Source organism: Sprattus sprattus (genome assembly GCF_963457725.1).
Source record: "Sprattus sprattus genome assembly, chromosome: 1".
NCBI lineage: Eukaryota > Metazoa > Chordata > Actinopteri > Clupeiformes > Clupeidae > Sprattus > Sprattus sprattus.
In genome coordinates, this window is record NC_137920.1 from 59530351 (window position 1) to 59602439 (window position 72089).

At 41.6% G+C, this 72089-nt stretch overlaps 3 protein-coding genes across 4 annotated transcripts in view; 1 reads left to right on the plus strand and 2 right to left on the minus strand.

Annotated features, from left to right (window-relative positions):
- Positions 1-9426: 9426 nt before the first annotated feature.
- Positions 9427-49720, plus strand: rad50 (RAD50 homolog, double strand break repair protein; the record flags this gene model as incomplete). The annotated part of the gene is made up of 26 exons (XM_080854953.1): positions 9427-9475; positions 10725-10879; positions 11292-11375; positions 12162-12313; positions 14160-14345; positions 14768-14972; positions 15253-15381; positions 15983-16148; positions 16479-16672; positions 17012-17218; positions 17412-17594; positions 18321-18478; positions 18682-18857; positions 24482-24725; positions 27032-27221; positions 28025-28151; positions 28657-28850; positions 29330-29440; positions 33525-33617; positions 33707-33820; positions 33988-34115; positions 39707-39931; positions 47301-47386; positions 48451-48593; positions 48985-49118; positions 49534-49720. Exons 2-26 carry the CDS (start codon positions 10751-10753, stop codon positions 49718-49720), a joined length of 3945 nt encoding a protein of 1314 aa, XP_080711079.1. The 5' UTR covers positions 9427-9475; positions 10725-10750.
- Positions 49721-59194: 9474 nt separating this feature from the next.
- Positions 59195-60520, minus strand: pou4f3 (POU class 4 homeobox 3; the record flags this gene model as incomplete). The annotated part of the gene is made up of 2 exons (XM_080834753.1): positions 59195-60085; positions 60401-60520. The coding sequence occupies 2 exons, from the start codon at positions 60518-60520 to the stop codon at positions 59195-59197; spliced, it is 1011 nt and encodes a 336-aa protein (XP_080690879.1).
- A 3362-nt stretch (positions 60521-63882) lies between these two features.
- rbm27 (RNA binding motif protein 27) overlaps positions 63883-72089 on the minus strand; it is a 31063-nt gene continuing 22856 nt past the window's right edge. For both annotated transcript variants that reach the window (XM_080850808.1, XM_080850807.1), the window contains 6 exons: positions 68531-68809; positions 68079-68183; positions 66455-66688; positions 66155-66238; positions 65886-66005; positions 63883-65800 (listed from right to left, as the gene is read on the minus strand). In XM_080850808.1, coding sequence (XP_080706934.1) covers positions 65693-65800; positions 65886-66005; positions 66155-66238; positions 66455-66688; positions 68079-68183; positions 68531-68809 — 930 coding nt within the window. In that variant the 3' untranslated portion in view covers positions 63883-65692. The remainder of the gene's footprint in view (positions 65801-65885; positions 66006-66154; positions 66239-66454; positions 66689-68078; positions 68184-68530; positions 68810-72089) is intronic.

A 72089-nucleotide genomic window follows, 5' to 3' on the forward strand; every position in this document is an offset into this window, starting at 1 on the left:
ATGAATCCTTTGGCATTCATTCCCTAAACTACTACAGTAACCTCTGCCACATTAAATTGAGAAAATAATTGAGAGACAATGCATTAAAAATGCTTGTATTTCCTGGATTTGTAGAAATGCTCTTTCCTTTTCCTATTAGATACTGTATGCAGCCTGGAGAATATTGGTTGTGGAACATTTCACATTATAAGAAGGCATGCATGTTAAAAAAACAAATTGAAATATAAATCAAGAAGGCATAGCGTGACATAAAAGCTTGGTGTTGTACATCTTTCATGTGAATGCACTGAAATGACCTCTTTGCCTGCTCAATGTCAGTTGACCCCGAAGCATGACCGTGAACCATAACTAACCTGCACACCTGAGCTATGGAATGCTACAGGTGTCAAGCTGCATTTGTTCTATGATCATGTTTTCCATGGATCACAGAAAGGATGTTTATGAGCAGAGAATTATCAATTCATGTTTTTGGGTTGACTGTGGCTAATTTTAAACCAAGAGAATCACACAAAGTATTTATCATGATACCATTAGTGATGCAGACAGGGCCATCTAAGTGTCTCCGAAGGAGACATTAAAGAGGCATGGGTAGACTGGCTAAGTGATAACCTTCAAGAGCAATCAGAATTTGATTAGGTGAAAGCAACTATCATAATAAATGCATCACATGTGGTGACGTCTATTCACTTCAGCTTCTCCCAGACACAAAGTTAATGGTCTTAAGTCTTTTGTGAGCTCCAGCTCTGCATTTCAACTATGTCCTTTTCACTGCCTGACTTTTAGAAGTGTACCGCCCTCCAGATGTGAGACGCTGTAGCTATCATAAAATGGACACTTGGCCCTTCTTTGATAGCTTAATACTCTCTCTGTGTGTCTCTCTCTGTGTGTGTGTGTATGTGTGTGTGTCCCTTTCTCTATCTTTCTCGCTTCTCTAGGTTTTTTGGAACAGAGAGACAAAAAAATATTATGTAAAGTGCATGGTAACCCTTCTTGCTTCAGCGCTGAATGGCTGCAGGCGAGAGTCTTTATCCATGTCTCCAGGCTGTGTTTGATTTTTCCTACAAATTCCCCATTAATGCTCCTCTCCTCGTACTCATGGTCCTGATTGTTAGGAGCAGGGTAGGAATGAAAAGTAAAAACCCAACCCAGTGGCACTACTGGAATGGAAATGCATTTCACTTAATTTAGTTACTGTGAAAATATTTCTATACATCTCAGAAGACATGTATCTTTGAAATTAGGTCACCCATGATTAAGACTGTGAAAGACAAAAAGGCCTCATATTTGGTATATGAGTGATTATTTGCCACGATTTACACATTTGTTATCTCTAATTTTGAAGACTACAGAACCAGAGAGGGCCCAATTTTACCCAGCCAGCCTCAAGTACATGTGCCCCCCGTTATGTGCCGCAGTTCAGCTTAAGGTTTTTTAAGGTTTTGAATCGCTGCTGTCACCATTGTGTTAAAGTAACTTTTATAACATGAATCTCTAAGCTTTTATGTTCTTCTTAAGAGAATGGTGGCATGTCAGTACTACATGCGAACCACACAATTACTCCAGTTGGTATCTTTACAGATATCTGCATCTTTACAGATAAGTGTATCTTTACCAATATCATATCTGTATTGTTCCTGTGTAGCGTACCACATGAAGTCAGGTTACAGATGTTCTCCTGTTTAAGGACCATGGCTCATGACTTAAATCTAGAGGGTGGATGCACTGTCAATTTCAGATCTCACTGAAACATCATGAGAGAACTCCTGGTGCAGTGAACTTGTCTACAAAGACGTCACAGATACTGTATGTGCTGTGTGGTGTATCCCTGTAAAGCATGATTCTGTCAGAGTGGACCATGACCTCCCGTTGAAATCATTCATGTCTGCACTCATAATATAATTTTGAACTGTATTACACATTACACATGTTTAAACTGTAGCTTTTAAATGTACATTCTGAAAACATGCAGTGCTACTTCATATAAACTAATTCAACAAAACTTGAAGCTTTCTTGTGTCATCCTCATCTTTGAGGTAAAACAGGCTGAGGTGGACATAGAAAATACCCCATAAACACCTGCACATCCAACGAAACAAATAATGATTGTGAAGCATGAGAGATTAGAATTGACCCCTACAGCCAAATAACTATATCACCTAACAGACAGTCGATTTCCTAGGGGTGGACGCTTAAGATTGCTAACAAATCATGTTGTCAAAGAGGTGCTGACGTATGGGCCTCCAACCTGCCCCTAGAAAGGTGACCTCAGAGATGAAAAATAGCACTTGCTCAGTATCTGCCATGAATGATCAACACCGCTAATTGTCAGCCTTTTGAAAGTCACAACGTTCTTCGAAACTGGACCGCGCCAGTTGGCAGAATGTGTTCTCAAAACCGGAACAAAAAGAGCCTGTGTTCTGGGTAATGTGAGATACATCCCTTGTCAGGTACCCCTCGGATCAATATACAGTAATTGCTTATTTTGCGCATGACTAATTTCTGGCCCGATAAGGGGATAAGAGTGATGAGGGTACGCAGTCACCATGGGACTGGGCATGTCTGAAAATTAAATCTTACAGGCGTGGTATTTATTTATTTATAGTTCCTTGTATCGCTGTATCCTCTTCTCACCCCACCTCTCTCCTAGATCATCTACTCTTGTCTCTCTTCACAATCAGATTTTCATGTGAATGGGATGTTGAGTATGACCTTAGGACAGTTTGTCAATTCCATTTTAATATACCATGGCTCACACTACTTTGTTTACTGATAGAAGTGGAAAAAAAAGCTTAGAAAAAAATAGAGCATCCAAAAGGATTACCAAAGCAGAAATGGATGCGAGCCATGATCTCTTTGGCAGAAAGTCGATGTCCTTTTGCAGAGGGTTTTATTCAGGTCACTCTCAGGAGAGTGTCATCGCCGCGGTCCCCCCCCCCCCCCCCCCCTCCCCATTCCCGCTTTGAGTTTCTCATTTTTCATCACGCCAGTGAAAGAAGCCTTTGATCGGAGGTGGCAGCGTCCTAGTACTGTGACTCAGCTCGAAGGGGAGGCATGATCCATTCACAGTTCATGACAAACAAGGTCAAAGAAACAACTACATAAAGTAAACAAAGAAGGAAAAGGAATCAGGACCAGAAAATAATAGGGGGGGGGGGGGGGGGGGATACATCCCTTGTCAGGGGGGAGATTAACCAGGGATTAAAATCAATAGTTTTTCTTCATTGGCACATTCTTTTCACATTATTGACATTGGGTTAACACATAGTTAAAAACAGATTATAAAAAGGATGAGGTAAATACCGTTAAATATTCACAAACACAAAGGGTTTCATAGATCTTGAAAAGTTGTCCACAATCATACTATGCATTGGACATCTTATGCATCCAATGGTCACATGTTATCGATATATGGGCTAGTGCTCACATCCAATTCTCCATTTAGGCAAGTGTTTTATATATTTTAGCATGAGGGTATAAGCCAAGGTCATGGAGCACACTGACTGTTCTTCCTGATTCCTCTGTTTTCTCATCCACCTGCTAATACTGCTTTCCTCATTAGTTATTCTCTATATATCATAACTGAATGATCTTAAAACCCAAATAGAAACATGGATGAGCTTTGTATGTCATGGTTACATGGCTGCAGTGGTATCATTACATCAGTTTCAACAATGATGCGCAATTGGGCCAGAACGGCTGGGCTAGCAAGACCACCTCAAGTAACCACTAACATTCATCGGTAGATGCTACACAGCACACATAAAATGATGGTTGCGGATTATTCGGATCCCAAAAAAGTACAATATCCGCGTCATATGACGTCAAAGAGGAAGTGTAATGTACTATCAGGCATTGGTAGGGGTACCGAGACCTACATTTTAGCCGTATACTCTAACCCTAAAAAATCCTAAGAAAAAGTTGATTCTGACACTTAGAAAACGTTTTTGGGATCCGATAAATCCGCAACCTAAAATTATACCCTTAGCTAAATCAAAGCAGACAAGACAACAAAGCAATTTGAGGGTTTCAATATTAGTTCTCCAGGGAGATAAATGACTTAGTGAACTTCATAAGAAGAGAGAAAACGTCATCTAATGATGGCTGAATCCTATTTAAACGTAAGTGGAAATAATGAGGGCAGTTCCTGATTCTCATCAAAAGCACTTTTTGTCAAATTCAGTTAATTGTTCCTAACAGTCCTCTAGCTGTCAATTCAGTGTGGATGCTCAAAAGAAATCCAGTGTTTGTACACAGTCCTGGATCTGTAAATAAGAAAACAACATAGGGGTTTAGACAGAGCCATAAACAATTCCATCAACACATTGCTTCAAGAGCATGAAGGGGGAAATGTAATTGAATTGGCCAGAATCGGAGACTCTTTAAATGTGAGTGGGAGCAATGAGTGATTTATCCACCTCAAAGTTTCTAAACTAGTGTAATGCCTTGTTATGGTGTCCATCAGCACTGCACACAAAACCAACTCATTCTAAAAAAAAAGGTATTTACTCTTTTTTGCTATTCTAAATGTGTTTACAGTATATGTGCTCAACCAGCTGTTGATAAGAAAGTCTAAATAATCTTTAGATCTCCACTGGAGTAACTGAATGAGCAAATGAACTAATGAATGAATGAATGAACAGATGAAAGAAATACATTTGGCATTGTTTGTATGGTGCCGTCTCCTTCAACATCTTTGGTTTTGGTCGCAGTTATGTGTTTTGAGTGGCGTATGTTAACTGAAGCTGCAAGCGGTGATCTTTGAGGCAGATCACTCTTGGGGGAGAACAACAACCACTTCTGATGCCACTTCAATTGATTTGTCTGCCACGCGACTTCATATTCATTTCAGATGATAAAGCAACTGTAGCTCTACTGTGGTTGTAAGATGTGCACAAGCATTGGCAAGTGGTGAAATATCCACTTACAGAGCAAGAGTCTGGGCAGTATGTTGTGGTGACAGTGATGCACTGGTTGGTGTAGATGACCCAGAGGACCGTCATTTGCCTACATAAATAAAATGAATGCGACATAAACAACTGAGGGTGTGTGTGAGTGATTATTCGAGGGATAAAACGTGTAAAGGAAGAGAGAAAATTATAAATACAAGGAATAGCAGTAGAGTACCTGTAGCACCTTCTCAGTCTTCTATACACTAAAGCCCTGTTTATAAGTCATGAAATATTCCTTACCTTGTTGACATGCTTCAAAACAGCTGAAAAGGACACATATGTTGAGTAGTCTTTTTGTATAAACAGACTTTTGTTTATTTTTTTAAATTTCATAATGATTACCATAATGACATAAGCAGTCCTCTGTGGCATGCTTTCTTATCATTGTTAAAACGCATAGCAAGTGTATACAAGATGTATTTCCTTGTCTTTACCGTTATATCTGTAAGACTGAGTTAGGTCAATGCTGCCCCCTGTTGGTTTCTTTCTTATACACAGCATCCAGAAAGTACTCACAGCGCTTCACTTTTTCCACATTTAGTTATGTTACAGCCTTTTTACAAAATGGATTCAATTCTTTTTTTCTTTTGCAAATCTATTAAAAATAAAAAAACACAAAAACTCACATGTACATAAGTATTTACAGCCTTTGCCATGACACTCAAAATTGAGCTCAGGTGGATCCTGCTTCCACTGATCATCCTTGAGATGTTTCTATAACTTGATTGGAGTCCACCTGTGGCTAATTCAGTTGATTGGACATGATTTGGAAAGGCACACACCTGTCTATATAAAGGTCCCTCAGTTGAAAGTGCATGTCAGAGCAGAAACCAAGCCATGAAGTCCAAGGACTTGTCTGTAGACCTCCGAGACAGGATTGTATCGAGGCACTGATCTGGGGAAGGGTACAGAAAAATGTCTGTGGCATTAAAAGTCCTAGAGAGCACAGTGGCCTCCATCATCCATATATGGAAGAAGTTTGGAACCACCAAGACTCTTCCTAGAGTTGGCCGCCTGACCAAAGTGATCAGGGGAGAAGGGCCTTTGTCAGAGAGGTGACAAAGAACCCGATGGTTACTCTGACAGAGCTCCAGCGTTGCTCTGTGAAGGGAGGAGAACCTTCCAGAATGACAGCAGGCCTGTATGGTAGAATGGCCAGACCGAAGCCACTCCTCAGTAAAAGGCACATGACAGCCCACCTGGAGTTTGCCGAATAGCACCTGAAGGACTCTCAGACCATGAGAAACAAGATGATCTGGTCTGATGAAACAAAGATTGAACTATTTGGCCTGAATGCCAAGAGTCATGTCTGGAGGAAACCAGGCACCGCTCATCACCTGGCCAATACCATCTCTACAGTAAAGCATGGTGGTGGCAGCATCAAGCTGTGGGGATGTTTTTTTTTCGGCAGCAAGAACTGGGAGAGTAGTCAGGATTGAGGGGAAGATTAATGCAGCCATGTGACATCCTTGATAACCTGCTACAGAGCGCTCTGGACCTCAGAAAGGGGCGACGGTTCATCAGGTACAACGACCCTAAGCAAAAGTGATCAGGGGAGAAGGGCCTTTGTCAGAGAGGTGACAAAGAACCTGATGGTCACTCTGACAGAGCTCCAGCGTTGCTCTGTGAAGGGAGGAGAACCTTCCAGAATGACAACAGGCCTGTATGGTAGAATGGCCAGACCGAAGCCACTCCTCAGTAAAAGGCACATGACAGCCCACCTGGAGTTTGCCGAATAGCACCTGAAGGACTCTCTCATCAGGTACACCGACCCTAAGCACACAGTCAAGATAAAAAAGGAATGGATTTGGGACAACCCAACCAGAGCCCAGACTTGAACCCGATTGAACTCTGGAGAGATCTGAAAATGGCTGTGCACAGACGCTCCCCATCCAACCTGATGGAGCTTGAAAGGTCCTGCAAAGAAGATGGGGAGAAACTGCCTGTTTTCGCTTTGTCATTATGGGGTATTGAGTGTAGATTGATGAAGGCAAAACATTATTTTAAATGATTCTAACATAAAGCTATAACATAACAAAAAGTGAAGCCTTGTGAATACTTTCTGGATGCACTGTAACCATGTAATATTTCAGTATCTCCACTGTATTGCGTCGGCCCATTAATCTTACACAAACATCACAGTGAGTGATAGGCTGTGAAACTTGAAGGTTTTTAAACACTCTGATCAACTTTAAAAAAATAAATGGAAATAAAGACTTCTGTTACATTTTGTTTCGAAGAATGTCTAGGGGTCCAATAATATGTAGCACAGAAGATCTTGATTTTTCTCAAAGAAAAAGTGACAGTGTGACAACAGATAACATTGCATATATTAAACTTTCTGTTCATTGACATGTTACTGCATTCCTCTAAATAAATACTTAAAAATACTAAATATCAACTCTAAAACAAAAACAATATACAACACAAAATATGGTTAACACCATTTATGATTCAGTTAGCTCTTTGTCTGGTTCACCTACACATTTCAGTTTAAAAGACGAAATCTGCCGACTGATCAATACATGATTCATTTTAGTTAAGTTGGTAAGGATAATGGAAGCTCATGATAGATTTGTAAGCCAATCTTGGAAGAATCTTATATAACGGTTCATAAATACTGAGTTTGGCATGCTGTAAGCCTTGACAAACATGATTTTTTCTTTGGCACAGTCCTCTTCAGCCTAAAAAAAGGAAGAAAAGATTAAGTATATATTTTGAACATTTTCAGTAACTTTTACCATATTGTTTAAGAAGTCACAAAAAAAGGATCTGGCGGACTGCCAAGTCATATTTTATAGTGATATTTAAATAACAGGGATTTTGATACTCACAGTAATAGTACTTTTTGCGTGGTCTCCTTCAATCAACCCTTCAATATTGATTTGCAGTTTTCTCACAGTGTCCTCAAGTCTATGTGTGGTATGAAAAGATGTTATTTGAACATGTTCTAATGCTCTCAACAGTTCCTGGGCGACGACCTTTTTGCAGCGGAACTATCGGAGAGAACACAAAGTCATTGGTTTAATTTAAGAAAAGGGTGAGCTATTTTCAGCATTGTCTAAATATCCATGTTTCATTTTCCACAATCTATGTTCAATATCAATCTGCTTAATTTTACATAAAAAAAAAAAAGAATTACATTATTAAAGTGTTGCCTAAAGGTAAGAGACACCAGCTTGGGACAGAAAAGTCACCGGTTTGACCCTCTGGACCAGCAGGAAAAATGAGGACGTTGGTGAATAAACAGCGCTCAACATCCACAGCTAAAGTGCCCTTGAGGTGCCAGCTGAAGAGGCTGCCCACTGTTCAGGGTGTGTGTACTCACTTTTCCTAGTGTGTATGGCTAATTGTTCACTGCTCCTAGTGTGTATGGGCTAATTGCTCACTGCTCCTAGTGTGTGTTAACTGCCAATGCATACAGAGTTGTAATTTTTCCTCAGGGGATGAATAAAGTATCTAGCTAAATCTAATGTCAAGTGTCATTATTTTGTCTAAACACTTAGATTATGTCTTGAAACTGCCATGTAAGTCACCAATTACCACATTCCAGTGGATTCTTGTGCCAGGGTAGCAGGGACTCTCTAACACCTACAGACATGGGACAAAAATGATGTGTCACCCAGTCCTGATAAAACCTTGTTGGAACTGTATGCAGAAGGTCTAAGATTGAAACACATTATATGAAATACATAACATTGGTATCATATCTTTACATTGTATAACATTGGTATTCTGAATACTTGCACTCAATCCTTAGTCATAATAACTATACAAAATTGCTTACTCACAAAGGTGAGGAAATGCTGCTGGTTGAGAAGGTCCGTTAGATGGGAAAGTATTTCTTTAATTGTGTCATCAGCTTTTGAAAAATGCACAAGCACCAGAAGAACCACAAAGTGTCTCAGCATGTTGAGCCTCTGGTGTCTTTGCAAGACCTAAACTTTGGGATGGATGGTTAACAGTATGATAAGAGGAGCAGGAGGTTGCATTTAAGAAAGTGACACCAAAATGACTCACACTAGTCCTGTCTTCAGTGATGCTAGAAAGGCTTAGGCTCAGTCTATTGAATATCATGATACTAAATTGTAGGGATGGATCTTCAGCCAGTGTTTTAAAAATGATAACTCGATAGTTAATTAATTGTGGATCAATTGTATAAGGTTTTCGATCAGTTTGGGATTTTCTATTAAAGGTTGTCTTTTTACCTGATTCACAGGCTTAATTGCAACCTACCCTCTCAAGCTTCACGGGAGCTCAGCAGTGTTTTATTGTAGGCTGTAGAATAGAATCACACGGCATGAATGATGGATACGGGTGTTGTGTCAAAGTTACCTTAAGATGACCAAGCTTCAATCTGCAAAAGCACTCTCTCCCAACTTTGCCACCAAGGTTAATTCATACCGCCCCCCATTTATACGCTTGCGCAATGTTTCCCGGCACTATACCAAAGTCCTATAGCCTGTACTCAGTACGCGCCAAGTAGTACATCAGTTCCGGAAATTCTTGCCTGCAGTCCATAGCGGGTAGGCTATCAACAACAACGAAAAACACACACACACACATTTCCGACTCGGCATGTTGCTTTTACGTATGTGTAGGCCTATACGAAATATTTAATGCAAGTTACTACAGGATAAGGATTCTGCAGCCATACTGAAGCTAAATGCTACTCAGCTAGCTAGTTGTCACTAAAGTCAATGCAGACAATTTTGGAAGCTGGCGGTGTTTTGGCTAACAAATCAATGAATCGATGTTCAGTCCAGTAAATGGCTAAGCTGCTCCCATAACTTCCATTATTTCGGAAATCCCATGTTAGCGAAGACGTTAAGACTTGTGTTTTGCTAACTGAGCAAAGTAAGTTGTCGGTTTTCAATTGCTAACATATCAAGCTTAGATAGCTTGCTAACCTTACGTGAGATTCAATTCAGTGAACGTAGCGTCTTATTTAAATTGAGTCAGTCTAGTAGAACTCTAAAGACAGAAGAAAGACTTACTTGACACACCACGTGTTTTCACCTTAGTCACTCAACATGATAGAGTGGTGGTTTAAGTTGTCTCTCTTGGGTGACGCTTCCTGGAACTTTGACAAATATTAAATTTGTTCACTGAACAAACCGAAACCCTGACTAATGTATGCTCAACCACGCAAGGAACCACAAGTGTAAGCGACGCGAGGACAGCGTTATTTGTTCCTCACTTTTAGTCTATGCAGATATCGCATACTGTCCCAGTAAATTCGTTGGCAATGTTGTATCAATACCATGACCCATACTTAAAAAACTACCATAAGAGTATGGTTTTATATGTTCAGTAAGGTTTTACTGTGATCAACCATATCTTTAGTAAGAATCGGCCTGGCCCAATAATCGACACGAGAAGCATTCAGAGCAAATCACCTCTTAAACCAGCCACACCAATCAGCAGCTTAGAAGTCCAAAGTCAGGCATTGGACTAAATTTCAGCACACAGGTGATGGGCTAGGTGCAAAGGCACCAGTACATTGCCAAATTACTGACTCTTATGTAAGTTGTGTTTAACAAAACACTAGCTAAAACTTGCAATTTGTGTGTAGTGATCAGATAGGCTACCAATACGCATTTCCAAGTAATTATTCCATGCATTAAATGTTATGGAAATCATATGACATAATGAATGTATGATTTAACCTTATAAGTAACAGAGCATTAAATATGGGGTGTATTAGCCTTCTGTTAGTATTGCAGGTGGAGGTGTGAAAAGTTGTGATTTTGTGACCATATGCACAAATCCCAGCCGTTTAGGGCCGAAGGAAGTCCAAGATGTCCAAGATTGAGAAGATGAGTATCCTGGGAATCAGGAGCTTTGGAGTGCAGGACAAAGACAAGCAGGTGATCACGTTTTTCACGCCCATGACCGTGCTGGTAGGACCCAACGGAGCAGGCAAAACGGTGCGTTTCCCCCAGGGTGTTTGGAGTGTGTCTTGCATCTTACAGATTGTTGTGAAAATATATTTTCAAATTTGTGCATGCAAATTGTGCATGCTAATTGTGCATACACGCTGATCTTTTTTCAGCATGGGTATGCTGAGGTTCACTATGGAAACATTTGTAAGACCCTGATACAGTGGGGTCTTGTATTGTTGACATGTCTGAGTATTCTTGATGTAGTATTACTTAGCTTATATCCTTTGTATTTCCACTGTATACTTGGCTAACTTGCCTACTAAACCCTCCACATAAAGTTCAGGGCTGCTTAAACACCCTATTGTGGTATTGACCAATCAATAACCCATATCCCCTCAATTCCTTATATGTAGTCATCAGGTCTAAAACCATATTTCACAAACACATTGTTCCTTAGACCATCATCGAGTGTCTGAAGTACATCACCTCGGGAAACTTTCCACCAGGAGCCACAGGTGCAAATTTTGTTCACGATCCCAAGGTAAGGTGACCGTTGAATAAACCTTAGAGAAGCCGTTCCCTGGGCTATATAATATGTAGAAAGTATTTCTTTTTTACTTTTTAAAGGTACAGTGTCTAGTTTTTAGTGGCATCTATTATTAGAAATTAAATATAGAATTCATAATCTAGTTTTCATTAGTGTATAAATTACCTGTAACCACGAATCGTTGTGTTTTCGTTATCTTAGAATGAGCCCATCGTATCTACATAGGGAGCGGGCTCTATTCCACAGGAACCGCCATGTTTCTACAGAAGCCCAGAAGGGACAAACCAAAACACTTGCTCGAGATAGGGCTTTTTGCATTTTTATGGCATTTGAAGGCCATCGTAGGTACTCGCACACGCTTGTAAGGGGAAGGGTATCCAACTGGTTGCAATTCAGCAACTTCACCACCAGATGCCACTAAAAACTACACACTGAACCTTTAAATCAATAATGCTAATAATAGATAAAAATGGAAGAGATACTTAATAGCAACTGCCAATGAAAAAATGTCCATGTAAGTACCGCAAACCATACAGTCAATGTGGGGTAAAATCAGAAATGGGCAGACATTTCAAATGTGATTTCTATAGCCTAGAGGATTCATGTGGGATTTACACTATTCCTGTGTTATTGACCCTGTGCTGTAGGATGCCCAGGAGACTGATGTGCTTGCTCAGGTTTAATCCTGTGCTATTGACCCTGTGCTGTAGGATGCCCAGGAGACTGATGTGCGTGCTCAGGTTTAGTCCTGTGTTATTGACCCTTGACCCTGTGCTGTAGGATGCCCAGGAGACTGATGTACGTGCTCAGATCCGTCTGCAGTTCCGGGACATGAATGGTGACTTTGTGGCGGTGCAGCGGTCCATGATGTGCTCGCAGAAACGAAAGAAGGTTGAGTTCAAGACCCTGGAGGGCGTCATCACCAGGATGAAGTGAGTGAACTGCAGTCACGGCTCTTGTTTTGTTTTCTGGTTAATGGTGTGGTCCCTCATTATATAGGACGCTTAGTGTCGGGGGTCCTGTTCTTGTATTTTCTGACATTGACCGGTAGACTATACATTGTCCCACTTATAATATGGTTACCTGCCAGAACAATAAAATACGTTCCTCAAAAATAATTTTAATGATTTTGTTGCTGTTTTGATAGTTCTTCTTCATACAAATATAACTTTATAGCAACCTATTACTTGCTGACTTCAAGTTACACTGAATTTCCGTTACATTACGTGAATAAACTACTTGCAGAATGATGTGAATTAGAAGCACAAAACCTGTTGCCAATGGAAGCGGTCATACATTTTTTGCAGTGGCCATTATAAAGAAAATCAGACCTCCCAACGTTGGGGTGGCCCATTCAAATCAATGGAATTTTTTGCCACATTCTAAGGATCCGTATAATAAAGTCCATTATACTTTCTATCAGCAAAATTCCCCTCACATATCTCAAGCTTATGTCCAGTATGTGCAAGCTAAAATAAGTCCTTGTCTCTGTCAATGGAAACAAAGAAAGTGGTTGGGACTCAACCACAACACACGTTCATGTTCCAATGTTGCTTCTTGAGCACTAAATGGAAGGGCGTATTTGATACACATATTACTGTAATATGGACTGGACATTGTCAGTTTGGTGAAAGAGTGTGTATGTACTTAAAGCAGGGGATCAGGATTACTTCTGCTCAGGTTCAGGCAACCATCAGTAAAAATCTTGCTTTGAGAGAAAGGAAAGTCAAATCACATCTTTATGGCTGCTATGAGTACCGAAAAACAAAACAAACTCATTAATTACCAACCAATCAGGACAAAATGAGCTTTGTAGTATACACTTCAATTTGCAGTGCATGTCAGAATTTTACAGTGAATAGAATTACAGTTTAATTTGAATATCAGTACAAAATGGCTGATAAAATGGACCATAGAGTGAGTAAGTTGAATTTCCGAACATAGCTTATATTGTCCAGTGTTGTTTCCAGTGGTCATTATTCCGAACCACGAATGTAGCCTAGCCCTGTGCTTCCCTTAGGTTTACACATGCGTGTTGGTGGTGAAAAATGCCCTCCACTGAGCGACAAGCTATGTCATACAATTTAAGCTATGTTTGGAAAGTCTCTGTAGTATTCATCTCTATATTTATGCCTAAATGATGCCTACAACTTTAAAATTAAATTGTGTTTGAGAATGTTTAACAAATGATGTACACTACAATTTCTCAAGTACACCACAACTAATTGCAAGGTGAACAAAGACTGGACATTTTTTAGTTCACATGTTTGTCACAAGTTCGATACACCTAAAATGATGGCTGAAACTTAAAACATTTGAGCTGTGTGTTAAAACATTTAGAATAGAATCTACTGCATATTCTGTTTCCTTTAACACTTCCTATCTCTCGGTTCTTATCTCCACCAAAACCTCAGCTCGTCCTCCAGGCATACGCCCTTTCACTCTAGGTTTGTTTATGTAACGTAAGGGTAATGCTATGCCAGCAACCTGAGAACTGGATAAGTAGGCCTTGTTTACTTCGCTGGGGACAGTTCTGCTAGGCCAAAAAAACATTCAAATTCTGCATTCATTCAGATGCTGTTGACCAATAAACTATATGAAAGATTAATTTCGCCTTGTGCCATTGTATTTATAATAGTCTTGTTTGTAGGCTATAACTACAAGCAACAAATCTGCTTCACAACAGATTTACACAATAAGATATGTACTTCAAATCGTTCAGCGCTATCTTTCTTTGTTATTCCATTCACCTTTGTGATTTCTGTTCATCCTCCTCAGACATGGAGAAAAAGTCAGCATCAGCTCAAAGTGCGCAGAAATTGACCGTGAGATGATCGCCGGGCTCGGCGTCTCCAAGGCCATCCTCAACAATGTCATTTTCTGCCACCAAGAGGACGCCAACTGGCCACTCAGCGAAGGAAAAGCCCTGAAGCAGAAGTTTGATGACATATTCGCAGCCACAAAGTACACAATCTGTGTAATCAGCTGACTCAACCCAAAAGTTTCACTCTCAATGTCTGGATTGTATACATGCATCAGCCCATATGCCCATGTACACTTTTGTGTTTAAACTAGCTTGAGGTCTCTTCCCCTGGTGGCATCATTACCCTGGTGTATATCTAAGACCTGCTGATTTTCAAACATCAATTACTTTAATTGCGAAGTACAAACACAAAGTGCTGGTAGAACAGGGGTAGAGAGAAAGAACAGAAGTTGTAGAATAGTTTTTGAATAGTTGTAGAATTGCTAAGAAAATACTTATTTTGATGAATGTTAAAAGAAATGTAAACAGGCATATCTGATAGTTGTGCATGTAAGTCCAGTTTATTTTTATTTTTGTATTACCTGAACCCCAAATGGTAAATGTGCCCTTGCTCCTCCTGCAGGTACATAAAGGTGCTGGATGCAGTGAAGCAGCTGCGTCAGAAGCAGGCATCTGTGGTCCGCGAGTGCGAGACCGAGCTCAAGTACCTGAAGTTGAACAAGGACAAGGCTCAAGAGATCCGTGACCTGCTGGCCAGCAAGGAGGAGCAACTGGCCACGTCGGTAGACAGCGTGGAGCGCATCGCCAACCAGATCACTCCTCTGGAGGTGAAAAGTCTGAACTCGAGAACATGAGAGATGACTCCTGCCTTTTTCTACAGTCTCTTGATTTTATGCCACCTTTTTTTTCTGGGCCCTCTCCTGTAATGCTAGGTACCTGAGTATTTAGAGTCTTCCCCCACTGTTTTGTTTGACTTGAGGTATACTGTCCTTTTTTAAATTCTTGGTTACACTAGCGTCTGTCTGGTCCTAGGCTGCCTGCGGTGCAATATTAAAATGATTGATTGGTCTGATTAAACTTACCATCATGTGTTAAATTTCCCCTCAGAACCAACTGCTGGAGATTGATGATAAGCTGGGCAATGTGATGGCTCTCGATAACAACATCAAGGCCCTGGAGAGCAGGAAGAAACAGATGGAGGAGGACAACCGAGAGCTGGAGGAGAAGATGGAGCAGGTAACGTTACTGCAAATCCAATTGAGCCAGCATCTGTCGAGGCTACACCTGTTACCTCTCAGTTCTGCCTGCTGTTTTATACCAGTTTGGTCATGCATGAGTTGTGTTCATCAATGATTCAAGTTGTTTGAAGAAATATTGTGCACCCATAATTTACAATGTACTCATTTAGTTATATGAGTGGTAGACTGTGTGTGTTTATGTATTTGTGTGTGTGTGTGTGTGTGTGTGTGTGTGTGTGTGTGTGTAAGTGTGTGTGTGTATGCTTCCCTCTGTAACTCTTCACGGTGTGTGTGTGTATGTGTGCATGTATGCATGTGTGTGTACGTGTATGTGTGTGTATATGTGCCTGCATGTGTGTGTACGTGTGTGTGTGTGTGTGTATATGTGCCTGCATGTGTGTGTGTACGTGTGCATGTATGCATGTGTGTGTACGTGTATGTGTATATGTGCCTGCATGTGTGTGTGTACGTTTATGTGTGTGTGTGTGTGTGTGTGTGTATGTGCCTGTGTGTGTGTACGTGTGTGTGTGTGTGTGTGTGTATATGTGCCTGCATGTGTGTGTCTGTACGTGTGTGTGTGTGTGTGTGTGTGTGTGCAGGTTTTCCAAGGGTCAGACAGTGAGCTGCAGGACATGTATGAGAATCACCAGCGGCTGGTGAAGGATAAGGAACGTCGGCTGGTGGAGCAGGAGAAGGAGCTGCACCGCGCCGGACGCGAGTGCCAGAGGCTCACCAACGCCAAATCAGAGTTGCTGGTGGAGCAGGGTACTTCAACACTTCCATGTGTTTCACATGTAGGCTAGACGCAATAGACTCAGTTTCTGTCTCAGTTAGAGCATCTTTGGCCCAACACTATGTGTTGTTATTTAGAAGTGGGATTAGCAGCAACTCGGTGCTATTATACTATATACTTCACTTTAAAGTATTGTTAACTCCAGCAATTTATGAACTTTTAACTTAAAAGCACAATAAAAATAAGATGTATTTGTATTTTTTATCTTACAGTTGTTTTGTTGTTGTAAACTATTAAGGGAAGTTGTCATGATGACATTGTTTTATTTTTTTCACCGTTTCTCTGTGTTTCTCTCCTCCAAGGTCGTCTCCAGCTGGAGGCTGACCGACAGGCCCAGAGCTTGAAGAACCGCGACGCCCAGGTGCGCTCTATGGCCTCGACGCTTGAGCTGGAGGGCTACGAGCGAGCGCCCTTCAGCAGGCAGCAGATCCAGAGCTTCTACCAGCAGGTGGAGGAAAGGCAGGAGCAAGAGACCGAAGCCCTCAGACAGGCCATGGTAAAGTTGAGAGATCCCTGCAATACTCAAACTTTTATTTTTAATTAGCATGATATGAAGTATATAAATACAACATGTTATGACTTTATTGCTGGTATTTTGTCTAAAATTTTATAATTTTTCTTATAGTACTATGTTAGATTAATAATATTAATAATTTATTAATTCATATTTAAGGGGAAAGTTGTGTCACAAGCGCTAGCGTCCCATACCACATACTAATCCAAGCATCCACAGGAATCTGGGCTTGTCTGACCTGCGGGCATTCATTTTTACTGTATTTATCGTAAAATGAACCACTGGAGTGTGTGACCCCATGTGTGCTAATCTCTACTCCAGAGGGATCTGCAGGAGCGGGAGGCCCAGAAGCAGCAGAGTCTGGACGAGATCCGGGACAAGCGCACAGGCCTGGAGCGCACCATCGAGCTGAAGCGAGACCTCCAGAGCAAGAAGCAGCAGGAGCTTCGCGTCGTCAATCAGGATCTGCAGCGGCTGGAGGGCTCGTCTGGACGCCTGCACGACCTGGAGGCCCAGCTGGCCAAAGCGGTGAGGCCTAGTGGAGTCAGATGACTGCATTTTCGCTGAGTGTCTTTTTACAGTGATATATGGATATGTACTGATGCACGGATCTGATGATATTTTTGTGTGTGTGTGTGTGTGTGTGTGTGTGTGTGTTTCTATGGACACACATTCATCCCTGTGTGTGTGTGTGTGTGTGTGTCACACATGTGTGTATCAGGAGCATGAGCTGGACAGTGCGGTGCGTAACTCCTCTGTGGACAGCATGCGTGCGGAGCTGGAGGAGCTGCAGAGGGAGAAGGTGGAGCTGGACCGTAAGCAGAGGCAGCTGGACCTGGAGATGAGTAGCCTCAACACACACACCACCGCTCGCACTCAGATGGACATGCTCAAGAAAGACAAGGTGGGCCCAGCACTCTTTGGGTTTTGCGTTTTAGTTTTTTACAATTTATCATATTTTATATCCTAACTCCTCATGACTGGGTTGGTGTATATGTTCCCAGTTGTCACTACAGTGCAGGTAACTTCTATACAGTGGTACTGACAGTAAAAAGGTGATGTTATAAAACTATCACAGCTAGGCTAATCAGTTGTTGTTGATAACATAATTTAATGTCATGCTCATCAAACTCACAGATAGGCGAGTGGCATTGCTGTTGCTGTGATCTGGAGAATAATATGTTTTGCTCAAGCACAGTCTTATGTCTGGGTTTCTCTATAGGCACCGCAAATGGGCTTTGCACAGCAGTAACCGCACAGTGAGAATAGGCAGGGGTACCTCTGTTTGCTTATTTCATTGACACAAGGCAGGGCACAATCAAGCATAAAAGGGGCTGGGTAATTGGTGGATGTGGCAATTAAGTATTTTTTTTATCAGCCAATCACAATGATTCAAGGAGATGGAGGTTCATGTGCAGGAGGTCTGCCTGACATTAAATCATTTAGAAGTTTCCTAAGAAACGGTGTTGCTTTGGAGGTACACATCCCTTCATGGAACTCCCATGACTGTGTGAGACAAAATTATTTTGTTAAGGTGTTAAATTAGCTTCAGGTAACGCGTGGCCATGCCTGGCTTGTTGCCAGCCGTGTGGCCGTCGGTGAAATTAGGGCCCTGTGTGTCTTACGACAGGTGGATAAGGAGGAGCAGGTGAGGAAGATCAAAGCCAGGCACAGCGAGGACCTGGTGGCCCTAATGGGACACTTCCCTAGCAAGAGAGAGCTGGAGGACTGGATCTTCTCTAACTCCAGGGAGACCAACTCCACCCGAGAGAAACTGGCCAAACTCAAGTAATTGTGTGTGTGTGTGTGTGTGTGTGTGTAAGCTAGCTGGCGTCACTTAAAGCATACCTGATTGTGAAAGTGTGTTAGCTGGCGTAACTTTAAGCATACCTGATTGTGAAAGTCCGCTAGCTGCTGTCTCTTAGAGCATACCTGGTTGTGTAAGTGGGCTAGCTGCCGTTACTTAAAGCATACCTGCCTGTGCTGTGCAGCAAGGAGCTGGCGTCCGGAGAGCAGAACAAGAGTCACTGTGCGGCTGAGCTCCGGCAGAAGGAGCAGCAGCTGGCCAGCTACGAGGATAAGCTCTTCAGCGTCTGCGGCAGCCAGGACCTGCAGGCCGATCTCAACAAGCTCCAGGAGGACATTGAGAAGAGCTCCAAGCAGAGAGGTACACCAGCTCGACCATTGCCTGGCTGAAAGCAGTGGCACCACTTCCATTGACTTCCCTTAACACGCAAGATAGGGACCTCCAGCCCTAAACTGTATATAGATGACTAGTGACGGATTTGCAGATGGCAGAACAAACTCAAAGAAACTGTGTGTGATGTGTGGCTGAGCCTGGCTGTGCTTGTCTATAGTGTGAGTGTGAAAGATGTGTGTAAACATTTTGTGAATAGACACAGTGTAACATTTAGCAGTCTAAACTCTGACTTAATCAAAAGCATTGTGAAATCTGGATTTAGAGAATCTTATGTCTTGAAACATGACTGGTCAAATCCAAGAACTGAGTTTCCACAATTTAATGTAACAATGTACAAATCACCTTAAATTTAAAATAATGCTGTTTTTCCTGTTTGCACAACACCCGTTTTTGATCACAACATTATAACCCCTTGGAGACCTAATACCGGGAGTATTGTAGTCTATTGTAGTATGCCAAACCATCAGCTCCGGCAGCGATTGGCATTAAACTACCCCCTTGAGTCTCACTGGACCTCAAGCTCTTCTGTCTTTATACAGGACCTTGCTATCATATTATTCCCAAAGCAAATTAATTAAAGTACTCACCAAATGTTGTGTCAAAAACCCAGGGTGTTGTAGGACTCTTACAGCAGAGCTGAAATCTCAGCAATATCCAAGAAATTATCTCACAATTTAATGTAAACAATGTACAAATTTACTTAGAATAATTTCTTAAACTTTAAATGCTGCAGATTTTTCAAACACCAGTTCTGACCACAAGACTTAAATTCTCTTGGGAAATCATATCTGAGCAGCAAACCTAGATTTGTGGAACAAATGTGCAACCAGCTCAGACTGTGTTGCCCCAAATGCCTGTGAAGACTTTTTTTAGAGCCTGAATGAAACTTTTAGTAAGTCCGTGGGGTGTCTTTCAGAACATGGGAGAACTACTCCAATTTCTGGCAGAACACTCGAATATGGAGCTTCAAGGAAGCTCAAATTTGTTAATCTCCACACAGGGGTTGCCTGTTGGAAATGACTCAAATCTAAGGCCTAAATTTTCCCAAGATTAAGTAAGTGTACTTACCAAAGTGTTGTGTCAACCCGGGGTGAAGAGACATCTTACAGCAAACTCGAATCAGCAAATACAAGAATGTATCTCTCGGTCCAGAACCTCCATCTGATGGTATTTAATTTACTACCATATATTGGAAGACTCAGTCATGGATTTGTCAGTCATGATCCATGTTTATTCGTGAACAATGGTGGTTACCATTGGAGACAGAGGCTTGAAGTCACACACTCACTCACAGCGCTTCACCTTAGCTTATCTGATTATCCCATGTGAGAAAGGCTGTTATATACATAATGTTAATGGGTGTTACCATCTTTTCAAAATAGGCCAGTGGGAGAAGGCCCCTTTGTCTCTACCTGGAGGGGGAGGGTGAGAGCAGTCTCACACCTTCCCCCCAGGTCAAGCCCAAGCAAATTCACCCAAGAAATGCTGGCATTCTAGAAAAGTACAAATAAAATCTTATTTATACTAGGTATAAATAAGATGAAATTATTGACTATGGCATATCATTATTAACTATGAATAATAAATAGCCGGTCCCTTCACTATGTGTGTGTGAGTATGTAAAAGAGACAGTGTGTGGAAAAGTAAGAACGTTATCTGTTAGGGATGCTCCGATCGGCGCTGATCGGTATCGGCAGATATTCCCATTATCGGTTTTGATTGGCGTTCTCAAAACGGCCGATCAAACATGACCGATCAGATGACCTTTTGGCCCTGCCCCAGTTATCTACCCTTCACCCTACTACTTAATTGAAGTGCCCCATCACTGGGGAGTGCACAACGGATTGAGAAGTGTTAAGGGATTGAAATCTTTACCTGCGAAATGGGACAACGTTAACGTTACTTGGCTACTCTCAGCAGCATAGACAGACGTTCATTTGAAAATAATGTGAAATAGCGATTTTATTTCTTGCATCATATTCTACTCAACTGTAAGGAATATTATTTTGCATAATGATCAGCCAGATATCCCGATGTGTTTCACATTTTTTGTAATAGTTATTTGCGAAGATATACTTACATTTGTAAACTTATTTTTCTGTACTGGCAGCCATCTTTCGTCAAAATGTTTGGAGTCAGTCGGTTACCAAGGTGTTCGCAAGGCATCCTGGGAAATGTAATCTTTCCCTTCAGCCGTAGTCTGCCTCTGATAGCATTACGTTTGAAAGGGTTGTTTGAAGGGTTGAACAACACTTCCCCTTCGGTCTAAAGAATTGTGACACCTTCACGTGAACGCCAAACAGGGAAGGGCAAAGTGCTAGGGTGAAGTAAGTATAGTATTGGGACTGAGGAATAAGATATAAAGCATAATACATTTACATTTACATTTACATTTAGTCATTTAGCAGACGCTTTTGTCCAAAGCGACGTACAAGGGAGAACAATCAAGCTAAGAGCATTAAAAAACCTGGTGTAACAATAAATATTGCTTATAAAACATCATAGAAAGAATAAAAAAAAGAAGTGCGGGCTTGTTGCTGCTTAAGTGCAGGTTGAGCCAAGGTGCCAGTTTAGGAAGAGAGGTGCTCTTTGAAGATTTGGGTCTTCAAGAGTTTCTTAAAGGTAGGGAGGGACGCTCCTGCTCTGGTAGTGCTAGGCAGGTCGTTCCACCAACGTGGAACTACAACTGAAAATAGTCTGGATTGCCTTGCTTGCACTGGGGGCAGTGCCAGACGACGCTCACTGGATGAGCGCAGCGTCCTGGGTGTGACATTTACCCTTACAAGAGCATTTAGGTAGGTGGGAGCAGACCCAGTAAGCACTTTGTAGGCAAGCATAAGTGACTTGAATTTGATGCGAGCAGCTACTGGCAGCCAGTGGAGCTCAGTGAGTAGCGGGGTGCCCTCTTTGGTTGGTTGAACACCAGGCGCGCCGCTGCGTTCTAGATCATCTGTAGTGGTTTTACCACGCATGCCGGCAGGCCCGTTGGGAGGGCGTTGCAGTAGTCGAGGCGGGAACCCACCAAGGTTTGCACCAGGAGCTGGGTGGCATACTGGGTTAGGTACGGCCTGATTTTGCGGATGTTGTAAAGCGCAAAGCGGCATGACCTCGCGACAGAGGCAATGTGGGCTGTGAAGGTTAGTTGGTCGTCAATAATGACCCCGAGGTTTCTTGCTGTTTTGGATGGAGCCAGAGATAAAGAGTCAGTCTTGATGTTGTGGTGGATGAACTGTTTGGCTGGGAAGACCATCAGTTCTGTTTTGGCCAGGTTCAGCTGAAGGTGGTGGTTTTTCATCCATGTGGATATATCAGCAAGACAGTCTGAGATCCGTGCCGAAACAGTGTTGTCCTCAGGAGGGAAGGACAGAACCAGTTGAGTATCATCGGCATAACAGTGGTAGGAAAAACCATGCGAGCGGATGATGGGGCCCAGCGAGGTGGTGTAGATGGCAAAGAGAAGTGGTCCCATTACAGACCCCTGGGGCACCCCAGTGGTGAGGTGGTGGGGTACAGATAGATGACCTTGCCATGACACCTTGAATGAGCGCCCAGAGAGGTACGATTCAAACCAGGAGTGCGCCTTGCCTGAGATGCCCATACTTGATAGTATGGACAGAAGAATGCGGTGGTTGACTGTATCAAACGCAGCTGATAGGTCAAGAAGGACAAGAACTGAGGATTGAGCTGCTGCTCTAGCTGTTTTTAAAGCCTCTGTCACAGATAGCAGGGCTGTTTCGGTGGAGTGACCGCTTTTGAATCCAGACTGGTTTGGATCGAGGAGATTGTTTGTTGACAGGAACTCTGTGACCTGTTTGGAGGCTGCCCTCTCAAGTGTTTTAGATAGGAGAGTGAGAAGTGAGACCGGTCGGTAGTTTTCCACCTGAGTGGGATCGAGAGATGGGATAGGGTCCAGCGGGCATGTAGTTGGACGGCTACCTGCTAGGATTTTGGAGACCTCACTCTCAGTGAGGGGGGTGAAGGAGGGAAAAGATGAGTTATTGATGGTAGCGCCCTTAGGGGGGGAAGACAGTTGGTCGAATTGTTTCCCAATGGCTGCCACTTTCTCTGTGAAGAAGGAAGCAAAGTTATCGGCTGTGAGGTTAGTAGCTGGGGGAGGAGGAGGGTAGAGCAGAGTTTTGAAGGTGGAAAATAGTTTCCGAGCATCAGTTGCACTGTTGATTTTGTCATTGAAAAATAATAGTAATAAGATATAAGGAAGATATAAGGAATCTTTATTTTGTCTTATCTCCTCCTAAATGCTAGCCTGACGATGTCATACTCATAATTCTAGTCAGAATATGAGTCTGAGTCTGCTCCATTGAGCTGTGATTATGGGGCGTGTTTCAACGAACTAGGAAAGAAAATGCCTCTTCGCTCAATTGGATACCTAGAACTAATCAGAGCAACGTAGTATGACCATCTAATACATTCAACTTTTACCAGATCCCGTAGGAAGGACGGCAAAAACATCTTTTCAATCGACAAATGCCTTAATCGCGTTTCTCTGTTCCTCTTTCAAAATGAATGCGCCGTTAATATCTGTGAGATATGCTTGATCACGTTCTACTGTACGTTTAGCAGCGAGGCTAGCTAGCTACTATGTGTTTCAATGGATTTTTGGTGTAAGCGTTAGCAATAACCTAAAAATAATGGTCTAGAGAGCTTTAGTTAAGACCAACAATATTCTGCAACATTCGTGTTGCACATACACAACTAACCGAGTCAATTTAGACATTAAAAAAGTTGTGTAGATAGCTTAATTCAGATAAAATATTTCCCACTAACAGGCTCACGAGACGGCGCCATCTTTGTTGGATTTTGAATCTACCACTTGATCATCTGTCCATCATCGTATAAAGCCCGCCCTGGCACTTTGATTGGCTGTACTGTTTTCGACCTGGAAAAATTCTTCCCCAACGGTCGAAGAGCCAGACTGAACTTCCCGTTCAGGCTGGTATCCAGGCTACCTAAATGCAGGCAAATCGACTTGAAACTGTCTGACTTGAAACATATTGGATATTTGGCTATAGCCTGTTTCTGTTGCAGTTAAGTTTGTATTATTATTTTTCCACAGGAAAGCTACTGTATAAACTCAAAGTTCTCTTGAGAGCCTTGAGCGAGTGGAATGTTGCACATGTGATTCTGTTGTTGTGATTTTCATTTAAAGTTTCATATTTTATTATTATTTTAATATTTATTATTATTTACACATTTTATGGTAAGCGAGAGAGCTTCTACACTGGAATGTTGCACGTTCCCTGCAATACAACTGATGGTTGTCAATTCATGATACACTCATAATGTAAATACTAAGAATACAATACCAATGTTATTGAGAATAATTAATTAAAAAAATAATGCTACACAGAATGCTAAATAGAATGCTTCAATCAACACCGTGATCGAGATCGGTATTATCAGATCGGCAGATACTGATTTCAGTGATCGGCACCAAAAAACCTGATCGGAGCATCTGTATTATCTGTATATTCTGTTTGTTTGTTTGTTTGAGTCTATCTGCACATTCTTGTGAATGTGTAAGTGTGATTTCAAATCTGTGTGTGTGTGTGTGTGTGTGTTTGGGCGGGCAGCCATGCTGGCGGGTGCCACGGCCGTTTACTCTCAATTCATTAGCCAGCTGACCCAGCCCGAGGAGGCTGAGCCCTGCTGCCCCGTGTGCCAGCGCATCTTCCCCTCCGACAATGACCTGCAGGAGGTGGTCAACGACATGCAGTCCAAGCTGCGCCTGGTGCCTGACAAGCTCAGGAACACCGAGCAGGACCTGAAGAAGAGGGAGCAGAGGCGCGACGAGATGATTGCCCTGAAGCCCGTCAGGTAGGAGTGAGCAGTCAATAATTTTTTACATTACCTATATCTTTTCTCTTGTCTTTATCTTAACTTTGGTTGTTCCTTCTACCTTTATTTGTGTAAAGCACATTGAATTGCCTCTAGTATGAAATGTTGCCTTGGCTTACAGTTTACCTTCATAACCAATGGGTATTTTCCACAAAGGGTTAATCAATTGTATTTGTGTTAGATTGAGTTAGGCTGTCATTTTATACAAATAGTTTGGAATATGGTGGACAGTAGACTGTGTTAACCAAAAGTCACCTCCTGAGCAGTTACAGTGTCGCCACCAGATGGCATAGCTATTTCATCACTTGCTGTGTGTGTACAGTTGCAATCAAAATTATTCAACCGCCTATTAGGTTTATTGGCAAAATATACAATTTCTCAGCTGTTTGCAATACACAAACTACACAAGAATTGTTGAAGTAGTTTAATGAAACTAATATTAAAAGGGTTTTATCCAAATTCAACACAAAATGCTACTTTTAATGACTTACATGAATTTACTGCAGTGTCAAAATTATTCAACCCCTTCATGACAAGCATCTTCATTACTTAGTAGAGCACCCTTTTGCTGTTATAACCTGCTGCAAACGTGATGCATAGCTAGACACCAGCTTCTGACAGCGTTCCTGAGAAATCTTAGCCCATTCCTTATGGGCAATGGCCTCCAGTTCAGTAATATTCTTTGGTGTGCGTTTTGCAACTGCCTTCTTCACATCCCACCAGACATTTTTGATGGGGTTCAAGTCAGGCGACTGTGATGGCCACTCTAGAATCTTCCATTTCTTCTTTTGAAACCAAGCCTTGGTTGACTTTAAGGTATGCTTGGTATCATTGTCAGGTTGGAACGTCCAATGACGCCCAAGCTTCAGCTTCATCACAGATGGCATGATGTTTTTTCCTAAGATTTCCTGATACTTGACTGAATCCATTGTGCCCTCCACACGCTGCAGGTTTCCAGTGCCAGAGGCAGCAAAGCAGCCCCAAAGCATCACTGAGCCACCGCCATGCTTCACTGTAGGCAGGGTGTTCTTTTGTTCATTCTTCTTCCATAGGCCCAAAAAGTTCCAGTTTTGTCTCATCGCTCCACCGAACAGAATTTCAAAACTTTGGTGGCTTATTTATATGGTTTTCAGCATATTGGAGCTGACTTTTCTAGTGCTTTTGGGTCAGTAGTGGTGTGCGTCATGGAGTTCGGGCATGGAACCCTTCAGTTTTTAGTATGCGCCTTACTGTGCATACTGAAACCTCAGTGCCTGCTGCCACCAAATCTTGCTGCTGGTGTTTTGCAGTCAGGTTTTTGAACACTTGCCTCCTCAGAAATCTGGTGGCAGCCGCTGATAGCTTCCTCTTTCTGCCACGTCCAGGCAGTGTAGCCACTGTTCCTTCAACTTTGAACTTGCAAACAGGACAATGATCCCAAGCATACCTTAAAGTCAACCAAGGCTTGGTTTCAGAAAAAGAAATGGAAGATTCTAGATAGGTCATTAAAGCCACGAAGGCACTTAAATATAGACCTGGTGTCTTTCGTCGAAGCTAGCTTCCTTGAAACAAATGCTCTTCATTGAGAGGAAATGTGTTTCCGGGAAGCTCTCTCCTTGGGCGTGCACTACCTTGGCTTCAAAAGGAAACATTAAAAGGCAGATAATTGACCTGAGGGACTGGGGAACTCCTTGCACTATAATTTACTCTTAATTGTTTGATTTAACAGGGCTATTTATAACAGTTTACGATGTCTAGTTCACTAACCCTCACTATTAAAAAAATCAATAAATGGTATAGAAACAATTGCGTCACACTTTAATTGGAAGGTCCCCTATAGATCTACAGATGCTCAGATTATAAACAAACTTTCTATTGAAACTCTATTAACTTGAGTCTATTGAAACTCTATTAACTTTAATTTATGGTTTCATTTAGGGATTGGGTTTGATTCAGGTAGAAAGACTAAACTGGAATTTCAACAAACCATTTGTAAAGCCGCAATAGGCAGACTATCCAATTATGCAGTGATGATACTCTTGATCTATATTTCATTTTTAATCCTTTTCAGCGGTTACTCAAGTTTGTTCATTATATGTACTCCCTTTCATCATTGTTATACTCCTCTCTAAACTTCCTGTTTGTGCAAAGTGTGAGGTTGTCATCTTTTATTTTTTTATAATTAGCATATCATTGTTTATAATCAATTCACAAAAATGTATGGAGAATCATGATGGCTTTACAAACATGTTTGTCTTGACCTACGGTCTAGTCTGCAACGTCTCTGCATTCTCACGTCTACTCAGGCAGTCCATCGTAGACCTGCAGGAGAAGGAGTTTCCCACTCTACGGAACAAACTCCAGAGCATCAACCGGGATGTTGAGCGCCTTAAGGGGGACATCGAAGAGCAGGAGACGCAGCTTTCCCTGCTCATGTCCAAAGACGACACAGCTAAGGCATGCCAGTCCGACATCTCTCTAATGGACCGCTACCTGGTGAGTAACGGAGCAGTACGTTAAGCAGTGTGTGGCTTTTTAGATAACAAATTAACATTTGCATGCAAGTATAACAGTTTGGTTAACTAAAGCTACTCAGAAAAATGTGTTAAAACTGCTTTGTTTAAAAAAAAAAAAAAAAATGATCCAATGTACATGAAAATACATTGTGCACATGCACAAAGGTCAAGTGTGTGGTGGTGGCTGCCTAATGATGCATTGCCTGGGCCATGCCTTCACAGCGGTTAGGGTAGAAGAAAAAGGAGGTGGTTCTGGTCAAATAGAGTAGAGAGGAGGTGGTAAAATAGTAGAGTTAAAAAAATAACCTTCCTTTCCTATTATGGCCCAAACATGTTTGTAGTTTCAGCAGTTAACTACACAAAAAAGGTGAACATTTAAACACTTGAATCACTATACAAAATTGAATGTAGTTTAACTACCTGCAAGCCACTGCGAAATGTAGTTACAGTTCTAGTTTAATTACATCTACTCCCCATGCACTGTCAATTTACACAACACAATTAGCAATGATTATTGTCTCAAGGTACTTAAAAGAGCCTAAGTCATGAAACCTCTTGAGGAGCAACATAAAAGCTCCCTTTTCTGTCAGTCCAAGGATGTTTATCAAGGTAGTGCAGTGTGACAAAAGGAATCAGGTAATTTCTGGAGCAGATTCCATATGTGAAAAAGTACTTTGTGTTTCTTTTTTTTAAAATATGTGATGAATGTGTGATATTGATGTTCTTATATGTGGTCCCTTCTGGAGTGTGCATTTGACTGTAAATCGTTTCACTGGTTTGCAGATGGACCTGAAGGATGTGGAAAGAAAGATAGCTCAGCACGCTGCCAAGCTCCAGGGAGTGGACCTTAGCCGCACCATGCAGCAGGTCTCCCAGGAGAAACAGGAGACCCAGCATCGGCTGGACACCAGTAAGGCCAGCAGTCCACTCCTGTCGCTGGCTTTGCACCTGACCATCTAGATTCAATCTGCTTCTGGTTTTTGTCTTTGGTTTCTTTGGTCTTTGGTTTGTCTTCTCTGATTTCTGTGAATCTTTTATTAGTTTAAGTTCAGCTAAAATGATCTTGAAAATCTGGCGAAGTCAGTGCTTTTTGAAATGTTTTACAGGTATGGAGTGATGTTAGTGTAGATATTTTTTAGTTTTGGAAAGAGTCATGGAAGTTTTGCGAAACAGACATACAGAAAGACTGTCCATCCAGATGAGGCCGTCCTCAGAACTGAAGGCATCTGTCAAGTTGTTATTGAATCGCATTTGAAGTTTTAAAATTGGAAAATGTTTTTAGAGATTTGACAAGGTGTAAGACCCCAAGGGTTACTTCTTAGGATGGGAATCATAATAGCTACCCTTTGGCCCCTGAGAGTGTCAAAGAGTTCCGTGAACCAAAGTTTCTCTCTTGTTCCTTTGTCTCACCAAAGCATCGAGTAAGATGGAGCTGAAACGCAGGCTGATCCAGGACCAGCAGGAGCAGCTTCACAATCTGAAGAGTAACGTGAACGAGATCAGGGCAGAGAAGCTGCAGATCAGCAGCAACATGCAGAAACAGAAGCAGCTGGAGGAGCAGTGTGTGGACTTCACCACTGAGATCCAGGCCCTCACCAGAGAAATCAAAGTATGAAACTGTAGCAAAAAAAGGTGTAATAGTCTAAGTAATATAATTATAGGATAAATCAATAATAGTAGTAGTTAAAGGAGTAAGTGGTATATGTTTATGAGTATTATTACATTTAAATTATTATTTAATCTCTGTAATTGTTTACAGGTCCTGAACAAAGAAACTGTTGAACCAATATTTTTGTATGACATAACGTATTAGAAAAAGATGATTTCACCCATAGTTTGACCAACAATTGATATTTATGTGTGTTGGTCCATCACTAGTTTCGATCCTCCCATATTGCACAGTACACATACACACAAACGTGTCAGAACACAGGCAGATGGGAGTGGAAAGTATTATTGAACAGACGTATACCCGCAGATGCTCCACAACTCCTAATACATAGACTAATGTGCTTGTACTGTGATACATTTTGTTTGTGTGTGTGTGTCTCTGTTTGTGTGTGTGTGTGTGTGTGTGTTTGGTCACAGGAAGCCAGGGAGCAGGTGTCCCCACTGGCTACCACTCTGGAGAAGCTGCAGCAGGAGAAGCAAGAGCTGATGGCTCGTCGTTCACAGAGGCAGAACGAGGGCCAGGAGAAGGTGTGCCTCACAGTCTCATCACCTCACACACACATACCCACACACACACACACACACACACACACACACACACACACACACACACACACACACACACACACATTGGCAGAACGAGGGTCAGGAAAAGGTGTGCCTCACAGTTGTATCACCTCACACACACATGCATACAAAAAATACTACAAGCTTTCTTTGAAGCTCTCTTTCACACATATACACTCATAAACTCACGATAGATAGATAGAGAGATATAAGATAGATAGATAGATAAATACTTTATTCATTCCGTGGGGAAATTCTGGGATCTTGCAGCTCTCACATATTTACAATAATTACAAACAATATATACAGACTAGTGGTGGGCATAGATTCATTTTTTTAATCTAGATTAATCTCACTGTAATCTTGGAATTAATCTAGATTAATCAAGATTAAAATGGCTCATTTGAATTGTTGTTTTCATGTAGCCCTGGCAACTAGCCGACATGAATAATATGCACATGAAATGAAACTTGTTGAACTCACCTCAACATGTCTTTTACAGTCATTTAACCCACAGGGGTACACCTTTGTATAGTTGGTATATATAGTATATATAGTGTTGTAAAATGTCTAATATTTTCTTTTTTGGGGACACCCTCCCTGTGCCATAGTGCTCCTGTTCCTAGATACACTGAACTGATCAATTCTGTTCGGGAGAAGAGATAAAAGCCCGCGCCCACTGAAAATTGATTGGTTGACTTACCGAAACAGGCCAATCAGGATGCTCCTGAGGCACACACGCACACTGCCTCACACACGCACAGTCACTAGGTCCCTCTCCCTCTCTATCGTGCGCGCGATACACAGATTCTAACGCGGTTTGGAGCACGTCTGTCTCGTGTGCACGGTCTTGCTCGCTCGCTCTAGATTCCGGGAGATTTTACGTAATTTGCGGGCATCCGGGAGTCGTTATCAATATGCGGGAGACTCCCGGAACTTCCGGGAGACTTGGGATGTCTGAGAACTAGGGATGAGAACCTTTACGATTTTAACGATTCCGGTTCCTTATCGATTCCTGCTTATCGGTTCGATTCCTTATCGATTCTCTTATCGATTCTTATTGGATAAGGGGTGAAAAAAGAGCACAAACGGGTTTTTTTACATTAATGTTCTTTTATATAAATTTCTAGAATGCTGCACACACCATAAACAGAATGTTTACATAAATAACCAAAAACTTTTATTAAAAAACAGACATTCTTGCCACTAAATATTAAATTATTTAATTGCATATGTGGTGAGAGTGTCAACTCTAAAGCTATACATTGACATTGCAGAGCACTGTTGATTGCTATTTCACTCATTCACTCATACACTCATCTATACTGTATACTGTATAGATGAGTGTATGAGTGAATGAGTGAAATAGCAAACAACCCCTATACAACCCTTCCTCTGCTACCTACTGATCTTTCTTTTCCAGAGCAGATATACCTCAGGAAATGTCTCATAATTGTTGGAACATTACAATGCATCCAGGTTTAGTTTAAGTTAGTCCAATCTAAACCCCTCCCTCATTGCACTCTTGAGATAAACTAAATCTGGCAATAAAATGGCACTAACAAAATCGTTGAATTTTCTGATCTGACATGAAGCCCTTGTTATTGAGTAAGGGACTGTATATTTTCTTGTAGGTTGCTTGGTTGTATGGCTAATCGCGAACTGTTATGCTTAACGCTTCTAACAGCAAGGATGTATGGTGTAAAGTGCATAATAATTAAAGGTTATTGGTAGCTGGGACGAATTACCTCCTATGTCGCTCAGTCCTTGATCCTATCGTGTTTAGCCGCCCGCTACGGAGGCTGCTGGACTGTCCTGCCAGGACATGGTGGAGGGGGTGATTAACATTGCCCATGATGGCCAAGAGCTTGCCCCGCATCCGTCTCTCTACCACAGTCCCCAGTGAGTCCAGGTTCTGCCCCACCACTGAGCTCGCCTTTCTGACTAGTTTGTCCAGCCGCCCAGTGTCCCTCTTAGATGTGTTGCCTCCCCAGCAGACTGCAGCAAAAAAGAGCACGCTCGCCATAACAGATTGGTAAAACATGCACAGCATCTCTTTACATACATCAAAGGACCTGAGTTTCCTCAGGAAGAACAACCTGCTCTGTCCCTTTTTATATGTTGCACCTGTGTTAGCTGACCAGTTCAGCTTGTCGTCTAGATGCACCCCCAGGAACTTAGGTCTGCACCACCGTGATGTCCTTGCCCTGAATGTTAATAGGCTTCAGATGTGGCTTAGACCTACGAAAGTCTATGACCAACTCCTTGGTCTTGCTGGTGTTTAGGAGTAGGCCGTTCCTGTCACTCCAGTCGCCGAAGGCTCTCGACAGTTCCCTGTACTCCCCCTCCTGCTCCTCCCTCACACACGCCACTATAGCCGTGTCGTCAGAGTATTTTTGGACGTGACAGGTCTCAGAATTGTAGATGAAGTCAGATGTGTAGAGGATGAACAGGAACGGAGCCAGTCCCCTGCGGAGCCCCAGTGCTACTCACAACTATGTCAGATGCACAGCTCCCCAGTCTGACAAACTGCGCCCGTCCTGTTAAATAGTCCATAATCCAGGAAGTAAAGAAGGGATCCACCCCCATCCTTTCAAGCTTTTCTCCAAGTAGGAGAGGATGGATGGTGTTAAAAGCGCTCGAAAAGTCAAAGAACAAAATCCTCACTTGACTTCCCGGCTCATCCAGGTAGGAGTAGGCCCGGTGAAGCAATTGGAGGATAGCATCATCCACTCCTACTCTCTCCCTGTACCTGAACTGCAGGGGGTCAAGTGCATGTTCAGTCCGAGGTCTCCGGTGACGAAGAACCAGCCGCTCAAGTGTCTTCATGACGTGAGATGTGAGGGCCACCGGTCTGTAGTCGTTGAGCACGGCCGGGCGTCCAGTCTTGGGTACCGGCACGAGACATGACGTTTTCCACAGAACCGGGACCCTCCCTGACTGTAGGCTCAGGTTGAAGAGCTCTTGAAGGGGCTCGGCCAGTTGATCAGCACAGACCTTTAGCAGCCTTGGGCACACTTCATCCGCGCCAGCCGCCTTTCCTGCGCTCAATTTCTTCAGCTCCACCTTAACCTCATCTGTGGCACGGGGGGAGGATTGGAGGGGGAGGGGGTTCATCCGTGATGTTAGGGCTGTACCTGTAAGGAGGAGCTGGTGAAGGGAGAGGGCTGGCTGCTGCTGGAGGAGAAGTGGGGGGGGGGAGAACGGGAGAGCTGATGATGATGAGGCTGCTGAGTCAAACCTGTTGTAGAAGTGATAGAACTCATTGGCCTTGGCCACATCAGGGGCTGTAGCCAGACTGCATATACAGCCGCGGAAAAAATTAAGAGACCACTTCAAAATTATCAGTTTCTCTGGTTTTACTATTTATTGGTATGAGTTAAAGTAAAGTTTTATTCTATAAATTACTGACAACATTTCTACCAAATTTCAAATAAAAATATTGTCATTTAGAGCATTTATTTGCAGAAAAATGACAATTGGTCAAAACAGCAAAATAAATGGAATGTTTTCAGATCTCTAATAATGCAAAGAAAACAAGTTCATATTCATTCTTAAACTACACAATACTAATTCTTTAACTTAGGAAGAGATCAGAAATCAATATCTGGAAACACCGCATCTTTTTTGATATTTTGACCAATTGTCATTTTTCTGCAAATAATGCTCTAAATGACAGTATTTTTATTTAAAATTCAGTAGAAATGTTGTCAGTAGTTTATAGAATGAAACAAAAGTGTTCATTTTACTCAAACACATACCAATAAATAGTAAAAAAAGAAAAACTGATTTTTTAAAAGTGGTCTCTTTTTTCCGCGGCTGTATAATGCAATACTACAAGTCTTCTTTCTCTCTCACACACATACACACAGAAACTCCCACACTTTTATAAGTGCAGTGAGTTTTAGAAACAGTTAGTGCCTCGCACATTAAGTGTCTCACTAAGTGATTAGATAAGTCAATGAGGAAATTCATGATTCATAAAGAGGTATGAAAGGTCTGTCTATTAACCCAACTAAAAAATATTTGTATCCTTTTCTCATAGATCAATGCAATTAAGGACAAAGTGAAAAACATAATGACACTGGAACGAGAAATCAAGACGTATGTTGACAAGGGGAAAGAAGAGTACAAAGAGGTAATTAGGTGATGTGTCATACTCATAACCATGTTTTAATCTATGCTATAATTAAGGGAAGTTTGAAAAATTGTGCTAATTTTTTCAAGCAAAAAGAATCAGAACTTCAGGAGACGAACACAAAACTTTATGATGCGGAGACACTTCGAGAGAAGATCAACAAAGAAATGGCCAGCATCAGACAAGACATAGATACACAAAAGGTAAAAAACAAATGAAAAAACAGCATGATTAACCAAGGCATGCTGTCCACTCCTCCCCTCCTCAAACCAAACCTCTTTTTGTTTGCCAAATCCAAATGACTGAAGGATGAATAGTATTGGTTTTGGGAAATCTGAAAAAGACTTTTGTACACTTTTATTTTGTGCAGGTCCAGGAACGCTTGCTGCAAGATAATCTCACCTTTAGGAAGCGCGGTGAGCAACTTAAAGAGGTTTCGAAACAACGAGAGGCTCTTCTGAAGGAAATGGGAAGCATGAGAGTCATGGAGCTCCGCCAGTAAGATTTCACTTTGGGTGTTTCACAAAATACTTTTAGCACATCCATAACAAAACAAATATAAAACTAAATGTCCGTTGAAAAATGTGGGTACATTGCTTTGGTTAAAGTATTGAGCAGATGTTTTTGCCCCAAAAAAATGGAGTAATAACAACAGTGAGAAATGATGACAATGGCGTTTTGAGTTTTGCTATGAGTAGAGAAGCACCTATATAACTACAGTCCACCTACAATCCCTGTGGGGCAACCAACCGCATCAAAGTAAACAATTTGTCTTTGCCATTAACAGGCTGACAAGCTTGTGTTATTGTAAGTGTCGGAGAACATGGGAAGGTTCCCTACAGAGATAGACCTGTGTCTGTTCTCAACCTCAATAACTGTAACAAAACTGTAGAAAATGGCTTTTTCTGTATTTTAAGTTTCTGTTCAAGTACAACATGTTTGGCAACTTAAACAAATAAATATGGATTAGGCCTATGTGATTTCTAGTCTATGCAATCATAGAATGCTCTGACATGGCCAAGAATGATTAGCTTGATCCACATCTTCATTGATAGGCTAGGGTTATTACTGTAGGTGTGTCTTTTCAATATATAAATATAAAAAAACTCACAGGCCTACTTGAAACTTAAGTATATATTATTTTATAAATGTGAGAGTGAGAGGGATGTTCTTATTTAGCTTGAGACCCTGCCCTACAAAATGTCTTTGAATGGCTCTGTTCAAACTCCAGTCGGCCAGTGAAGCTGCTGGTACAAATAGTTAGAGTGCTGAGGGAGAGGCGGCAGCAGCTGCAGGTCTTATTCTATTCAAATTCAATTCAGACCTGTGGCAAACACTGTACTTTTATCAGATGACTTGTAGCACATTCAAGACAAGCTTAAGTATTACATAGGTTCAGAAAAACACTCTGAACACATCCTCTACTTATTATGCTATGCAGTACTTATTCAATTTGTGGCATTCTTCTTAAGTGCTGATCCATAATTTAGTAGCGGATATCAGTGAGGCACACCATTTAGGAAGTCAGGGATTAAAGTAGTCCGGCACCGTGCCGGATTTCCGGCGTGCGGCGCTTGGCTGCGGATATTATTATTATTATTTTTAAACACACGTCTCGATATCATCACCATTACTTTCGAGTTCATGAGTTCGTCTGCCAATGATATGAAAGGAGCACAACTCTCAGGCGCTCAAAATAACATTATTAGCCAATCAGAAGTAGATTGGGGCGGGTCTTGTGAAAATGTGCTTTCAGGACCGGCCTTTCTATATCGCTCTGCCCTATGCTACGTAGAGACCAAAGTAAAGATACTGTCACACCGAAGCAGAGTAAATTCAGGAATCCTTGGGATGATGCCCTCCTAGTTGATAAAGGATTGAAAAATAAATGGCGCTGGGCATGGATAGAAGAGATAGGGAAGGACGGTAAGTCTTTTGGTAGCCTGTGTAAGAAGTTAATAGAAGCAGGTGCTCAAGAAAGCTAGCCTACTGTATGCAACTAGAATGCGTTTCGTGAACGAACTGCGAGAGTGTGCTTGCTCTGTTGCGGCCATGACCGAGAGAACAAGTGCCTTGGAATTGGGGCAGGTGTCAGCTCTCCAGCTCTCCCTGCTGGATGAGCATGCACAAATGAGTATGCACAAATGAGTATGCATGAGTGAGTATGCATGAGTGAGTAAACATGAGTGAGTATGCACGAGTGAGTATGCACGAGTGAGTATCCATGAGTGAGTATGCATGAGTGAGTATGCATGAGTGAGTATGCATGAGTGAGTAAACATGAGTGAGTATGCACGAGTGAGTAAACATGAGGGAGTATGCATGAGTGAGTATGCATGAGTGAGTAAACATGAGTGAGTACGCATGAGTGAGTACGCATGAGTGAGTAAACATGAGTGAGTAAACATGAGTGAGTAAACATGAGTGAGTATGCATGAGTAAGTATGCATGAGTGAGTATGCACGAGTGAGTATGCATGAGTGAGTATGCACGAGTGAGTAAACATGAGTGAGTATGCATGAGTGAGTAGAGCCCTGGTATGGAAGGTGTCTCTTAATATTCCTAGTTATACAGTTGAATGCAGAGGGACAGAGAGAGAAGAGGAACCGTGCGCAGGTGTCAGTGAGAGTTGTCAGTGAATCACAGGTGCAAGCCAGTTTAATGAGCCTATTATGATGTCATAATGCCTCAAAGTTCTGCCATGCAAGTCTATGGAGAAAAAAGGTGATGGAAAAAGAGGAATAAAAAAGGAGTGGCAAGGAGTACCGCCACGAAAAGTCATAGCAGCTTGCACCGGATCGGGCCGGACGTTTTGGTGTTTGAACGGCGTCTCTATCTCAATCGGGCGAGGAGTAGTTAGCTGCAAGAAAAACTACTAGAATAAAAAAAATAGTAAAAAACGAAGAACAATAGTGTGCTTCCCTTCGGGCAAGCACACTAACTAGCGGGGAAAAAGTGCTTCCAGTGCTTCCACTTCACGAGTTAGACCCCGCTCATAGAGCAGCTGTTCGTGCTATCCAACACGCAACGCTTTTACCAGGAGCAACAACCACATCTGATATACCGGCATCAATAACTGACCGTTAATGTGCCCTGAAAATACGCGTATGTACGTTCATCGCAGAACACAATCTGTCTTCCAGGCTCGCCCAACCCCTGTTGAATTAATGCCAAGAAATAGCTGAAGTCAAAACTGCTTTGACTAAACTGTCAATAGCCAATCAGCATGCCAGCTATTTTAACACACGGCATAACACCAGAGTCCAAAATACGTATTTCGGAAAAGCTAAAAAACGACATGTTTTTCTTAAATGTCGACGAAGCCACCAACAACCACATAGACAATGTCCTTGTTCGTTTTTTTGATGAAGATGACAATGCAGGAAAAACGCAACACTTGCCAGGCAGGAACATGAATAAAGCCAATGCCTCAGCACTTACTGTATGCTAGAATAAAACATGTATATTTTAATTTACGATTATTCCTTTTGAACAAAGTAATTATGGAAATGCAGCTTAGCAGCAAAACTTGATATCAAGAGAAATTGTAAATGCTACATGTGTTAGTACCATATTGTTGTGAGGTGGAGTACTATTGCTGACCCTCTTGGGATTGCAGTTTCAAAAGTCCCACCATAATCTGCCATCCTTCATTTCTAAAAAAAAAATGTGTTTGTTTTTTTGACCTTGTAAATGTGTCCTCGCCACAGGACCACACACCCCCTCGCACTCGACCACATACAAAAAAAGTTCAGGCACAGGATTTTTTTTTGCTTTAACCCCTGGGAAGTGTTGGTAGACTGTTATTGAAAAGAAAGGCCCATTCAGTTCTCTCGACAACCCCTTAAATCCTCAGAAGAAATACCTAAAAAGCTGTAGATTTTGGTTGACTTCAGTATAAACTGTACAGGGAAAATATCTCTAATTTGGACTTACTGCAGGTGTGTATGTGTAGGAGTGAGTTTGCATTTGTCAATCAATCAACGCAAATACAACCAGCCGTTTCGATTTGACTGTTAAGTGGAATTTCACAGTTTGTCCATAATAAAGGGTAACAAAACGTTGATGGTGGACAAATGAAAAAGAACTGGTCTGAACAAGTACATTGCCTTTGTCCTCACGCAGTAAAATATGAAGGGACAATAGGTACCATTCTCACACGGACAGCAACAATGAATGTAGCTACATTAACTGTAGACAGGTGCCAAGTAAATGTTAATACTCTCCTTATAATACAGCACAGCACCAATAAAAAGTTGGTGATCTCTCTCGATTGAATAGAAATGAACTATCCAACACAACAGCAGATCGATTAAGTTGAACACATGGAGGCACCACACAAAGTGTAGTGTCTACCATAGTGGTCAAAATAAAAGATCAGTTACAAATTAGTCTTAATCAGTCTTATAAAATATACTAAACTATACATTTGAAACTCTGATTGATGACAATCTTAAACATAACTGCAAGCGGTTGTAGCTTTTTGTAGCGACATCTTTTGGCCGGCTTGTTTGAAATTGTGTAAATAGAACCTAGTATATGCCATCATGAATGAGCCTACAAAATGACGTTAACATTGGCCATTCATACAATCTTATATTGACTGCTGGAATTTGGAACTTTAGGAGATGTGAGCAAATAAAGCCAAGTGAGCAAATGTAGTTAAAGCGTACCAAATTTAAAATGTTTGCTTAACAGCTACTTGAAAGAGGTATTGAAATTACAGTATCAATAACAGCACCCCCTATGGACAGAAGTTCACGAATGTTGCCGTGCAGCGTGACGGGCAGACTATGTGGTAGTGATGCAGGGTTATGACATTTAATTGAATTTGTTTGAAAATGGTTTGGCGAGTCAAAATGACGTGCCATAAAAGGTGAAGAGCCAGGCTGAGGAGAGTTGTGGTACTGATGTCAGCTGTAGTCTTTGCTGTGCCATGTTCTTAGCATGCAGTTTGTCGCTCCTTTTATTCTCTTTGCAGAGTTAACATGTCATCTCTGACTTGCTTTGTGTACCCATTGCATGTGAGCTAGCAGGGTTCCATGTCTTGTGCTCAGCTTGTAAACGTATACTCTGTTAATTGTACGTTCTTGGCTAACAAGGAATCTGGCAGGAGCTTGCGTTGGTCAAAAGTTTGTTTGCGGGAGTTAGGGCTCTGCGCACAGAGAGAGCTGGCATGTAGTGTCTTCAGGGACTAAGGGGATAAGAGAGACGCTGAGAGAATAAGAGGGTGAGAGAGGACAATAGAATGCCAGAGTTTTAGTTGGCCAGGACAGGAAGTGGTTCAGGTAATCTGATCTCAGGTGTAGTCCTGAATTAGCGTTTTGTGTTAAACTGAAATAGCCTAGTCACTTATTAATAGTACAACACTCATGTGCGCTTTCAGTATACCTTAAATGGTAAAGCAGAGTTCAGAGTTCACTGTATTGTAGGCCTAAAGGCTAGACAGAGAGTTTTTTACTTACTGTAACTTAAGTGTAAATTTAGCAGAATGGCAGCTGTAGCCTACCTAGTCAGACACTCAGACTCTGGCTAAAAGGGGTTGTTTCCCTATTTGGGTAGTGTTAGAGACAATTCATATGTAGAGGTACAATTACATACTATTCTGGGATTTCTGATGGGTATAAGAACAGTTTGTATTCTGTGTCTAGTTAGATCTTGGATTCCGGAGTCCTGTCTCCCCGTCTGTCGGCGTGTGTATATTATTAAACCAGCTCCAGTTCTCCTCAACCTTGATGGCTCTTGGCTCTTCTGATTATCGAACTCAGATCTAGTACAAAGTATTACCAATTCTCTACATCATAGTCTACTCTAACAAGAAGCTATTTGAGCACAGATGCGTAAAAGCCATTATGTTTTACTGTAAGAGTTCAGTTTTTTAATCCCACAGTGAATCTGCGAGGCTCCAACTGTACCTACACCTTTATTCAGTGGTGCAGTCTTCCACATATTTAGAATGAAAAGAAAAGAAAATGATTGATAGACCGACCAACCGATATGAATATGGTATATGAATCAGTTAAATTAAATTACTTCAAATTAGTGGGCTTCACGCTGTCTCATCACATTTTTACCTTGCTCTGTGACAGACAACGGATAGAGCTGGAGGACAAGCTGGAGGAGCTGAAGAGAAAACGTAGTGTGACACTGGGACGACAGAACGGCTTCAAGGAGGAGATCATCCGCTGCCAGAAGGAGCTCCGTGAAGACCAGTACCGGCATGCAGTGGACCGCTTCAGGGACAAGATGATCGTCATGAGAACAACTGAGCTCATCAACAAAGACTTGGATATCTACTACAAGGCCCTAGATCAGTGAGTACAGATTTAACCCCTGGAACCTTTTTGTCTCTATGGATGCTTAAGTACCGCCATGTCTTTCTGGGGGTATTATGGTGGAGAACAATGACCACAGCTGATGCTGATCCTACTAGAATAGAATAGAAAAACCTTTATTGTCATTGTATTCGCATACAACAAAATCTGGAGTGCTGCTCCTGGTGCGACAAGGAACAACATACAACACAACAACAACATATAACACAACAATAGTACAACTAGCTAAAAACAGCACAAATAGCTTTTATATATATATGTATGTATATATGTATGTATATATTAATACAACGGCAGAAATGATATATATTTATATAATATAAATTAGATATTTATTTCATCATCAGGTCCCCTGCAGTATTCTGATGTAGGGATTGCCTACCACACCTAAGAGTTCAACAAAATGCGGTGGTATAGATTAAAGTACTAAGGAACAATAAATAAAGTAGCTGTGTAAGGTGACTGAGATGGCATATGTGACTTGCAGTCAATAAAGTGATTAATGTATTAATATTGCACAATGAAATTCCATGTTAAGTGCATGTCTGTATTTAATGTTCTGATTGCCGTTGTCCTTTAGACGTGCAGTCCTTGCTCTAGAGCAGGGGTACTCAATTAGAAACCCAAAAGGTCCACTCGCCAAATTTCCATTCAGTCCAGGGCCCGGAACAGTGACGGTCAAAATCTAAAAACAGAACTCCAACAAAAACTTTCAAACTATGCACCAAAGGTGATGTGGTCTGGCCATATTTGTGCGAAAGACACCTTTTGTGTGCTTTAAACTTGGGCATAAAAGGTGTGAGGGCCAGGCAGAGGCACTGATGTAAATGTTCATTAGTGAGTGTGCTCCTGTATTTGTTTTTCACCATATTCATGGTTGAAAAGGCAGACTCACAACATTATGTTGAGGTATGCATGCACTTGTTGTGTGGCTGATCTAACAATAACACTGAGGGCCCTATCTTGCACCCAGCGCAATTGAAATTGTCACCGACGCATGTATCATTCCTATCTTGCACCCGGCGCACAGCGGGATTTTCCCTCCAGAGGCGCGCGTCGAAATGAACTTGCGCCGACATGGGCGGGGGCGGAACAGAGAAGGTGTTTCTCTGGCGCAAGTGGTATTTTGCAGTTTCAAAACAAAGGCGTGCGCCGTGCGCCGTTGACCAGAAAAAAGCTAGTCTAATGTCAGAGGCGCAATGTGTAAAGTCTGTGGCGGGTATTCAGAACGCTATTTTAAGGACGCGTGCTTGGCTGCACAGTAGCCTACACTTTACTTCTCTCGTCTACACGAGAGATTTACACCAATTGTTTGGCAAGCCATATATAATTACAAGGAAAATAAAGTATTTACCACATGAGGAAATCATTGTGATATCCATATCCAAGATATTTTAAAAATAGGCATACATCTAGCGTACACATTGACCCAAATGATTCAGGTTAATTGAAGCTGCGTGACATTTGATTTATTGTATGGCTTTGTTGCATTTATTTCATGCCAGTATTATTATAAATCTTGTAAACTCATCTCTGTGTATGTGGACTTTATTTATGTACCTTGGGTTTGGTCAGCTGGTGCACTGGGTTGGGTGCTGATTTCCATGCCCCCAAATCCCTGCATGCTCTCAGGCATGAGGGTAGACGTGGCGATGTCTTCTTCTGCCGTCAGGTCCTGGGTCGGGGTAGATCCACCTCCCGTGAGGCCACGAGAACGTGTGTTACCTGCCAGCTTGGATTTCCCACGTCTCCGGACGTTATTATAGCGTTTTCGGCATTGGGTCGCCGTTGTCGGGTGCCCCGTAGCAGAAACAATCACGGCAATATCTTGAATGAGTGAGTTGTCATAGTGATGTTGTTATTACAGCTCCTGATTGGACCTCTGGATTGGACACGGAAGATAGAAACCACACAGAGTAGGGCAACATATATAGCACAAAATCACGCACCAATGAAAACTCGCTTAGATCATGATTAATTGAGATTCATTTAGAATGTTGATTTTGGCTTGGGTCCGGTTTTGGTTTGGGTTGGGTCCGGATCCGGACCGCGGTCCGCCTATTGAGTACCCCTAGAGGACCTGTACCGTCTGCCCGAGGGCAGGAGAGTAAACAGGTGGTGGCCTGGGTGAGAGGAGTCTTTTAAAATGTTATTTGCCCTGCCAAGGAAGCGGGAAATTAATTCCAGGGAGGGCAGTGAGCAGCCAGTGAACTTTTTTTGCTGTGTTGTTGACCCTTTGGAGGGCTCTCTTGTCTGCCGCACTTCAACCGGAGTACCATGCCGAGATGAAGTAAGCCACCATCAGATTACAATCTAGGTTGTTTTTGCTGAGTACTCTCAGGAACTGTAATCGCTGCTGTGCCTTTTTGACTATCTCTGAGGTGTTGGCAGACCATGAGAGGGCATCTGATAAGTGGGCTCCTAGGAACTTGAAAGTGTGGACCTTCTCCACTAGGGCTGTAACGATATTGGATCGAACCGAGAAATCGCGACACTCTGGGCCACGAACCTGCATCGCGATGCGAGGAGGCAGAACCGCGACATGCCCTCAGCAGTCACGTGATACAAGAAGTTTGCTTCGCTAGTAAGCCTACACGTGTGCTGTGCGCAATGGCTACCTCAGATGACATTTGAATCGGCCATTTGAATTGTTTGCGCGTGGTTGCCGGATTGTTTGTCGCTGGAGGACTGCTCTGCACGGAGAATAGAAGTGTGTGCGTTAATTGCTCCGTAGCTGTCTCTCCCTCTCCCTCTCCGGAGTTTTGGTTGCGGGTGGTCTAACGCTCCCTCAGAAGAAAGACGTACACTGCGTCGTGTTTTGACCACTGTTTTCCAGTACTTAAATTGTTTTGAGTTAATAGGCTGTGAGAGAGCACCAGTACTTTATGTTACTTTCTTTGGATCTTTCTGTATTTTGTTTGCATGAATGTGTTTGTGTGCTTTTGTTACTTAACGGCCATCTTGTGATGTACGGGGTTACTGTGTAACCCTAACGTTCAGTTTGTAGTGGTTCCCAAGTGTGCGCATTGTGTGGAAGTGCATACCATAATACGTGGTGTAGTAGTGTGGCAGCTATTCACTAATGTGTGTAGTGTTCTGAAACATTGTAACACGTTTGATTGCTCTGGTTCGTGTGCGTGAGTTGGGTTATTCCAGATCTTATAGCTTTTTTTGGTGGGTGTGTTACTGTTGCCAGTAGCCTGTATATCGCGGGTAATCGTGGGTAACTATGATGGCAGTGTATGAGGGTGTGCGTGTGTGAGAACTGTTTTTGTCATGTCATTAAATACCAGTGACCAGATATTTATTAAACTACAGAAATAAAACGTTTTATTTTGCTAAACTCTTGCCTCCTCGATATTCATTCATTTGATTAGCCTGGGCCCTGTTCATAAAATACGTGGCAGTTAGGGTCTGTCACATTTGGCCATACACTGCCATCATAGTTTAAGTTATTTAAGTTATTTGGTTATTTATGTGTTGTTTCCCTCATATTTTTAAGCTATTTTCAAGCCTACTTTTTCAGAAGTTTGTTGAATGTTTTTCAACAGCATTGCTTTGAGTAATAAAAACCTCAATATTTGGTTAAATTGTTTCTTCATTTTAGGGTTAGGGTTAGGTTTAGGGTTGGGGCCAGGTTTCACAGTTTGTGTACTATAAGGGAGAGAGAAGTGAGTTGTCAGGTTGTACAGCATGACACAAGGAGGTCCTTGGTAGTTATATCAGTTATATATAATTTATATTAGTAATAGTTTACCCACAGGGATTTTATATATGTTACAAAAGATAGATGTTGAGCTCTAAAATAAACATGCAGAAGAAAAGCCTGTATCAACAGTTTGATATCAGACATCATCCAAATGATGAAGCAGTTTAACTTTTTTAACAGACTGAAGGTAATTTCAAGGTGCATTATGGTCCATATCATCAGGGCGATGAAAGTCAGCATTCACCTTTGATTTGTATCTGTGACCATTCATTCTCTGAAGTATGTGAGTCAAAGTAAATCTGTTTAGTTGGCAATAAAGACTAACTGTGGCTGTGTGCAACATTTCTGTTGCACACACATGGATATGTCCAGGTAATGCAGCTACAGGTAGAATATACATTTGTGCTAAAAGACTATGACCTTAGACCAGTTTCTGAAAATCTGCAAAACTATGACCGTGAACAAATAAAAAATTGATAAAGAACAAAAGAGACAAAAAAAGGTTTATTGACCAAAGGATCCATCATTACATGGCCTTAGTGTAAAAAAAAATGTGAAGCACTCTTTCCAATAACGAGTGTAAACTCCTTTTAGAATGATGAGATTGACATTAACAAACATTTCAGTCTCGCCCAACAGTGGGGAGAAGGTTTGATTCATTCCCCTTCACATAAGTAATTTTGATTTCCTTATATTGCATTTCTATTTGATGAAGGTGCAGACTCCGATTTGGCCATTTCAAAATGCAAAAATTCCTCTGCCTTGACCTAGTGTGTAGAGTGGTTGTCTTTCCAAAGGATCCACCCTCTTTTGAACTTCACACCCTGATTCAACTGTTGATGTTTCCTGCACAATGAAGAATTCGTAATTCTCCAAAGGACCACTAATGCTATTAGCATTCTACTAAGCTTTTAACATGCATCTCACCTGCTCTTGGTTCTGCATCTCATAGTATTGCATCACAAGTGTGTAAGCCAAGTCATGAGGATGTCTCTGAAGATTTGACCAAATATGGACGTAGGAAACCAAAGCTTGTCTCATCAGTGGGATTTGTCAGCTCTGATACAGACACTTCCTCTTAGAGTCTCTGTTATCAGGCTTCACTGTGAGTGAGTTATACAGTTAGTTAACTAAGGTGACTAAGTAAAGGGTTCTTCCATTAGACTTTCCCAAGTTTAGTGTCAGCATGTATGTGGTCAGTATGTAAAAAAAAAAAATCCTCATGACAGGTCAAGGCCTTTTAGGCATTTTTGACATTTAAATTGCCTCAGTGATGCATATGCACAAATCATTTTGCACAAATCATTTTAATAAACCTCCCAATTTTTTTCTTTACAAAAAAGTCTGAACTTTTCCCATAGCATGTGGCGTTTCTTGATTATTTTCACACATCTTGTTATTCCGCTTAATTCTTGCTCATTTTATCACTTTCTGCTGCAGTAATATTACGCACTGCTATGCAGTAGGTCTAGTCATCTAATGCATTTCCAAAAACATGTCAAAGATTTTAAGATGTTTAACAGTGCAATACAGTGTCATCCAGTTCACAAAAAAGCCCCGAAAACTGCACATAAATCCTTGGAAGATGGCTTATACACGCGACCCTTATTTTTTGAAGACCCAAGACTGATATTGACTGAAACATCTAAAAAAATACTTAAATTGAAATAAATATTGTAAAAATCAGCTACTGTTTAGACAGCCTCTTCCTCCCTGTCTTCGAGAGCACCACACTTTCTACTCCCTGATTTACAGACATGATCCGTGATCAGCCAACCACACTCAGGGCAGCTGAAAGCAACCCATCTGATCAGTCAGCACTATAGAGGTTATGCTTAACATGCTATATCATGCTGTGAAATCCACTGAATCCAGTGAGTTACATGCGGCGAATGAGTTTAGGCCGCGCCAAAAATGCTACTTGTGAAACAGAGCATTAACAAAGCCACAAAAATGCAGTGTGTAAACTGTTTGGTGAATTTTGCAGGATCTTCATTATACATTATTATGTAAGAAAATGTAAAAATTTGCTTTTTATCAAAGAGGTGTAATACACTTACTTTCTCCCTTGTGTTGGATAAACAAAACGTAAAGCAGCGTTAAGGATTTCAGTTCCAAAACTAGCAAGCTATCTACCTTAAAAGCATGCAAAAACCTTGCAAACACCACCAACAGCCCAGTTGACCCTGATAGAAGCTTGCGATCACACCAACTGGTGTCTTTTGGCAGTATAGCTGAAAATGTCATGCTGTGAAAGCTTTTCTACCATTTCGTGCAGGGTGTTCGAGTCAACTACATAAAGCATATCCTGGATGGCTAGTGGGAAAGACATAGGTGTTTATCTGTCCTCCACATGAACATATGCTATCAAAATTAATTTGAGGCTGGTGCCAAAACTAGTTGCCTATAAAACCATACCTCAAAAAGGGTCAAATTGATGACATTGCTATTAACATTAGCATTTTATGTTTTACCAAAGCTTGAGGAACATCTTGCCTTGGACATAACTACGAGGGGTTAATCATGAAATTCCTAATTCTAATCCAATACACTTTCTAATAAGTAAATAACTAAGTATAAGTAAATAGATACATTTATAAGTACATAACTCAAAGTGGCTCAGACAGAGCTATACACTATTCCAGACCATCAGCACGTAGCTTCAGGACCACGGAAGGGAGGGATGTTTAATTGGCTGTTGAGCTCGGATGTCAATCACCTTTCACCAGAATCATGGAATGCACCTTTTAATACTGTGAGAAAATCAAAAGTAGATGACTAATTAAAAACAAGTATCTTCAACGGAAGTGACAGCTCACAGCACCTTAATGGGCCGTGGTAGATTAGCATCATCCTGTTGCCTTCAAAGAGGCGCTTCCTATCATTATCAGTAGAGATGTGGTCGTTAGAGATTATGACGACTAAACACCCACTTGCAGAGTCATGGAAATCATCATTGGTGACAGATCCCTTTTATGTCTAGAGTTTTCAACAGGTTAGGGTCAGGCATATGCCACTGTATGCATATGCATAGCTTCTGACAATGAGAAAGTAGGAAATATTCCACATTATTTTCTAGGTTTACAATGTGGAGAACTTTCAAACTTGTCCCCCCACTATGTTGCAAACTACAGTTGACCATTGTTACTCCCTGAATGTCCTTATCCTCCTGTCTACGTGTGCATGTGAGAATGCTATTTTTCACAAGTAAAATATACATCAGTAAAACACAGCAGTGACGAACTTACAGTTTGCTGTCTTTTTATTTTTTATTTTATTATTATTATTATTTTTTATAAAGTTTGCTTTCAAGAGTTTTCAAATGTGGTCCTATAGGTCAGAGGCACAACTGAACATGGACAGACTGGCATATGATGAGCCACCACTGTGTGGCAGATAGTCAGCAGAGAATGCTGCAGGCCCATTGACTATCTATCTGAAGAATCACTGACTTTATCGTTAGTATATGTGCCAACAAGCAATTTTCTATTATCTCTCTGCCCCTTGGGCAGAAGAAATAGTGACACAGAATAAGTGAGAAGCTGACATTGTTGCATCTGGAGTGACTGAGATCTCATTCTGGTAGGATTTCAGCTGTCAGACCTGTTTCCAATGTCACTGTGTTTGTTTGGTTCACAGAACAATTATGAAGTTCCACAGCAAGAAGATGGAGGAGATAAACAAGATCATCCGGGATCTGTGGAGAAACACCTACCGAGGACAAGGTGTCACTTTTTACTGCACACAAACACGCACATCACACCCCATTAACAGACATGAAGTAAAAAGCTTAGGGTATTACTACATTGCACTACATTGTATCCAAATGAAAAGTTAGGTCTTTTCTTAGGTTTTGAGAATGACACAAATATACATTTTCACAAAGTTTGCTGCTTTAGTGTCTTTAGATATTTTTGTGAGATGTTAGTATGGGAGACTGAAGTATAATTACAAACATTTAATAAGTGTCAAAGGCTTTTATTGGCAATTACATGAAGTTAATGCAAAAAGTCAATATGTGCAGTTTTGACCCTTCTTTTTCAAGACCTCTGCAATCCGTCCTGGCATGCTGTCAATTAACTTCTGGGCCACATCCTGACTGATGGCGGCCCATTCTTGCATAATCAATGCTTGGAGTTTGTCAGAAATAGTTTTTTTTTGTTTGTCCACCCGCCTCTTGAGGATTGACCACAAGTTCTTAATGGGATTAAGGTCTGGGGAGTTTCCTGGCCAATGGACCCAAAATATCAATGTTTTTTTTCCCGAGCCACTTTGTTATCGCTTTTGCCTTATGGCAAGGTGGTCCATCATGCACATATTGACTTTTTGCATTAACTTCATGTAATTGCCAATAAAAGCCAGTGACACTTATTAAATGTTTGTAATTAAACTTCAGTCTTCCATAGTAACATCTGACAAAAATATCTAAAGACAATGAAGCAGCAAACTTTGTGAAAATGCATAATTGTGTCATTCTCAAAACTTTTGGCCACGACTGTAGATGCTTTGATTCATGTGTAATATATTCATGTGTTATTTATATATTCTTGCTATCAAATTTTAGTGCCGTATGGATGTGTAGTATAGACCTATACACCCTTTGCTACTGTTGACATTTATTTTGTGATGTTGTGTAGTGTAATGTCATATTATCTAAGCCCCACTCAAATGCTATGCAAAATGTTTATACAATTCCGAATTAAAGACCATAAGAAACATTAGGCTAAAGTATGCTAGAATGCGGTTAGCATTGCCAGTAACTTCTGAAACTCCCCTTCTACTCCCGCAGACATTGAGTACGTGGAGATCCGCTCAGACATGGATGAGAGCGAGTCGGCCAAGTCAAAGAGACGGATCTATAAGTATCGCGTGGTGATGGTGAAGGGGGATACCGCACTTGACATGAGAGGACGCTGCAGTGCTGGGCAGAAGGTACCTGTAGCAACAGTATGCAAACCCCAGAGCTTAGCACATGGTTTAAGTGTCAAGCGAAATGTCTAAATGCAGAAGCTCACTTGTGTTCTAATCTCTTCCATATTTTTGAGCTCTGCTGTTGCCTAGTGTTGGTTTAGAATGTTCCATATGCACTCATTCTCAAGACTTTTTCTTTTTTCTTTAAGTTTTTTTATAAGGCTGGTGACGTTTGTTTGTTTGTTTGGTGAGTTTCATTGTAAACCACTGACTCATCAATACAACGTTTTGAGTCAGTGCTTTGGGCCATGTTGGATCATTACATCTCACAAAAGTACATAAACATAGGCCGTATAAATACATATAACATACAAATACATAAAAACATAAATACAAATGCATAAACCCCCAGGTCCTGGCTTCACTCATTATCCGGCTGGCTCTGGCAGAAACCTTCTGTCTTAACTGTGGCATCCTGGCCCTGGATGAGCCCACCACCAACCTGGATCGTGAGAACATTGAGTCTCTCGCTCATGCCCTTATAGAGTAAGTGTCACGCTATATGAGTACAGTGTGTAGAATAATAGGAGTTGTCAATAGTGAGTAGTTGTGTCGACACACAAATCTTTTTTTGTGTGTGTTTTAATGTAGACATTGTGAGTTTAGGAATGTAATGAATTGTTAGAAGTGCTTTTCAGGCCAGCTAAACATATATTGTTCATGCTTAAGAGAAGGCCTCCTAACGTTGAAGGTATTTTTTTCTATCAGGTTTTTTAAAATAATGATATTGGCAGACATTACCTAAATCCAAAACGAAGGACAGACAACATTCGTTATTTATTTTTTTGCCGTCTACTATGTTACTAAGTTACTCATGTTATACATTAACCGACAGCTTGGATTCTGTGTTTTTTTTTACCCATATTCACTCCCCTTTATCATTTTGCTTTTAATTTTATAGAATCACAAAGATTCGCCAGAAGCAACGCAACTTCCAGATGCTTATCATCACCCATGACGAAGACTTTGTGGAGCTGCTGGGCCGTTCAAACTACATGCAGCATTTCTACAGAATAAAGAAAAATGTCGAGCAGTGCTCAGAGATCACAAAGTGTGATATCTCCTCTGTCAATACTTACCTGCATTAAAAAGACTGAAAAACTAGACTGCAGGTGTCCTGGGCTTTTTGTGCTTGTTCACTTGATGTTCACTTGAGCTGTAATGATTGACTTGTTGATATGGCCGAATCAAGTGTACGTGAAATGAAGTGTCACAAACTTCATTATAAGTGACCTTCCCATGATCAAAGCCAAAACTGCAAATGACAGGATCATTTTTTGCTTGTCCCCCCCCCCCCCACCCCCTTTTTTAAAATCTCTTCCAAATAGGACCATTTTATATGCATTTTAATCATGGGGATATCTGTCTATAATTGCAGTATCACATCACAGATGGTATGAAGAGTCAGTAGGATATTTGCAATGTATTGGCATTTTTACAGTTTAATGTAAAATTATGTATTCATTAAGCATGACCTATTTTATCTGTCAAAACCGAGACCTCACTGCAGGCAAATAGCATTTCAGGCAGTGTGGTTGTCTTGGCCATTTTCTCGTTGCTCTAATCCGGTATTCAAAGAACACAGGTTCTCGGTGATGTCTCTGATGCACTGTATCAACCACATCTCAATCAAGATAGTCTTAAATGCTCTCTGAGCTCAGAGGATGCCTGATGCAGCGGAGCTGACCAAGCAGAAGTCTCTGCTCTCGGCAGCATATAAAGGAGAGCAGAAACCGAGGCCAGGCAGAAGACAACACCTGTGCACTTGGCAAAAGAAACTGGCACATAGGATAATTTCTAGTCAACCTCCACAGTCTGAATTACCACCACGGAGTTTCATCTACAAACCATCGCTGAAAAGATGCTGCCTGCCTTGCTCCTCATCCTGATTGTTGCGTTTGCCAGTGGAGCCCCCGCCTCTGGGAATTCTAACTGTACTCTGCTGCGCCAAGTCATGGACAACGTAAAGGAGTGGGAAAACGTGAGATTCATCCTCATCCTTTTTTATCTGTAGAGACCTGTGGCACTTTGGCTGAAGTGGTCATGCAGTATTAGTATCATCACTTCGAACTAAATCTCACATCTGTCTTTTGTTTCTTTTTCTTCTTTTTTGTTGTTGGCGTTTCAGTCTGGTGTGGCGTTGCAGTCTGGTGTGGCGTTGCAGTCTGGTGTGGACATGCTGATGGTGGAACACCTGAAAGAGCAACATCAGCATGAAGTGGAATATAAGGTAAGGCTCTGCATAGCTGCAACCAGCTAAAAAGATGTGTTGACTGCTTATTTGTTGGCTTGTTAATGAAGGTGAATTCTTTTTACAGGCTATAACTTTATGCAAAGCTAAGGTGATCCTGGAAAAAGACCTAAGTCAAGAAGTTTTAAACCGTACAGAGGTGAACAAAACAATCAGGGCTTTGGCTGCCTTCAGTGAGGTAAGAGTCGATTTCCTCACACTTCCCATTTTGTGTATTGCCCCAGGATAGAGATGTTGTGATAGATCTACCCCTGGCTTGTGTTGATAGGCACTATAGTAGCTTGTGTTAATCAGGATAGAGATGTTGTGATAGATCTACCCCTGGCTTGTGTTGATAGGCACTATAGTAGCTTGTGTTAATCAGGATAGAGATGTTGTGATAGATCTACCCCTGGCTTGTGTTGATAGGCACTATAGTAGCTTGTGTTAATCAGGATAGAGATGTTGTGATGGATCTACCCATGGCTTGTGTTGATAGGCACTATAGTTGCTCATGTTAATGGCCACTTTGAGTAGTTACTGGAGGCCAAATCATTTTATCTTCCAACTTCCTCAGTAAGTGCAGGGATTGAGTTCTCAGGCTGGATAGAGATACAAGGATAGAGTTCTCAGGCTGGGTGGAGACTGTTCTCAATAAGATTTCAGTGTTTTGAGGTTATCCATAATGGCTGATGGCATGTTTCCCAATTTAAACTTTGTCTTACAGAAAAAGTGTCACAACATGACGCTTCAGAATCCGGCTGAGAAGACAAACCTGAAGCATTTCCTGCAAAAAGTTTATCACTGTGCCCAAAACCTGTTTTTTCACTGCAACCACCGACCCTAGTCCTTGTTTATATTTAATGCCAGTTGTAGCAGTGAAACTAAATATGCAAGTGTTTTTGTACTAATTTATAGGAAAAGTTTTTAGATTTTGATGATCTTTCTGAAAGTCTGTATTTATATATTTCTGATTAGATTGTTTACAGCAATAAAAGTTTAAAGACATTTTTTTCATGATTTAATGACACTGATTGAAGTCTTTTTTTTTTTTTCACCCCCGTCTGGATTATTCCATTTCAATTCAAGCAGTTTTTGTTGTTTTTAAAATCTGTCTAATTTTTTCCCCTTGTGGAAGATGTATCAATATGATGGAGAAATCCCAAATATTAGAGCCATGGGGGAATTATTTTAGTCACAGCCACCATTTTCAATTAACAATGCACGTTAAGGGGTTACATAAAGCTATTTATAAATGTTTTATACCTATCATTTATTTTAACAGCCAAAACTAAAATATATCAAACAAATCAATTCCTATAAAGAGCACAATCTTGTTTATAAATACAAATTTTAAATCTATCTATTTAGTTACCTCCCCATGGCTATAATATTTTTGTATGATATTGATGCGTCTACCATGTGCAAAAAACTCCTGTGTTCATGCACAGTCCTGACTGTAAATGGCAAACAAGTGAATTGGCTTGGACCAACCAAGCCATACACTATACTAGCTAATCAACAACCAGGGGTGCTAGTGCTCTAACGGTGCTTCAGGAGGGGGTATTGGGCTCAAATGTCAACCTTTTGCCAAGGTCAAAGACCTCACCTTTAATACTTGAGTTAATTCCCCAAGTTGATGTGAAGGCTTTTACTTCAGCACCTCAGTTTACTTTCTGCTCAACACTGCCCCCTAGTGGTACAGCATGTGTGTATGCATACGAATGTAGAGTGCGTTATAAATTAAATTAATTTATATATTTATCTAAAATGGAAATGATCCTCACTAGTTCAAATATGAGAGTTGTGATACCCAGCACATTAGGCACAATTTTAGATTTGGAAAAACTTTGGTAATGCAAACTGGTCCTAATACTTCCCACCTATAAACCGTTATCTTTTGAGCAAGGCCAGGTTTCTCCTCTTTTCTGTTGACTGGTCTTGCAGCCCTGGGTTTATCCCCACATATCTCAATGTGTGTCCGCATTTGCCACTGGTAGAGTGTATTTCCCCAAATTACTAAAATAATTTGTATAGAGCAGTAAAAGTTCTCATAAATGAACGTACAAACAAAATGAAACAATCATTTGTTTGCTTTCATATGCATATAAATCAAGGGTCCAAATGTAGAATCCAAAATGGACTAAACATGAACAAAATTAAATAATGAAACAACTTTTTTGTGTGTGTTTCTTTGAGGATTGGTAGTTTTGGCGGTGGCAATGGTAGCATTAGTTTACCGTCTATTATTGAGAATGTACAGTCATACATGCTCAGTGACATAGCATTGTAATATTCACTTGAATGCTTATATACGTTCTACATTACATTATACATTGATTTCTCTGACAGAATATCCATATTTTTCATTTTAAACTTGTAAGACTTTCATGAATGTTGCAGTAAGCCTTGAAGAGCAATTCAGTTCAGTTACCGAAAGAAAATCACAATGGCACACACAGCGAATCCATATTTAAATTAATAAAATTGTATTTATTTATGGCCAAAACAATACAATATGAAAAGTACACTTGCCCCTACACATTCTTTATCTCATTTATTTAATTTCCCCGCTGACTAATTCTAACGATTAAATTATGATTCTCTCAGTTTATGAATTATTTAGTTTAGTTAAATAATTAATTACATTCATTAATAATTTCATTAAATAAGGGCATAGTTTGATTTTAGGGTGCAGAGGGGGTTTCATGACAGAGCCGCCCCTCCTTTTGTAAAGTCACTAGATTTCCATTCATACCTATAAAGTTAAATAAATAAATACAAATAATTGCAAATTCATGTTCAGGATTAATAATAAAGGATTGAATCTCTCTACACAGGATTTATTAACAAATATGGAATCTTTAATCACAAGTAAATCCCTGACACACACACACATATACGTGCATATACAGAAAACACACACATGTAGCCCATTGTGAGTGCTCGCCATTTGTTTGGCAACCCCGACGTTTGTGGCCTCCTTGTCTGGCCCAGCCCTCTGTTTTCTTTTATTTGTGACTCAAGGCTTCTAGCCCCAGGGCGCACCGGAGGGCATGGGGGTGCTGGATGTGGTTTCTGTGTGCAGTAAGCTGCCGCTGGATGCTCCAGAAGGTCTCCACGGACATGTCTGCCTCCCTTTCTCCTCCAAAGGCCCCTCAAAAAAGAAAAAAGGCATCGGGGGGCCCTCCACTCTACCTCCACGTGGTCGGGGACACGCAGCATCCTGCTCCCTGCTGCCAGCCTGGACGTCCTCCACAGGCCCCCTACACTGTCAAAAGGGCTCAGCGTCACACACCCCCATACCCATCCCCTGCTGACAGAAACATGCACCTGATGTGATGGACTCCGAAAGGTGAAAGCAGAGCAGACATGCACTTCGAGCTGGAGCAACAGCAGCAGCTCAGCCAGAGCATCCCTTGAGCATCTCCAAACTTTGTTGAGGCAGGATATACGCAGTTAAGGATTGTATGTGTAGAGACGAAGGTGTCCTTATTTTGAAATGGCCCCATGAACACACGCACGCAAGTGCATCTGCTGTTGAAATGCGGAGCTGTTCCCAATGTGAATATCTGGACTGGTTGCATATCATTTGTCATGGACACATGCTGAGAACACAGGCAACTGCTCAATTATGCATGAGTAGCACAATGGCATTCTTTTAGAGTTGCTTTTAGGCTTACTGCAGGCAGGTGGCATCTTCAACCTGTAATAACTGCCCCCTGCCCCCCTCCCCCCACCCATGATTATTGTGTGGCACGGCTTAAGTACACACTTTAACACAGTAGACCTGTGGGTGCTGCCAGATGGCAATGAGTAAAGGAAAAATGCCAACCGGTATCTTTGTATGTCAGACTATCAGCATTTTGTATATATAACTTGTGCAGATAACTTACTTAACAGTATCCAAAAAGCAGGGGATCGATGTAATTGCTATGATGACAGGCTCACAATCTGTATTTAAATGCCATGGGTTGGAGACTCACCATGTACTGTGATCATATTGGATAATTTAACACACAACAGAAAGAATATTGAAATGATTTGAATGGTTTTCATTTACTAATTTCCCTATTCTTTCTTAGTCTTCATGCACACCCAAGCACATGTAAAGTACATTGATTTCACCTGTGGGTACATTTCCTCATAATTAACAATTACATTTCTACATAATTACACATTTATAATAACATTTAATTAGCAAATGAATGGCAGTGTCTCAACTTAAGGTTAAATTCTATTTGTATTCTATTTATTTTATCTGGTATAGTAGTTGTGTATATGTCTTTTTATCTACCTCATTGTGTGTGTTTTTTGAACTGCTACACTCTATCTATCTATCTTCCTCTCTCTCTCTCTCTCTCTTGATAAAATGTGTGTGTGTGTGTGTAATATATGAGTCATTCACACAGATCTGTGTTTAGTTTTCTCAAGTCCGCAAAGAGATTCCGGCTGTATCTATAAGTTTGTAAAGAGTTAGTGGCCACGAGCTGGAACCTATGTTCAAAGATGTCTTCATCTCTTTATTCCCCACACATAGGCCTACTGCATACAAGCTGAAGGACCGAGATGCGTGCAGTGAAAGACACTAATGGGTGATTTAGCTTTTTGGAATGAGACTTGAAGGCTCTGAAGAGTTTTAGATAGACACTAGTTTCAGTCTGTGTTGTTGTATTATTTGTTGTCGAGTGAGCCTGCTACTAAAATAATGCATTTCTTTTGATAGAAGAATGAAGGGATTTGTCATTTTGCAGTGCTGCATAAGCATGTACACCAAACAACTCTTCAGTCTGCGCTTCAGGCATTTGAACGCATTGTTTTAAATTTCTTCAGGGCTGCAACAATATAAGCGACTAAACAAAAGTTCTCAAACACACACAAGAAGTACAGAATGCGCAGTCATATTGGGAAACCTTTTCCTTCAAACCTCTGGGTCATTTATATTTTTACATACAGTATATAAAATACTTGATGCCACTTTTATAGGAACGAATAAAGGGCTGACTATTTGGCTGTGACGATTATTTATACCTTTACTCAGCAAACTTAAACACAAAGAGAGTTTGAAACCTACATAAGATGAGACAGGGAGAGACGCCCCAGTTTCACCTCAGAAGGACAGCCTCATGTTTCGCTGTAACTGAATCTCGCTGGATGAGCGTGCAGATGGTTGAATCCCGAAATGGCTTGGCTCGTGACGATGATGGGAGAAGACTAATAAACCGCTCAAAACCCACTGTCTGCCTGTACATCGCTCACATTCTCATTTTTTGCTGCTGGCATTATATGAATAATTGAGGATGCGGTTCTTGGTTCTGCCATCCCCATTTCCACTTTTGCTTCAACCGGAGTGCCAGAGAATAGCAGTCGCCTGTGTGGGTTGGGGGAGCGAGGGGCGAAACAGGCAGGCTGCTCCTGCGACTGCATATCCTCATTCTGTCAAAGTTACACCTTCCCCTTCGTCGACCACGAGAAGTTCTCATGCAACTAATGCATAGGCTACCTCTTCCTAACAGTGGCTTCACGAAAGAATCCCAACATTCGATTGTCGAGGTCTTTTGGTCAAACTTAAGCAACTTATATTTTGGCTGTTAAAACTGGCTTATACTGAAACCTTACTACATAACGCTTTTGGGTGTGGAAACATGACTAGGCCTAGCTACTTAAGGCTATAGCCTACCTTGTCCAGCAGGCCGCATAGAAGAAGCAATTTACGGCTTGGTAAAGACAGCAACCTTTCAATCGGGTATTAATAATTGAGCCGCCATCACTCGCCAAATGCTCCATGTTTGCGTTTAACATCATCTCGGTTTACCTTTTGACATGCGTTATGATACCAACTGCGCCATTAATGTGATCAATAATTCACAATGCGCTTGAAAAGCCTATTTATTTTGCGCGCATGAATTCATAACTTAAACTGAATTGATATTATCTTGGAAGAAATTATACATTTCATTTATGTTAAGACAGGATCCCATAAAACCCTACAACTAATGCCTACAAACGAACCTAATTTTTCGTAAACTGGCTGACATTGCCAGATAATATACCATCAAAACAGTTTTAAAATACGGAATGGGCGATGGGTTGATGCAGAGAGATTAACAAGCATAAGCAGAAAAAAAGACTTTACATTATGCTAAAACGCAACATCAAAGCGCAGGAAAGAAGCCTGAGTCCCGCGGCGTGCGCCAAACAGAAACCCGATGAGACCGTCTGCATAGCCATGACCAGGAGGCAACCACGAGAGCGCGTCTCAGGCAATGCAACATGAGGCGCCTCGCTGCAATTGAGAGAGGTGAGGGAAAATGAGGGACGAGACTTCAGGTAACACAAAACACAGAGAAATAGAGGTTTACCTTTCAGGCACACAGTTTTGGTGGATTTTATTGTGAACTTTTCTTTGTTTTTCGTGATGAATCATTCTGTACCATTTGTCAATAGCTAGGCCTATCATTCCAAGCAAACAATAAACGGAAGGAAAGCCTATAGTATTGCCTGAGAAAAATAAAGCAAATCTCGAGATCAACTCTCGTCTGTTTTATTTAATGCTCTACATGCCTTCATTTGGTATAGAAAATTGAAGACGACCGGTGTTGCAACACACATGTATACAAATTGTGTGTTCTTTTTGGTAATGTGTGCGGAATGATCATGACGAAATGACCTTGACGAAAATGAATATCTTACCTAAGTTTAGGCTGCGATTTCAAAAAAGACAATTACTTTCACAATGAACCTCTGTTTCATTAAATTGTCTGGATCTGAACATATTTTTTGACAACAAATAGGCCGACTGTGACGCTTGCAATTGGAACTTTGTTAATGAAATAAATAGACTAAAACAGTAGGCTACATTAAATTCTTTTGCCTTTTTACAAACAACAATAGCTTAATAAAATACCTAATAATAACAACAATAGGGCCCTCATCCGATAAACCTGGGGAAAAAATAGATGAGGTGGCGTTAATTGCAAAGAAATATTTTGGTCGTTAAATCCTCACCTGAAGTTGTTCATTCCCCTTCATCCCAGGAGTCTGCGAGTGCCTTTACAGTCTCCAACAGCCCTGCAAGCACTTCTCCACTTGGTTTTATACCAATATACAATTAATATTGCATCATCATTATTTAATAATCCCAAACCCCACGACATAAAGCCGTGACATAAGGGCATTTATTATTTAATGAGGTCTGATTAAGGAACGCCATTTTGCATTTAAAGAAGCTGGGCTTGATTAGATGTTTTCATTAGACGTTTAGCCTCGTCAATTTCATTTTGGTATTTTCATTTAAATCGTGTAGGCCTATATCCCGTCTTTCTGTTTAGCCCAGCAGTAGAACGATGGGAAATCATAAATAAAACAAACCACTGAAAATGACATGATATGACCATGGAACGTCTCTTTTCCTAAGCATATTATGTATGCAAATGAAAGGAACCGAGCGCCATTAGTGTCGGTGTAGACTATATCGATGGACCATACAGCCTTTGCATGGCTAAAAATCACCATCCTGGTGGCAAATATAAATCAAATGGAGGCTGTATCCACCTGGTATTGCATTTTGTATCATTCTCAAAAACTAACATTAAATTAGGCTATTCAATCATTTTACATTAGATTAAAATATCAAACGCCTACAGTTAGCAAGTCGACGAGAACAGCAGACGAATTGTTAGAAAAAAAAAAAAATTATTAACTAACCTTCAGATTCACACATTTTTCTCGAGTGAAATGTAGAAGTGAGCAGGTCCTTATTCTCAGTGGTTCAAAGTGGTTTACAGTTAAGACCAAAAAATAAGCCGAGCAGCGTCTCTATGAATTCGATTGATGTACCCCAAAATAATGTAAAGATAAATACGCCCATAGGCCCATCCGATCTCATAAATATCTGTACGACAAAAAGACGAATTTAAGTAAAATACATAACAGCCTACGGAGTGACCTTTTTAACGATGTAGGCATATCTAACATAATGGGTTCAGCAGGGAAGTGTCAACACTTAATAACTATTCATCAGTTCCTGATACGCCTATATGGTAGGCTATAAGTGAACACTCATACACACTTCAAAACATAGCCTACGTGTGACAATAATGAAGTGAAAAAAGAGAATTAGTCTGGTCAATAAGTTTAAGAGGAGTCTGTTACCACAAGAGTCCAGAATCTGATCGGCGAACTTTCCCCTCTTGATTTCATGTTTAAACATTTATATCAACATCAAGCAGTGCGTGGTACTTCTAGACAACAAGTGATATAAAGAAGAAAAACGTTCAAGAGTTCTCACAAATTGAATTAATTCCATTTTAAAATATTCCTTAGATGTGAGTTAATGTGAGGCAGAATATTTCATCCTTTTCTGTTTTTGACGTTGGTTGCAAAACCAAACACGCACCACATTCTTTTTTAAGTCCAACTTTTCTGCAATGGCAGCGATTTTTTCTGACGAGGGACGCGGTTGTATCGCAAAATATGCTTCCAAAGACCGCTTCTCTGGTGCAGCAATGGAGGTGCGTTTTCTTTTTCTTTCGTTGCCACTGAAAAGATCTGGCTTGCTATTTTTCTCTCGGTAAGCCGCTTCAGCCTCCTCGAGCCAGGCTTGGAGAACCGGTTTCAGCGCAATCATGTTATTGTGAGAAAGGGTTAGGGACTCAAACCTGCAGATCGTGCTCTGACTCAGAGAGCCCACGCCGGGAATCTTAAGGTTAGCAAGAGCGGAACCAACGTCCGCCTGGGTCACCCCAAGTTTTATCCGCCTCTGTTTGAACCGTTCCGCGAATGCCTCCAGCTCCCTAGGATCCGATTCCACGTCGTTTATGCAGGACATTCCATTGTGAACGGACAGTGAATGGGGATGACTCATGGCCATAGCTTGATGGAGATGACCCATGGTCTGCAGATGATGCTGATGAGCTTGCGAGGTCATCACTGACGGGTCCTGTGGAGCCCCCATACCGCTGACGGACAGACTCGACGAGATATGATCTAGCAGATCCCCCTCCAACGTCTGGTTGAGGTGGTGGTGCGATGTGAGATTGGAAGGGTGGGATATGGGCACGGTGGAGGAGGTGGAGGTACATGGGACACTGTTCATGGTATGGTAGGTCACGTCCGGCTTGAAATGGTGACTTTTGCTGTGAGAGACAATGTCAGCAGCCGCCAGTGCTTCCGCGCGGGCCAGCAGACTCTCATCAAAGCCACCGAATATATTGCCCTGGAGCTGCAAGCAAGAATGCGCATGTAGATGTCAGTTGGGAATACTGTCAACTCAGGATTAAAAAACATTTTCAAGCACAGAGGAGAACCCTCCTCAAAGCACATGTCATAAAAATTAATATGAAAGCAGAGGCTTTGCTTGAATAGACATGTGGATGAGAGAGAGGGAGGGGGGGGGGGGGGGGGGGGGCGCATGGGAGGGAGGAGGTGAGAAAGAAGAGATGGGAGGAAAGAAGGATGAGACTTTTTGAAGAAAAAAACATAGTGCTGTCACCAATTTTGAATGTGTGCCTTCGTGAAGAATCGTTCTGAAACGTACCTGCGGGGCAGGTAAGCAGACGCGGCGCATGCCTTCAGCGCTCGCGTGAAGGCTTGAGTATTTGGGCTCAGATAGCGCCGGGTGCATACCGAGGTGCTGTTTTCCGTTTATCGCCATCATCTTCGTTGCGCACCTTGCAGGTAAGTGGCCCTGACATAGAGGCAGGTGCGGCTGTGTGCCTCGCGGCTTTCACTGTGGGCTCTTTCCATTGGCAGTGTCTACCGTCCACCCCCTCCCCCCGCCCTCAACACCACCACCATCTTTACTCAATTTACAAGTTGGGATCAGCAGGGAGGACTAGGCCTACTGGCTGAGTGCAAATGTACTTGCACTCGAGCCTGCATAATTATGGCTAATTATAGGCACCTTTTAATCGCCTATTTTTCTCGACATTGGAGCAGCTTTCAGATTCTTTTCAGATTTCATATTCCCTAAGAATCCATATCCAGTTATCATTAAAATGACTGTACATTGAAAATATATTTCCTTTCGTAAAATTGTCCTCTGTGTGTCCGGAATGAAAAATGAAATGGCTTATCATAGCAAGATTTTCGTAAAATTTTAATATAGCCCAGGCTCAGGTACTTTCTGAGTTCTATATTTAATGGGCTTATTTTAGGGACACCGAAATCGTTTATTATGTAAGGCGCTATTTTGTCATAGTCACTTAAACTCACATATTTGTTTTTACACTGATGAGTTTTAAGGCCCGCATTTATTTTGTGGAAACAGACACAGAGTGGCCAGCGACACTAGGTTATTTAACTGGACTGACCTAGAACTGGACTGACTATGGCGTAAGGAGGGTTTTATTTATGTGTGAACTTCACCCAGTGTGTAAAAAAGAGGAGGCTTTTAGCAACCACAAGTTGACGGTCATGATAATTATAATGATATTAGGCCTACATCTTTATTATCATTGTTGTTATTGCTTCTCTTAAAGCTAATTTACATAGATGAAAATACATATATTTCAATAGTCATAATGTCAATAAAGTGCTTAAACAGTAAGTAATGAACTGCACTTGTAAGTAATACTTTCCTATGCCCTTATCTTGGTCTGTCTAACCTTCCTTAGAACAGACACTCATGACACCAGTGCAGAACACCTGTGTTTATCTCTCTCTTTCAGTTAACAGTACATAGGCTACTCTTTCTGTGAGATTCATCAGACCCTGTCCCTGTCTGTATCTTATGGATACACGGCTCTTCTCTCTCTCACACACACATACACTCACACATGCACATATACATCAGTGGGAGAGAGAGAGAGAGAGAGAGAGAGAGAGAGAGGGAGGGAGGGAGTGTGTGTGTGTGTGTGAGAGAGAGAGAGAGAGAGAGAGAGAGAGAGACAAGGAAAGAGGAGCAGGGGCAGGCCAGTGACACAGCAGCACCAGATGATCCCGGTCAGCTCTCACATTCCCCAGACACTGAATAATGCAGCAGGTATGTGGCAGCTAGGCATGCCTTTCAGCTCTCCTATTCATTATACAGATTAAAACCCTACATTCTCTCTCTGTCCTAAACTGCTTTCATAGAGCCAGCACCTGCCAGGGAGTGTGTGCTATCTCACCGTAAGTCTAGATCTTGTCATAATCTTTCCTGTGACATTCTGAAAGGCTCTGGACCATGAAAAACCATTTCCTCACTCCAATGCAAGCTCAGCTAGTTCACATTCAATTCTTATTTCTAGACAGTAGGCTACTTAAGATTTCAAAGTGACTTTGGCATAAACAGCTTTGCATTACATAATGCAGCATATTTTATTAACACACATGCAATCAGTAACAAAAGCATGTATTCTCCTACTGCACTAGAGTAAGGTGTGCCACCACTGCACATAATAAATAAAAGCAATATCAGAATTTATATGACATACTAATGCCACTATAGTTTTTGTTTCCTGAATGTACCTTGTCATTTTTGTGAAGGTTTTATTAAGCAGGACTAGCTGCATGCAACTGCCTCTCTGCTTAGTTCTTGCATGGACAGTGTCAATGTGGGCTGGCGTCAAGCTATTACAGAACACAAAAGCACTGATAAAATTAACTTTCTCCAAAATTTCTACATATGGAGATCCTTAGAGTTTGGATGGATCATGTCAAAAAATACAAAAGCGTACCCCTACCATGTCAATAATAAGGCTAATTCATAGATTTGCATATTCTTATAAATGAAAACTTAAATCACTGATTTAACTATGTCTGTGTTTTGTGTTAGGGTCAGTTCATGGGCAGGAATTGGCTTTGAAGTGAGATTCAAAGGTTTAAGATGCGTAATCAGGTTTAGCTTGGGAATAAAAGTATAGCCTAGTACACTTCAAAGTAGCACAAGTCCACCCAATGGCAAACTTTCATGTTGGTATTTCTATTCGGAGCTCTTCATAGCATGCTCAAATAAAAAGGTGACCCATGATTGGAACTGGTTCACTTGTCAGCCACTTAACTGCATGTCCCAGTGGTGAGAGATGCATAAAAACATCTAGGCAGAATGCAATCCACAGCCCCGGATGCTTGTTGTTCGGTGTACACAACCGGGACGTAATTTGGTGGATATTACTGCATCCGCAGGCTTGTCATGGCAGAGCTGCGACACGCTGAAGATCTCACGATATGTTTTATTGATACGTTCTTGGTGGGATGTGACCGACACAGGGCAATACAAACGCGGCTCCGCTTCTGATGATGACCCTGCCATTGTTGCTTGCTTTTTGCCCTCTCCATTTCCACCCTTGGGCACAAAGACATACCCACACACACACAGACAGCATCACACACTCTTGAGTGCTCATCGCCCCAGCGACATGGGATGAGAGAATGACGAGGGGGTGCGGGTGTTGGGTTGACATTGGCTCCCAGGAGGCAGGGGGGGAATGGGGGTGCACCGCGGTGCTTACATTAAATCACATCCACTCCGAGTGGCTTTCACTTCACTTCCCAAAGTAAGGAGTGGCCATGCATTATTAAGGGACATTTGAATATGTCAAAGTCGCTTAAGCTAAATGAAGTTACACTCAAGCGGGAAGTTTACTTGGGTGGTCTGGATGGGTGTCCGTGCGGAGGGCTTCACCAGGGCTTACATTCAAGCGCCAAAAAACTGTGTGTACAGGAGTGAAAAATATTTGCTCAATGACACACCAGGCCCAAGATATTAGTGAGCCAATTTCCCTGCCACAATACAATACCCTTGAATATCCCAGAATGATTTTGAAAGACCCAGGGCAAATTAATGACATTGCTCAACCATGCCATTGTCCTTACTGGCATGTCCAGTTCATGTTAACTGTCCCTTTTTTCAGTTTTATCTTGTGTGATAACATCCATTTGGAGAGATGCATGTCAGTCATAAGGCTAAGATTAGTTTCGCCTCTCAATAATAAAGAAATAAATCACAGACAACAATTGGTTCAGGTATCATTACTGGAATGGTGTAAGTTTTTTTGATTTTTTTCTTTTCTTGTTAAGATGTTGAGATTCTTTTTCTTTTTTTTTGATAATTTCTTTAGGCCCAATTGGTTTTTCTTTCTTCTGTTTGTTGTATTCTTCATAATAAAACCATTCCTCCTTCTTTATTGGTAACCAAACATGCAAATTAAAAAATCATTTTACAAACAAAACTTAAAATACATCCACATATTCTGCAATATATAAACAGTAATATTTCAAACCTTCTCACTAAATATTTTATGCACCGTCCACCAAATCATGGTAGCACAATGTTTCAAAAATAAAGCATATCAGATCAATATTTTTGAATCTTTTCCCACTGAAATAGTCCTGCTATTAATATCATAGCAACATATATATTTTTTTCTGAGTTCACAAATTTCTCAGAAAAAAAATGTCATTTTTCATCCTGAAGTCATGTACAATGACATAAAAGGGTACAAAAAGCAGGCCATCCTAATTACAGAGAAATCTCGCTCCTATGAGATCGAAGGAGATACAGGAACGGGCTGGTGAATGATATGACCTAACCATATATCATCATTATCTTGTTAAATACAATATGTAAGTACTAATAACAAAAATATAGATATTTCATCAGGCTTGCACATTCACACTGGGCATAATGGATAGCCCTCTATACCAAGGGTATTTCAAAATAAGGGAATGAGAACCATGGGAGGCAGAAGAAACTAGAGCCATAACAAAAACATATGTCTCCATCACAGACCAGCATTAGTAGGGGGGGTAAATTATTATTTGGAAATGCAAGGACATAACCGTTACTGATAGGATGGTGGAGTTTTAAATAAGCTGCTATAAATAAGAAATTTAGAAAGGGACAATATACTTTTCCTCAAAATAATAATAATAAAAAAAAAAAAAAAAAAAAAAATCACACAAAAAAAAAAACCAATAGGAAACCATTTAGTCCCCGACAACTTCTACATTGAAATGGCTACCATGTAATAAAAAGGTATGAACAGTCATTCCAAATCACAACATGTACAAAATTTACACAAAAGCTCAACAAAAAGAGGCATGAATCTTGTACAAATCCAGCAGTCAGCTGATTATGTAAGGCCAAATAATGTAAAACCAAAACCATACATTCATAACAGCACTATACACAAGTCAACAATTGAAAACAATGTCTTCTACCCATCCTGTTCCAAAGATCTCTTTGGTATGGGATGACAGAATGCAAGTTTGGGATTCCTTTCAACACTTTACAGCACAGCTAGCTGTGCCTCAGTTACCATGGATACCGTATTTACATAGAGTGGCACAACAAGCATTAGGGGGTAACTGCAATGATAACAGGGGAGGTGGGTATTCAAGCATATAGTTTGAGTAGTAATCTAGACTCATCTGACTTGATTTTTAAATGCCACATTTAAGTTTTGCCTTCAATGCTAATCAGTATGTTGTCAGAGGAAGTGCTCACCTGCTAGCTCACTAAAACAATTAAGATAGTTTGGAGCAGGTGCACACTGAAGACATGTAAGGAAGAAGAAAGAAAAATCAATTTTGAGTCACAAGTTTGTGACGTAGCACTGCACTCTACTCAACGTGAAGCCTACAGCAATTTGTGTTCCTAATGTTTCAAACTGGTCTGTCTGCACAGACACAAGGGAATAATTACACAGGTATCAAAATGGTGTGGTTGCTCTTGCAGTGGGTTATCTTCAAGTAAGACACCTCTACCCTCAACAAAATATGTTTTTTCTAGTCAATGAATACTTGTTTAGACATAAGAGTATGACCTGACAGCTTTGTTTTCAAAGTTAGTAGCCTATCCCCCCCCCCTCTGAAAATAAAATTAAAGATAAAAAGCCACGTCAATTTATTTATTCCATCTTCTCCATGAGCGGCTTTCGCCATCTTCGTCCTCATCCTCATCATCCTCCTCCTCCTCTTCATCTTCAGCGAGCAGGGAGGAGCTAACATGTTCCTATGGAAACAGTAACAAGGAGACAAGTTACAGAGCTGTAGCAGATCACAGGTTCAAAGGTCACAAATGTGGTTGAAAGACGTACTGTTTTGGCCTCCTCCTTTGGATCCTCCTCTGACGGCTCCGAGGAAACGGATGGCAGTTTGGGTGCGTACCAGGAGATCTCCAGAAACCTGCCCTTAAACTTGGCTCCTTGATTGGCAGCCTGGGGACAAGAATGAAAGTGAATGCAACGGGCTAAACGGGCACCTTACAAAGACCAATAGGGGTTTTGGGGAGAGGATAATTGACCATTCGATAAATAGCAAATAGTGAACAAGTGAAGGAGTTCAAGAGAACTGCAGTGAGTCTTACATTCTCTGCCTCGATCCGCGACCTGAAGGTCATTACAACACTGGTGGCATCCTGATCCCGGAGATCCTCAACCTCACCATATTTCTGACACACAAAAAAATTCAAAATAAAAGAAATGTTAACGAGCCATAGGTGTATTTAAAAAATCCTATAAACCTTTACAGAGGGATTCTGAAACCATGGAAGAAATACCCTGTTGCCATTTCTTGGGGTCTGGGCTGAGGATAAAATAGAACAAACAAATCTCCATCTACCATACTTTCTGCCTCTGGTTTCCCCACATCTCTCCCTGATTCTCACCATGAAGTGTGGCCTCAGTTCGTCCTTCTCCTCCTTCGTGACTCCTTGAATGATGAGGCCCCGCGGCCGGTGATCCACCGACATGTTGTTGCCGCCTCCCCGGCCCCCTCCGCGACCTCGGCCTCTGCCTCTCCCGCCACGCCCACGAGTTGGAGGAGCCAATGTTGGCCGCGCCGCAGCTGCAGCCATAGCCACAGCAGTAGCTGTAGCCGGGATCAGTCCCATACGCGTTGCCTGAAGACAGACACACACGGAATTTTTTGGTTACGGACAACATAACCGTTTCTTTGGTTTAAAAGTAGAGAGTGTATGAGTGTGCATGTCTACTGTGTGTATGAGTTTACTGTGAATGTGAATCTATAAAAGGCATCCAGATCACCACTGCAATCATGAAGGTTCTTTCTCTGGTTTAACTGTTCACTGTTCTTTTCTAACCTCAGTTTCCGAGGAAATGAGTGAGACAAAGCTAACTAAATACATGCATCCAATTCGCTGAAACACCTACAAACACTGCAATGATTGGGAAGGAGAGTAGCTAAACTCTGCCCTGGTCGTGAGCTATATAACCCACTGGCCATCCATGCCCCACCTCATATGTGCCTCATGAAGTGACAGAAAGAGAATAAAATTAAAATAATGATGATGAATAACACTAACACCAACCTCATTTCCACAGGCTTTAACTGTTATGGAGCATGCATGACCTTTGAAGACTTTTCTTCAGAACTGCAACCCCCCCCACCCCCCCCCCCCTCCCCATTAATTGTCTTCCCTCTCCTTTACAGGAAAAGCAGCTCAAAGTTTAATGCCATGTAATGCTTGAGTGTTGGGCTGCTGTACGAGCTGGCTCGTTGAGCGAGGGTCCTTTGGGCTTGGTAAGTGCCTGTAGTTTAATGTGCTGGAGAGGGGTAAGGCCATGCATATTTCACACACACTAATTTAAGAACACCAGTGGTGAAAAAACTATGCTCCAAGTGTGTGTGTGTGTGTGTGTGTGTGTGTGTGTGTCACACTCTTACTCTAACACAAATATGTCTTCCTTGTTAGTGATGCATGTACAGGGTGACTGCATTGGCGGAGTGCTATGGTACATTTACATTTGTTTTCCTCGTATTTAGAGTAACTCAGCGCATGCTTTTCTGTAGGACATCAGAAAGAAAAGGTTACACCACAGGCCTGACCATTACACTATGCAGCACAAAGACACGTGGGCCCTAGTTTCACAAGTGCAAAGATGACAGGAAGGGACAGAACTTAAAAAAATTAAAGTAAAAAAAAACAGTTCACTAAATTGCTCATGGCTGACTTCACTTTTAACACTGCAGTACCATTGGTTTAAGAATCAAGCATCTGGCCACCACACCCTCCTATTTATAGTTCACTTCACCACCTTTTTTCTTGAGAGCACACACATATGCAGCTGCCTTGCACTTCCATCAAACAACACATAACAATGACTGTCTGGCAACAACCTCACAGTCTGTAGTACTACTGTTCTTACACCAGGGCAATGTGTGCGACAGAGTACCCATGGTGTTGCACTAAGGACTCACTACTCTTGAATTAATAAGCATATTTTTGAGGGGGGGGGTATTTAGAGATAGCTGAGCGGCCTGCGGCTGACCTCGGCATGCAGCTCTGCCAGCTTCCTCTTTAGTGTGGCCGTGTCCTCTCCGGAGCCTAGTTTCATGTGGATGTCCAGCTCTGCGTCTAGCAGCTCCTTCTGGGCCTACAGACGTGGCATTACACAGGCCATACATCACATTCACAATTCATTGAAGTAAATTCAAGCATCTGGCATAGAAATAATTACTGATGTTTAGTGCATGGTTTTACATAAGGTTCATTTTCAAGATTACTTCATACCTTTGTATTCGTTACTACTCAGTTATTCATTTGCATGTTGCATTATAGACCCTGAGAAAATAAATGTAAAGCCATCTTGGCTGGCCTTGATATATCAGTTATTCACATGTTTGCTACCCAAAATGATCTGATACCATAGTAGTCTCAAAGGAAACCGTCCCAAGTCCTCCCTGAAACAGTAGCTCCACCCTGGGGGAGAAAAGCTCTTACGTCAGTTTTGTTCTTTGACTGGTTGTTGTTGCCGTTGTTGCTGCTGCTGATGTTGTTGCTGCTGCTGATGTTGTTGCTGCTGCTGCTGCTGCTGCCGCTGCTGCTGTTGTTGCTGCTGTCTTTGTTAGCTGCCGGTACCACGGCTGTGGGCCGCTGCAGTGCCACGATCTCCGTCTGTAGCGCCGAGATCATCTCGGATAGGCCGTTCAGTGTCTTAATAATGTTGGCCCGCTCCTCCGGCTTCATCGTCCGGTTCGTCTCCAGTCGCGTGATCAGCACCTGACGAGTGGGAAGACAAACACAGAATGAGCGACAGATCAAATCCCTTAGTGTAAGGGCGGGCTCAGAGGGTCTTACTCCATTTTCTCGCCAGCATCCCTCTGTTCTTCCACCGATTCGTGCACCTCCCTCTAATGCAGAGCTTCAGAGTACGACCATTGTGGTTGCACAGGCGCCAAAAAATCTGTCAAGTGCGCCTAAATATTTTCATTGATTAATCTCCCCCCACCCCCTTTCTGACAGGGAAGGAAAAGCAGGCTTCCTGAGCTCGTAGAGCTAGTAGACCAAATATAACTATGCTCTTTTCTCTGAAGAAGATTCTTTATACACGTCTCTACAGCTGGGCCTAATGTAGTAAGCAGAATCAGTTTATCCCAAAATGAAGATGAGACTGGTCATCCAAAATATATTCTCATACTATTGTATAAAAGGTGGGTTAGGAAGCACATGCTTAGACTTTTGCTTGGGGCCCCCAGAGTCTTTAGAATCGTCCCTACTCTTCCTCTGACCCTAATATTCTTCTTGCCTGAACGCATGTGGACAAAAAAAAAAAAGGTAAGTGTGAGAGAGAGAGAGAGAGAGAAAGTTAGTCTGAAACTCTGCAATGTCAGCTGATTAAAAGATTTTAGCAACATTTCCATCACAGGAGTCTTTCCATCACACATGCCATTGCACTACGGCGAACAATGAGGCAGCAAGAAGTTGGACTTGCTGGCAATAGTCAGGCACATAGAAAACATAACCTTTCTAACGATAATGTGCACTCTCTCATTTTCTGGACAGCTCTTTTGCCAGTTGAAGGTTCTTTGCCAAAAAAAAAGCATGTCAACATGCTCTTCACTCCGCCTGAAACGGCAAGGACTGCAGATTATTCCTGATGTGCTAAACACTCTTTCTGATGCACATCTTGTGGCAGGAATGGACCAATACTGTCTGGCAAAACCAGCAAGATTTGGCAGAGTGGCTGAGTGGATCTTCCACCAGGTCAAAGGATCTTTAGTGGCACTCATTTCTTTCATGTGTTTGTAATGCAGGAATTCACTTCTCAGTTGGTCAGCTGGTTGGATGAGAACACTAGCATCCCTCTCAGCCCCACTAGCCTCTTCTGACCCCTTCTTTGCAAATTTGATGGCTGACAGCAGACTGTTTAGATCAGTTTTCCTTTTTTTTGTCCCTCCTTGACCTTCCTCTTGTTGCTGATGCTGCTCTCCTGTTCGGACCGGCTCCACTGGCTGTAATGAGGCTTCATGACATGTTTGCAAAAGACGTTCTTTCTAGGGCTGTCAGCGTTAACGCGTTAATCTATGAGATTAATGTGACCGCGATTAACTCGTTAAGATATTTTAACGCCGTTAACGCAACTTTGTTTACTTCCGGTGTGCGGAATTAATTTACACGTCAAAGAGGAGTTTTATTTTGACACACGCACACAGTTCCCTGGGTGGTCTGAGTTCGTGCCCCCCTCCTTCTCCCGCTCTAACGTCACTCTTCTCCCTGTCACCTCTTCTTCCCCTGTTTCAAATCTTTTATGGAAGAGGTTTGCTATCTATTTTCAACCCTGACATGCTAGGTCTCGCTAGCATTTATGCTAACATGTTAGCTGGGCTAACTAGCTACCTGTGTGGGGCATGACCGTGTTTCTAGCATTCTCTGGAGGGGGAGGTTGGAAAACTCAGAAGCCAGAGCCGAACAGCTAATTCATTTTGGTGTCGTTGGTGTTTTACAGAAGGTCACAACAAAGAACAACCGGCCATTAATGTTTTGTCCGAACCAGAGTCTGAAGCAGTCAATGTCACAACTGTTCAAAACTAATCACATATTTACGTACGTTTTTTATGAATAGCCTGCCTTTATTGAACTCGGACAGCAACAGATAAATGCACTTGTTTACACAAACAAGCACAAGAGCATGAAATCAAATTATTCACATTGCAAGAACGGAATGAAATAGCCTACACATTACACACGACCGGCATCTGCCAAGCCTTCACGTTGTATGCTACACCGGAGGAGGCACAACAAACGAGAAGATCTTTTTCTTTCTTGCGGCAACGATTGTTATAAAACTACCATCATAGTCCAACCATCGAAGTCTAATCCATGTTGTTGTGGAGAACAGCCTCATTAGAATCTGCATCGACAACGTAGCAGAAATATCTTTACAGTAGATTTCCCTTCGTTTATCCCTCTCCTGATGACATTTTCTTTTAAACTTTCCATGATGCTTTGCCAATAGAAATCGCGTTGTCACAAAAGTTTTTTCAACATTGTCTAAAATACACGCTGTCTGGAGTGAAAAAAATATTACTAGTTACTAGTTTAAAAAAATATATATAATAATTTAATCGCGATTAATCTAGATTAATGAATTTCAAAATGTGAGATTAATTAGTTAATTTTTTTTAATCTATTGACAGCCCTAGTTCTTTCACTTCTTCCTCCATTGCAAAAGTGTCTTTGAACCTAGGATCCAGATATGTTGCTGTATTAAGGACAATGTTCAGCTATATGTCCTCATATCTTGAGGAAAAATCAGATTTTATTTGGTCTTTCATGTCACCTGATATGATGCTTTCTCCATCCCTCTTCTCCAGACAGGAAAATATCATCCATTTCAGAGGCCATTTGAGAGGCAGCACAGAAGGCAGTTTGGGTACCTTTTCTCCACTTAGCGCATCAGTTAGGTCACTTATCGGGTCAAGTACATTTTTATTTAAGAAAGTTGAGCCAAGAGAAAGTTGAGCCAACGGAAGATTACACGAGTAAATACAAAAGTGTAACGACATAACGAAGATAAGCAGAGACAACTTCACGTAGGCCCTAGGGTATCGTGGTATATCGGGCAGTAGACGTAGTTTGTTGATTGAGTGATCCACGGTCGATTGTTTATTTTCTACGAGATCAGCTGGGAGCTTCAGTGGCTGCTAGCAACGTTTAGCTATCGCTGCTAGTTGAGATTCAATGGTGTGTCGCTGGTTTCCCTGGTAACGGACAGACGGTTAGCAGCTAGCCCTGAGTCTACTCTACCTTCTGATTGACGCTCTTTGCCCTGCCATCCACGGACATCTCAGTGTGACCCATCTCTCTGGACCATCGAGGTACTGGGCTCCAGTTTTATTGAGTTATTATCCTGACATTACACACACATACATAACAAGGCGCTCCTTCCCGAACTGAACGGCATTACACAGACATTCGTATCGCTCACACACACCGCCAGCACAGCGGCTTGCCGGAGCGGCATTGAACTCTGTGGATTGACAAATACGTCATCGTACGT